This window comes from Anomalospiza imberbis, chromosome 1 (genome assembly GCF_031753505.1).
Source record: "Anomalospiza imberbis isolate Cuckoo-Finch-1a 21T00152 chromosome 1, ASM3175350v1, whole genome shotgun sequence".
Lineage (NCBI taxonomy): Eukaryota > Metazoa > Chordata > Aves > Passeriformes > Viduidae > Anomalospiza > Anomalospiza imberbis.
In genome coordinates this window covers 2,519,653-2,586,889 of record NC_089681.1, presented here as the reverse complement: position 1 = coordinate 2,586,889, position 67,237 = coordinate 2,519,653, and the positions used below count along the sequence as shown (strand labels likewise).

General features: G+C 66.6%; 4 protein-coding genes and 1 long non-coding RNA gene across 5 annotated transcripts in view; 3 read left to right on the top strand and 2 right to left on the bottom strand.

Annotated features, from left to right (window-relative positions):
* The window catches only part of OPLAH (5-oxoprolinase, ATP-hydrolysing), a 70,972-nt gene extending 69,255 nt beyond the window's left edge, over positions 1-1,717 (bottom strand). Inside the window, 1 exon segment of the mRNA XM_068177919.1 lies at positions 1,511-1,717. Within this exon segment, the coding sequence (XP_068034020.1) occupies positions 1,511-1,687 (177 nt within the window). The 5' untranslated portion in view covers positions 1,688-1,717.
* Positions 1,718-2,903: 1,186 nt separating this feature from the next.
* On the top strand, positions 2,904-8,891 carry LOC137465807 (exosome complex component RRP41-like). Its single transcript, XM_068177860.1, is given in 4 exon segments — positions 2,904-3,091; positions 4,921-4,998; positions 5,000-5,140; positions 8,383-8,891. Coding segments are annotated over 4 exon segments (762 nt in total). The 5' UTR covers positions 2,904-2,920; the 3' UTR covers positions 8,755-8,891.
* Positions 8,892-13,339: 4,448 nt separating this feature from the next.
* On the top strand, positions 13,340-49,163 carry LOC137467878 (glycosylphosphatidylinositol anchor attachment 1 protein-like). Its single transcript, XM_068179326.1, has 12 exons — positions 13,340-13,425; positions 15,242-15,415; positions 20,174-20,285; positions 25,769-25,916; positions 29,183-29,284; positions 32,850-33,046; positions 35,566-35,747; positions 39,570-39,723; positions 41,957-42,026; positions 43,829-44,003; positions 46,334-46,501; positions 48,844-49,163. The coding sequence occupies exons 1-12, from the start codon at positions 13,352-13,354 to the stop codon at positions 49,085-49,087; spliced, it is 1,800 nt and encodes a 599-aa protein (XP_068035427.1). The 5' UTR covers positions 13,340-13,351; the 3' UTR covers positions 49,088-49,163.
* On the bottom strand, positions 34,029-34,460 carry LOC137467968 (uncharacterized). Its single transcript, XR_010995692.1, has 3 exons — positions 34,394-34,460; positions 34,217-34,255; positions 34,029-34,089 (listed from the first exon to the last, which is right to left on the bottom strand). It is a non-coding gene; the product is annotated as an uncharacterized lncRNA (long non-coding RNA).
* Positions 49,164-50,997: 1,834 nt separating the features above from the next.
* On the top strand, positions 50,998-64,553 carry LOC137465282 (cytochrome c1, heme protein, mitochondrial-like). The gene is given in 9 exon segments (XM_068177250.1): positions 50,998-51,055; positions 51,592-51,805; positions 54,202-54,411; positions 58,626-58,752; positions 60,646-60,803; positions 62,804-62,840; positions 62,842-62,965; positions 63,447-63,547; positions 64,388-64,553. Coding segments are annotated over 9 exon segments (1,134 nt in total). The 3' UTR covers positions 64,493-64,553.
* Positions 64,554-67,237: the final 2,684 nt, after the last annotated feature.

The window sequence follows — 67,237 nt, the reverse complement described above, 5'->3', positions numbered from 1 at the left end:
GAGGACCCCAGACCCACAGCGGGACCCCAGCCCCATTTGGGGATCCCCAGACCCACAGCGGAACCCCAGCCCCATTTGGGGACCCACGGACCCACAGTGGGACCCCAGCCCCATTTGGGGACCCCCAGACCCACAGTGGGACCCCAGCCCCATTTGGGGACCCCCAGACCCACAGAGGGACCCCAGCCCCATTTGGGGACCCCCAGACCCACAGCGGGAGCCCAGCCCCCTTTCGGGATCCCCAGCCCCATTTGGGGACCCCCAGACCCACAGCGGAACCCCAGCCCCATTTGGGGATCCCCAGCCCCATTTGGGGACCCCCAGCCCCATTTGGGGATCCCCAGCCCCATTTGGGGACCCCCAGACCCACAGCGGGACCCCAGCCCCATTTGGGGACCCCCAGACCCACAGCCCCATTTGGGGACCCCCAGACCCACAGCGGAACCCCAGCCCCATTTGGGGACCCCCAGACCCACAGCGGGACCCCAGCCCCATTTGGGGACCCCCAGACCCACAGCGGAACCCCAGCCCCATTTGGGGACCCACGGACCCACAGCGGGACCCCAGCCCCATTTGGGGACCCCCAGACCCACAGCGGGACCCCAGCCCCCTTTCGGGATCCCCAGCCCCATTTGGGGACTCCCAGACCCATTTGGGGACCCCAGCCCCCTTTGGGGATCCCCAGCTTCATTTGGGGGACCCCCAGACCCACAGCGGGACCCCAGCCCCATTTGGGGACCCCCAGCACGGGCTGGGGCAGGGGGTTCTGGCAGGCCCGGGGCTGGGGCAGGGGGGTTTAGGGGGGCCCGGAGGGGTGGCGAGTGGGGGTCGCGGTAGTCCCGGGGGTCTCAGCAGGGTGCTCGGGGGGGTCACACTGTCCCCACGCTGTCCCCGCCGTGCCCCGGGGGTCCCGGGGGTCCCAGCAGGACACTCGGGGGGTCCTGGGGGTCTCGCCACGTCCCCGCTGTCCCTGCCGTACCCCGGGGGTCCCGGGGGTCCCGGGGGGTCCCGCCGTGCTCCCGGGGGTCTCGCCACGTCCCGACCGTGTCCCCGCTTTCCCCGCCGTGCCCCGGGGGTCCCGGGGGTCCCAGCAGGACACTCGGGGGGTCCTGGGGGTCTCGCCATGTCCCCGCTGTCCCTGCCGTACCCCGGGGGTCCCGGGGTCCCGGGGGGGTCCCGCCGTGCTCCCGGGGGTCTCGCCACGTCCCGACCATGTCCCCGCTTTCCCCGCCGTGCCCGGGGGTCCCGGGGGTCCCAGCAGGACACTCGGGGGGTCCCGGGGGGTCCCGCCGTGCTCCGGGGGTCTCGCCACGTCCCCTCGGTCCCCCCGCTGTCCCCGCCGTGCCCCGGGGGTCCCGGGGGTCCCCCCGCTGTCCCCGCCGTGCCCCGGGGGTCCCGGGGGTCTCGCCACGTCCCCTCTGTCCCCCCGCTGTCCCCGCCGTGCCCCGGGGGTCCCGGGGGTCCCCCCGCTGTCCCCGCCATGTCCCCCCGGCGGTGGCGGGGCTCGCACCTCCTGCAGGACGCGGCGGATGCCCTCGGTGGGCGCGTCCCGGTACGCGGGGTCCTCGGAGAGCAGCTTGAGGACGCGGACGCGGCCGCCGGGGCAGCGGGCGAACACGTCCGTGAAGGTCCCGCCGCGGTCGATGGCGAACTGGAACCCGGCGGGGGCGAGCGGCGGCGCCGCCATGGCGGGAGCGGCACCGGCTCCGGGACCGGCGCCGGGCGGCGAGCGGCGGCGCCCGGGGCTCCGCTCCGGCCTGGACAAGGTCGGGCTGGCCGGGCAGGGGTCAGCGGCGGCCGGCGGAGCGCCCGGCCGGCCGGGGACGGCTCGCTCCGTCCCGCTGAGGGTGGCACAAGGGCTCGGGGCCGCCCGCGAAGGGCCGGTGCCGGTTCTGCCCCGGTCGGGGGTCCAGCGCTCGGTGCCGGTGCCCACCGGGATCGGAGCCGCCGGGATCGGAGCCGCCCGGGATCGGAGCCGCCCGGGATCGGTGCCGCCGGTGCCGCCGGTGCTGCCGGTGCTGCCGCTCCGCCGGGGGCGCTGCGGGCGCTCCGGTCCCGCCCGGTCCCGTTCGGTGCCGCGAACCGGCCGAGGGGGCGGGGCCTCGGAGGGGGCGGGGCCGCCGGGGGCGTCACCGGGACACAGCCCCCCGTGGGGGGGCGTGGTCCGTGCCAGAGGAGGCGTGGTCTAACGGGGGCGTGGCCTGCGAACCCGGGCGAGCATGAGGGCGTGGCCTGGTGCGGGGATTGCGTCACAGGGGGAGTGGCCGTCGGAGGTATATCCGATGGGGGCGTGGCCTCAGCCGTGGGAACGTCACGAGGGCGGCGCCTCCGGTTGGCGGGCGGCCGCGCGCGGGGCACGCCGGGAGTTGTAGTCCAGCCCCACACGCGGCGCGTACGGGCACCGGGGGCGCGCGCGGGGCACGCCGGGAGTTGTAGTCCAGCCCCACAGGCGGCGCGTACGGGCACCCGCGGCCCCGCGCGGGGCACGCCGGGAGTTGTAGTCCAGCCCCACAGGAGACGCGCGCGGGGCACGCCGGGAGTTGTAGTCCAGCCCCACAGGAGACGCGCGCGAGGCACGCCGGGAGTTGTAGTCCAGCCCCACAGGAGGCGCGTACGGGCGGCCCCGCGCGGGGCACGCCGGGAGTTGTAGTCCAGCCCCACAGGAGGCGCGTACGGGCGGTCCCGCGCGGGGCACGCCGGGAGTTGTAGTCCAGCCCCACAGGCGGCGCGTACGGGCGGTCCCGCGCGGGGCACGCCGGGAGTTGTAGTCCAGCCCCACACGCGGCGCGTACGGGCGGTCCCGCGCGGGGCACGCCGGGAGTTGTAGTCCAGCCCCACACGCGGCGCGTACGGGCACCGCGGGGCACGCCGGGAGTTGTAGTCCCGCCCCACACGCGGCGGCGGCGGTGCCGGTGCCGGCATGGCGGGGCTGGAGCTGCTGTCGGACGCGGGGTTCCGGGCGGACGGGCGCCGGCCGCAGGAGCTGCGCAAGGTGCGGGCGCGGCTCGGGGTGCTGGCGCGGGCCGACGGCTCGGCCTACCTGGAGCAGGGCAACACCAAGGTGCTGGCGGCCGTGTACGGCCCGCACGAGGTGAGCGGGGCCGCGGGGCTTGTGAGCCTCCCCTCAGGGCTTGTGAACCGTCCTGGGGCTTGTGAACCCCTCCTGGGGCTTGTGAACCCCTCCTGGGGCTTGTGAACCCCTCCTGGGGCTTGTGAACCCCTCCTGGGGCTTGTGAGCCTCCCCTCAGGGCTTGTGAACCCTCCTGGGGCTTGTGAACCCCTCCTGGGGCTTGTGAACCCCTCCTGGGGCTTGTGAACCCCTCCTGGGGCTTGTGAACCCCTCCTGGGGCTTGTGAACCCCTCCTGGGGCTTGTGACCCCTCCTGGGGCTTGTGAACCCCTCCTGGGGCTTGTGAACCCCTCCTGGGGCTTGTGAACCCTCCTGGGGCTTGTGAACCTCTCCTGGGGCTTGTGAACCCCTCCTGGGGCTTGTGAGCCTCCCCTCAGGGCTTGTGAACTCTTCCTGGGGCTTGTGAACCTCCCCTCAGGGCTTGTGAACCCCTCCTGGGGCTTGTGAACCTCCCCTCAGGGCTTGTGAACCCCTCCTGGGGCTTGTGAGCCTCTCCTGGGGCTTGTGAGCCTCTCCTGGGGCTTGTGAACCCCTCCTGGGGCTTGTGACCCCTCCTGGGGCTTGTGAACCCCTCCTGGGGCTTGTGAACCCTCCTGGGGCTTGTGAACCCCTCCTGGGGCTTGTGAACCCCTCCTGGGGCTTGTGAACCCTCCTGGGGCTTGTGAACCCCTCCTGGGGCTTGTGAACCCTCCTGGGGCTTGTGAACCTCCCCTCAGGGCTTGTGAACCCCTCCTGGGGCTTGTGACCCCTCCTGGGCCTTGTGAACCTCCCCTCAGGGCTTGTGAACCTCCCCTCAGGGCTTGTGAACCTCTCCTGGGGCTTGTGAGCCTCCCCTCAGGGCTTGTGAACCTCTCCTGGGGCTTGTGAACCCCTCCTGGGGCTTGTGAACCTCTCCTGGGGCTTGTGAACCTTCCCTCAGGGCTTGTGAACCTCTCCTGGGGCTTGTGAACCTCTCCTGGGGCTTGTGAGCCTCCCCTCAGGGCTTGTGAACTCTTCCTGGGGCTTGTGAACCTCCCCTCAGGGCTTGTGAACCCCTCCTGGGGCTTGTGAACCCTCCTGGGGCTTGTGAACCCCTCCTGGGGCTTGTGAACCCTCCTGGGGCTTGTGAACCCCTCCTGGGGCTTGTGAACCTCCCCTCAGGGCTTGTGAACCCCTCCTGGGGCTTGTGAACCTCCCCTCAGGGCTTGTGAACCCCTCCTGGGGCTTGTGAACCCTCCTGGGGCTTGTGAACCCCTCCTGGGGCTTGTGAACCCTCCTGGGGCTTGTGAACCCCTCCTGGGGCTTGTGAACCCTCCTGGGGCTTGTGAACCTCCCCTCAGGGCTTGTGAACCCCTCCTGGGGCTTGTGAACCCCTCCTGGGGCTTGTGAGCCTCCCCTCAGGGCTTGTGAACCTCTCCTGGGGCTTGTGACCCCTCCTGGGGCTTGTGAACCTCCCCTCAGGGCTTGTGAACCCTCCTGGGGCTTGTGACCCCCCCCCAATGCCTGGGACCCCCCCCCAATGCCCGTGACCCCCCCTCAGTCCCTGTGACCCCCCCCCAATACCCATTAACCCCCCCCCCCCTTTGGTCTCTGCCCCCCTCCCCCTGGGGTTTTCAGGGACCCCCATTCTGAGCCCCCCCTCCCCATTCTGAGCCCCCCTCCCCATTCTGAGCCCCCCCTCCCCAATTTGTGCCCCCCCTCCCCAATTTGTGCCCCCCCCTCCCCAATTTGTGCCCCCCCTCCCCATTTCTCTCCCCACCCCCCCCCCCACCGTGGGTGCCCCCCCACTCCCAGCCCCCCTTTCCCCCGCAGGTTCGGGGGTCCCGGGCCAAGGCCCCCCCGGACCGGGCCCTGCTCAGCTGCCGCTGCAGCTCGGCCCCGTTCGCGGGGGGGGGGCGAGCGGCGCCGCCGGCCCCCCCAGGGCGGGGGCGACCGCCGCTCGGGGGAGCGAGCCCTGCTGCTGCGGGGCGTGCTGGAGGGCGCCGTGCTCAGCCAGCTCTACCCCCGCTCCCAGATCGACGTGCACGTCCAGGTGACTCCTGGGGGGATTTGGGGGTGTCCCTGGGGGGGTCCTGAAGGGGATTTGGGGGATTTGGGGGTGTCCTGGGGGGTCTGGGGGTTCCTGGAGGGCGCCGTGCTCAGCCAGCTCTACCCCCGCTCCCAGATCGACGTGCACGTCCAGGTGACTCCTGGGGGGATTTGGGGGTGTCCTGAAGGGGATTTGGGGGGTCTGGGGGGGATTTGGGGGGTCTGGGGGTGTCCTGGGGGGGATTTGGGGGTGTCCTGGGGGGTCTGGGGGTGTCCTGGGGGGTCTGGGGGTGCCCTGCTGCTGCGGGGCGTGCTGGAGGGCGCCGTGCTCAGCCAGCTCTACCCCCGCTCCCAGATCGACGTGCACGTCCAGGTGACTCTGGGGGGATTTGGGGGTGTCCTGGGGGGGATTTGGGGGTGTCCTGGGGGTGCCCTGGGGGGATTTGGAGGGTCTGGGGGTGTCCTGGGGGGTCTGGGGGTTCCTGGAGGGCGCCGTGCTCAGCCAGCTCTACCCCCGCTCCCAGATCGACGTGCACGTCCAGGTGACTCTGGGGGGATTTGGGGGTGTCCTGGGGGTGCCCTGGGGGGATTTGGAGGGTCTGGGGGTGTCCTGGGGGGTCTGGGGGTTCCTGGAGGGCGCCGTGCTCAGCCAGCTCTGGCCCCGCTCCCAGATCGACGTGCACGTCCAGGTGACTCCTGGGGGGATTTGGGGGTGTCCCGAGGGGATTTGGGGGTGTCCTGAAGGGGATTTGGGGGGTCTGGGGGTGTCCTGGGGGGGATTTGGGGGGTCTGGGGGTGTCCTGGGGGATTTGGGGGTGTCCTGGGGGGTCTGGGGGTGCCCTGCTGCTGCGGGGCGTGCTGGAGGGCGCCGTGCTCAGCCAGCTCTACCCCCACTCCCAGATCGACGTGCACGTCCAGGTGACTCCTGGGGGTGTCCTGGGGGGATTTGGGGGTGTCCTGGGGGGATTTGGGGGTGCCCTGGGGGGTCTGGGGGTGCCCTGCTGCTGCGGGGCGTGCTGGAGGGCGCCGTGCTCAGCCAGCTCTACCCCCGCTCCCAGATCGACGTGCACGTCCAGGTGACTCCTGGGGGGATTTGGGGGTGTCCTGGGGGGATTTGGGGGGTCTGGGGGTGTCCTGGGTGGTCTGGGGGTTCCTGGAGGGCGCCGTGCTCAGCCAGCTCTACCCCCGCTCCCAGATCGACGTGCACGTCCAGGTGACTCTGGGGGGATTTGGGGGTGTCCTGGGAGGATCTGGGGGTGTCCTGGGGGGGATTTGGGGGGTCTGGGGGTGTCCTGGGGGGGATTTGGGGGGTCTGGGGGTGTCCTGGGGGGTCTGGGGGTGTCCTGGGGGATTTGGGGGTGTCCCGAGGGGATTTGGGGGGTCTGGGGGTGTCCTGGGGGATTTGGGGGTGTCCTGGGGGGATTTGGGGGGTCTGGGGGTGTCCTGGTGGGTCTGGGGGTGTCCTGGGGGGGTCCTGAGGGAATCTGGGGGTTCCTGGAGGGGCCATGCTCAGCCAGCTCTGGCCCCACTCCCAGATCGACGTGCACGTCCAGGTGACTCTTGGGGGATTTGGGGGTGTCCCGAGGGGATTCGGGGGGTACTGGGGGGATTTGGGGGGTCTGGGGGTGTCCCGAGGGGATTCGGGGGGTACTGGGGGGATTTGGGGGGTCTGGGGGTGTCCCGAGGGGATTCGGGGGGTACTGGGGGGATTTGGGGGGTCTGGGGGTGTCCTGGAGGTGTCCTGGGGGTGTCCTGGGGGGGATTTTGGGGGTCTGGGGGTGTCCTGAAGGGGATTTGGGGGGTCTGGGGGTGTCCTGAGGGAATATGGGGGTTCCTGGAGGGGCCATGCTCAGCCAGGTCTGGCCCCGCTCCCCGATCGACGTGCATGTCCAGGTGACTCTTGGGGGATTTGGGGGTGTCCCGAGGGGATTCGGGGTGGTACTGGGGGGATTTGGGGGGTCTGGGGGTGTCCTGAAGGGGATTTGGGGGATTTGGGGGTGTCCTGGGGGGTCTGGGGGTGCCCTGCTGCTGCGGGGCGTGCTGGAGGGCGCCGTGCTCAGCCAGCTCTACCCCCGCTCCCAGATCGACGTGCACGTCCAGGTGACTCCTGGGGGGATTTGGGGGTGTCCTGGGGGGGATTTGGGGGGTCTGGGGGTGACCTGGGGGGATTTGGGGGGGTCCTGGGGGGATTTGGGGGTGTCCTGGGGGGTCTGGGGGTTCCTGGAGGGCGCCGTGCTCAGCCAGCTCTACCCCCGCTCCCAGATCGACGTGCACGTCCAGGTGACTCCTGGGGGGATTTGGGGGTGTCCTGGGGGGGTCCTGGGGGGAATTTGGGGGGTCTGGGGGTGTCCTGGGGGGTCTGGGGGTGCCCTGCTGCTGCGGGGCGTGCTGGAGGGCGCCATGCTCAGCCAGCTCTACCCCCACTCCCAGATCGACGTGCACGTCCAGGTGACTTTGGGGGTGTCCTGGGGGGATTTGGGGTGTCCTGGGGGGTCTGGGGGTGCCCTGCTGCTGCGGGGCGTGCTGGAGGGCGCCGTGCTCAGCCAGCTCTACCCCCGCTCCCAGATCGATGTGCACGTCCAGGTGACTTTGGGGGTGTCCTGGGGGGTCTGGGGGTGTCCTGAACGGGATTTGGGGGATTTAGGGGTCTCCTGGGGGGTCTGAGGGTGTCCTGGGGGTGTCCTGAGGGAATCTGGGGGTTCCTGGCGGGGCCATGCTCAGCCAGCTCTGGCCCTGCTCCCAGATCGACGTGCACGTCCAGGTGACTCCTGGGGGGATTTGGGGGTGTCCCGAGGGGATTCGGGGGGTACTGGGGGGATTTGGGGGTTCTGGGGGTGTCCTGGAGGTGTCCTGGGGGTGTCCTGGGGGGGATTTTGGGGGTCTGGGGGTGTCCTGAAGGGGATTTGGGGGGTCTGGGGGTGTCCTGAGGGAATCTGGGGGTTCCTGGAGGGGCCATGCTCGGCCAGCTCTGGCCCCGCTCCCAGATCCACGTGCACGTCCAGGTGACGCTGGGGGAGTTGATTTGGGGGGATTTGGGGGGATTTGGGGGGTCTGGGGGTTATTTTGGGTGGTTCGGGGGATTTTGGGTCGCTCCCCGCCCCCCCAGGTGCTGCAGGCGGGCAGGGGCGAGCTGGGGCGCAGCGTGAGTGTGGCCGGGCTGGGGCACAGGGGGTCTGTGGGGATTTTTGGGGTGATTTGGGTGTTTTTGGGGTGTCCCTGACCCCTGTCTCCCCCCCCCCCCACCAGGTGCTGCAGGCGGACGGGGGCGAGCTGGGGGCCAGCGTGAGCGCGGCCGGGCTGGCCCTGCTGGACGCGGGCGTGGCCCTGCGCGGGGCCGTGGTGGCCGGCTCCGCCGGGCTGGCCGAGCCCCCGGCCGGGCCCCCGGTGGCCCTGAGCGACCTGAGCGCGGCCGAGGAGGCGGCCGGGGGCCCGCGGCTCGTGGTGGCCACGGTGGCGGGCAGCGGGCAGCTGGCCCTGTGCCAGCTGAGCGCCCGGCTGCACCAGGAGCGGCTGCGGCCGGTGCTGGACGCGGCCCAGGCCGCCTGCCGGGGGCTGCACGCCGTGCTGGACGGCGTGGTGAGGGCCAGGCTGCGCCAGGACACGGCCATGGAGCAGTGACCACCAGTGTGGCCACCCCAGGACACGGCCATGGAGCCGTGAGTGACCGCAGTGGCCACCCCAGGACGCGGCCATGGAGCAGTGAGTGACCACAGTGACCACCCCAGGACACGGCCATGGAGCAGTGACCATCACTGTGGCCACCCCAGGACACGGCCATGGAGCAGTGACCATCACAGTGGCCACCCCAGGACACGGCCATGGAGCAGTGACCATCACTGTGGCCACCCCAGGACACGGCCATGGAGCAGTGAGTGACCACAGTGACCACCCCAGGACACGGCCATGGAGCAGTGAGTGACCACAGTGACCACCCCAGGACACGGCCATGGAGCAGTGAGTGACCACAGTGACCACCCCAGGACACGGCCATGGAGCAGTGACCATCACTGCGGCCACCCCAGGACACGGCCATGGAGCCGTGACCACAGTGGCCACCCCAGGACATGGCCATGGAGCAGTGACCATCACTGTGGCCACCCCAGGACACGGCCATGGAGCAGTGACCATCACTGTGGCCACCCCAGGACACGGCCATGGAGCAGTGGCCACCGTGACCACCGTGGGGACACCAGGACACCACCACGGATCAGTTCCTGACCACAGTGACCACCGTGGGACACCAGGACACCACCATGGATCAGTTCCTGACCACAGTGGCCACCGTGGGACACCAGGACACCACCATGGATCAGTTCCTGACCACAGTGGCCACCGTGGGACACCAGGACACCACCATGGATCAGTTCCTGACCACAGTGACCACCGTGGGGACACCAGGACACCACCACGGATCAATTCCTGACCACAGTGACCACCGTGGGGACACCAGGACACCACCACGGATCAGTTCCTGACCACAGTGACCACCGTGGGGACGTGGCCGTGGAACAGGGACTGCCATGGCACGGTGACCCCAGGGCCACCGTGGGGACACCGCCGTGGCCACGTGACCTGGGGGACGCTGCGGTGGCCAACTGACCTCCGGGAGCTGCAGCGTGACATCACTGCAGTGACCAGGCCTGGGGACACTGGAGTGGGACCCTGCAGTGACCAGTCCTGGGGACACTGGGGACACTGGAGTGGGACCCTGCAGTGACCAGCTGTCCTGGGGACCCTGCAGTGACCAGTCCTGGGGACACTGGGGACACTGGAGTGGGACCCTGCAGTGACCAGCTGTCCTGGGGACCCTGCAGTGACCAGTCCTGGGGACACTGGGGACACTGGAGTGGGACCCTGCAGTGACCAGTCCTGGGGACGCTGGTGTGACCAGTCCTGGGGACAATGGAGTGACCAGACCTGGGGATAATGGAGTGACCAGACCTGGGGACACTGGAGCTGTGACCCTGCAGTGACCAGTCCTGGGGACCCTGCAGTGACCAGTCCTGGGGACCCTGCAGTGACCAGTCCTGGGGACAATGGGGCTGTGACCCTGCAGTGACCAGTCCTGGGGACCCTGCAGTGACCAGTCCTGGGGACCCTGCAGTGACCAGTCCTGGGGACAATGGAGTGACCAGACCTGGGGACAATGGGGCTGTGACCCTGCAGTGACCAGTCCTGGGGACCCTGCAGTGACCAGTCCTGGGGACGCTGGTGTGACCAGTCCTGGGGACAATGGGGCTGTGACCCTGCAGTGACCAGTCCTGGGGACCCTGCAGTGACCAGTCCTGGGGACGCTGGAGTGACCAGTCCTGGGGACAATGGAGTGACCAGACCTGGGGATAATGGAGTGACCAGTCCTGGGGACACTGGAGCTGTGACCCTGCAGTGACCAGTCCTGGGGACCCTGCAGTGACCAGACCTGGGGACAATGGGGCTGTGACCCTGCAGTGACCAGTCCTGGGGACCCTGCAGTGACCAGTCTTGGGGACACTGGTGTGACCAGTCCTGGGGACAATGGGGCTGTGACCCTGCAGTGACCAGTCCTGGGGACCCTGCAGTGACCAGTCCTGGGGACACTGGAGCTGTGACCCTGCAGTGACCAGTCCTGGGGACAATGGAGTGACCAGTCCTGGGGACACTGGAGTGACCAGTCCTGGGGACCCTGCAGTGACCAGTCCTGGGGACAATGGGGCTGTGACCCTGCAGTGACCAGTCCTGGGGACACTGGGGACACTGGAGCTGTGACCCTGCAGTGACCAGTCCTGGGGACAATGGAGTGACCAGACCTGGGGACAATGGGGCTGTGACCCTGCAGTGACCAGTCCTGGGGACCCTGCAGTGACCAGTCCTGGGGACACTGGTGTGACCAGTCCTGGGGACAATGGGGCTGTGACCCTGCAGTGACCAGTCCTGGGGACCCTGCAGTGACCAGTCCTGGGGACACTGGAGCTGTGACCCTGCAGTGACCAGTCCTGGGGACAATGGAGTGACCAGTCCTGGGGACACTGGAGTGACCAGTCCTGGGGACGCTGGTGTGACCAGTCCTGGGGACAATGGGGCTGTGACCCTGCAGTGACCAGTCCTGGGGACACTGGGGACACTGGAGCTGTGACCCTGCAGTGACCAGTCCTGGGGACACTGGAGTGACCAGACCTGGGGACAATGGGGCTGTGACCCTGCAGTGACCAGTCCTGGGGACACTGGAGTGGGACCCTGCAGTGACCCTGCAGTGACCAGTCCTGGGGACCCTGGGGACCCTGCAGTGACCCTGCAGTGACCAGCCGCTCCTGGGGACCCTGCAGTGACCAGACCTGGGGACACTGGAGTGACCAGTCCTGGGGACAATGGAGCTGTGACCCTGCAGTGACCAGTCCTGGGGACACTGGAGTGACCACTCCTGGGGACCCTGCAGTGACCAGTCCTGGGGACCCTGCAGTGACCCTGCAGTGACCAGCCGCTCCTGGGGACCCTGCAGTGACCAGTCCTGGGGACACTGGAGTGGGACCCTGCAGTGACCAGCTCTCCTGGGGACCCTGCAGTGACCAGTCCTGGGGACCCTGGGGACACTGGAGTGGGACCCTGCAGTGACCAGCTGTCCTGGGGACACTGGTGTGACCAGTCCTGGGGACACTGGAGCTGTGACCCTGCAGTGACCAGCTGTCCTGGGGACCCTGCAGTGGGACACCTCTGGGTTTTGGGGTCCCCGTGGCGCCATGGCAATAAACTGGGGTGTGTCACCTGCGCGTCCCCTGGCTGTGTCACCCCCGTGCCCCCCGAGGTGTCCCTGTCACCTGCCTTTGCCCGTCGCCTGCCCCCTCCTTGGCCCCCAAGCCCCCTCGTCGCCCTGAGCCCCCCTTTGTGCCCCAAACCCCCCGGGTTCCCCCCTTTTTTCGCCCCAAAATCCCCCGTTGGTCCTTGGCCCCGCCCACAGGCGGTGGCCACGCCCACTGGGCCGCCCCTCAGCGTGGCGCCCCCTGGCGGCGCGGCGCGATCGCTGTCTCTGCGCTCCGCGCCCCGCCCTGGCCGCGCGCTCCGGCAGCGATTGAGCGGCCTGGCCCGGCCGTGCCCCGCAGGTTTTGGGAGGTTTGGGGCATTTTGGGGGGTTTTGGGGCATTTTGGGGCATTTTGGGGCGTTTTGGGAGTCCCGGCGGGTGCGGGGCAGGGGAAGGGCCGGGCCTGACCCGAGTGGGGGCTGTGGGGTGCGGGGGAGACGCGGCGTGGGGGAGGGCAGGGCCCGGGGCCTGAGGGGGGGAGGGGATTTGGGGTGTCCGTGAGGGGATGGGGGGGATTTTGGGGGGGATTTGGGGGATTTGGGGTGTCTGTGAGGGGATTTGGGGGGGATTTGGGGGATTTGGGGTGTCCGTGAGGGGATTTGGGGGGGATTTGGGGTGTCCGTGAGGGGATTTGGGGGGAATTTGGGGGGGATTTGGGGTGTCCGTGAGGGGATTTGGGGGATTTGGGGGGGATTTGGGGTGTCCGTGAGGGGATTTGGGGGGGATTTGGGGTGTCTTTGAGGGGATTTGGGGGATTTCGGGGGGGGATTTGGGGTATCCGTGGGGTGATTTGGGGTGTCTGTGAGGAGAGGAGGGGGTTTGGGGGCTCAGTGGGGTGTGTGGGGGTTTCTGCGGGGTTTTGGGGTCCCTGCGGGGTTTTGGGGTTGCCCGTGGGGTCCCTGTGGGGTTTTGGGGTGCCTGCGGGGTTTTGGGGTGCCTGTGGGGTTCCCGTGGGGTTTTGGGGTCCCTGCGGGGTTTTGGGGTGCCTGCGGGGTTTTGGGGTGCCCGTGGGGTCCCTGCGGGGTTTTGGGGTGCCTGTGGGGTCCCTGCGGGGTTTTGGGGTCCCTGTGGGGTTTTGGGGTGCCTGCGGGGTTCCCGTGGGGTTTTGGGGTCCCTGCGGGGTTTTGGGGTGCCTGCGGGGTTTTGGGGTTGCCCGTGGGGTCCCTGTGGGGTTTTGGGGTCGCTGCGGGGTTTTGGGGTGCCTGTGGGGTTCCCGTGGGGTTTTGGGGTCCCTGCGGGGTTTTGGGGTGCCTGCGGGGTTTTGGGGTGCCTGTGGGGTCCCTGCGGGGTTTTGGGGTGCCCGTGGGGTCCCTGCGGGGTTTTGGGGTGCCTGCAGGGTTTTGGGGTGCCTGTGGGGTCCCTGCGGGGTTTTGGGGTGCCTGCGGGGTTTTGGGGTGCCTGCTGCCGCTGCCCCTGACCGGGCTCCCCGCAGTTCCCCGGCCATGGGGCTGCTGTCGGACCCGCAGTGCCGGCGGGCGCTGGCCCGGCTGCTGCTGCGCCTCAACACCCCGCTCTGGTGAGTGCTGGGGGACCCCGAAACCTGGGGGACCCCAAAACCTGGGGGGGGACCCCAACACCCCGCTCTGGTGAGTGCTGGGGGACCCCGAAACCCTGGGGGACCCCAAAACCCCGGGGGGACCCCAACACCCCGCTCTGGTGAGTGCTGGGGGACCCCGAAACCCTGGGGGACCCCAAAACCCTGGGGGGACCCCAACACCCCGCTCTGGTGAGTGCTGGGGGACCCCGAAACCCTGGGGGACCCCAAAACCCCGGGGGGACCCCAACACCCCGCTCTGGTGAGTGCTGGGGGACCCCGAAACCCTGGGGGACCCCGAAACCCCTGGGGGACCCCAACACCCCGCTCTGGTGAGTGCTGGGGGACCCCAAAACCCCGGGGGGACCCCAAAACCCGGGGGGGACCCCAACACCCCTGGGGGATCCCAACACCCCGCTCTGGTGAGTGCTGGGGGACCCCGAAACCCTGGGGGACCCCAAAACCCCTGGGGGGGACCCCAACACCCCTGGGGGACCCCAACACCCCGCTCTGGTGAGTGCTGGGGGACCCCGAAACCCTGGGGGACCCCAAAACCCCTGGGGGGGACCCCAACACCCCTGGGGGACCCCAACACCCCGCTCTGGTGAGTGCTGGGGGACCCCGAAACCCTGGGGGACCCCGAAACCCGGGGGGGACCCCAACACCCCGCTCTGGTGAGTGCTGGGGGACCCCGAAACTTTGGGGGACCCCGAAACCTGGGGGGGACCCCAACACCCCTGGGGGGTCCCAACACCCCGCTCTGGTGAGTGCTGGGGGACCCCAAAACCCGGGGGGGACCCCAAAACCCCTGGGGAACCCCAACACCCCGCTCTGGTGAGTGCTGGGGGACCCCAAAACCCTGGGGGACCCCGAAACCCGGGGCGGACCCCAAAACCCCGGGGGGACCCCAACACCCCGCTCTGGTGAGTGCCAGGGGATCCTGAAACCCTGGGGGGACCCCAAAACCCCTCTGGCGAGTCCTGGGGGACTTTGGGGTGTCAGGGCTGGCTGTGGGGTGATTTTGGGGTGCCAGTGCTGATTTTGGGGTCCCCTTTGCAGTGTCCTGAGTTACCTGTCGGGGCTCACCTGGTTCCTGCTGCTGCCCCCGCACGTACCTGTGCTGGCTGCGGGGTGTCACTGATGGTTATGGGGTTATTTTTGGGGTGCCAGTGCTGATTTTGGGGTGTCAGTGCTGATTTTGGGGTGCCAGTGCTGATTTTGGGGTGTCAGTGCTGATTTTGGGGTGCCCCCCACAGTGTCCTGAGTTACCTGTCGGGGCTCACCTGGTTCCTGCTGCTGCCCCCCGCACGTACCTGTGCTGGCTGTGGGGTGTCACTGGTGGTTATGGGGTTATTTTTGGGGTGCCAGTGCTGATTTTGGGGTGCCAGTGCTGATTTTGGGGAGTCACAGATGATTTTGGGGTGCCAGTGCTGATTTTGGGGTGTCAGTGCTGATTTTGGGGTGCCAGTGCTGATTTTGGGGTCCCCTTTGCAGTGTCCTGTGTTACCTGTCGGGGCTCACCTGGTTCCTGCTGCTGCCCCCCGCACGTACCTGTGCTGGCTGTGGGGTGTCACTGATGGTTATGGGGTTATTTTTGGGGTGCCAGTGCTGATTTTGGGGTGCCAGTGCTGATTTTGGGGTGCCCCCTTGCAGTGTCCTGAGTTACCTGTCGGGGCTCACCTGGTTCCTGCTGCTGCCCCCCACATGTACCTGTGGGGCTCTGCTGGCTGTGGGGTGTCAGTGCTGGCTGTGGGGTGGGTTTGGGGTGCCATTGCTGATTTTGGGGTGCCCCCCGCAGTGTCCTGAGTTACCTGTCGGGGCTCACCTGGTTCCTGCTGCTGCCGGCGCTGGCTCCCCGCACGTACCTGTCCGAGAACGCCATGGGCTCCACCATGGTGGGGGAGGGCTCCGACCTCGGCCCCCGCGCCCTGGCACTGGCCCGGGATTTCGGGGGGCACAAGAGGAGAGCGGGGTGAGACCCCCGGATTGGGATTGGGGGGTTTGGGGAGGGGGACACACCCGGGAAATTTGGGAGCACCAAGAAGAGAGCGGGGTGAGACCCCCGGATTGGGACTGGGGGGATTGGGGACACAGCTGGGACTTTGGGGGACACAAGAGGAGAGCGGGGTGAGACCCCCGGCTTGGGATTGGGGGGTTTGGGGAGGGGGACACAGCTGGGATTTCGGGGGGCACAGGAGGAGAGCGGGGTGAGACCCCCGGATTGGGATTGGGGAGGGGGACACAGCTGGGACTTTGGGGGGCACAAGAGGAGAGCGGGGTGAGACCCCCGGATTGGGATTTGGGGTTTGGGGAGGGGGACACAGCTGGGATTTCGGGGGGCACAGGAGGAGAGCGGGGTGAGACCCCCGGATTGGGATTTGGGGGGTTTGGGTTTGGGGACACAGCTGGGATTTCGGGGGGCACAAGAGGAGAGCGGGGTGAGACCCCCGGATTGGGATTGGGGGGTTTGGGTTTGGGGACACAGCTAGGATTTCGGGGGGCACAAGAGGAGAGCGGGGTGAGACCCCCGGATTGGGATTGGGGGTTTGGGTTTGGGGACACAGCTGGGATTTTGGGGGGCACAAGAGGAGAGCGGGGTGAGACCCCCGGATTGGGATTGGGGGGTTTGGGTTTGGGGACACACCCGGGAATTTTGGGAGCACAAGAAGAGAGCGGGGCGAGAACGGGGGATTTGGGGAGGGGGATTTGAGGTTGAGCTCGGGGCTGGATTGGGGGTTTGGGGAGCGGGGGCACACCCGGGCGATTTTGGGGGACAGGTGGAGAGCAGAGTGACCCTTTTGGGGTTTGGAGGAGTTTTGGGGGAGTTCCCATTGCCTCTCCTGGTTGGAGTGGCTGGAGGAGGGATTTGGGGGATGCTTTGGGGTGCCCCAACCCCAATCCCAATCCCAGTCCCAATCCCAACCCCAATCCCAACCCCAATCCCAACCTCAACCCTAACCCCAACCCCAATCCCAGTCCCAATCCCAACCCCAATCCCAATCCCAATCCCAACCTCAACCCTAACCCCAACCCCAATCCCAATCCCAACCCCAATCCCAACCCCAATCCCAACCCCAATCCCAACCCCAATCCCAACCCTAATCCCAGTCCCAACCCCAGTCCCAATCCCAACCCCAATCCCAATCCCAATCCCAATCCCATATTTGTTTCTAGGGGCATGCCCGTGGAGTGGCTGGAGCAGAGCCTGTGGGGCTCCGGGCTGCTTTGGGGTGCCGCAATCCCAATCCCAATCCCAACCTCAACCCCAATCCCCATCCCAGTCCCAACCCTAATCCCAATCCCAATCCCAGTCCCAATCCCATATTTGTTTCTAGGGGCATGCCCGTGGAGTGGCTGGAGCAGAGCCTGTGGGGCTCCGGGCTGCTTTGGGGTGCCCCAATCCCAACCCCAATCCCAATCCCAACCCCAATCCCAATCCCAGTCCCAACCCCAATCCCAGTCCCAATCCCAACCCCAATCCCAATCCCAGTCCCAACCCCAATCCCAGTCCCAATCCCAATCCCAATCCCAACCCCAATCCCAATCCCATATTTGTTTCTAGGGACATGCCCGTGGAGTGGCTGGAGCAGAGCCTGTGGGGCTCCGGGCTGCTTTGGGGTGCCCCAATCCCAATCCCAATCCCGACCCCGATCCCGATCCCAATCCCAGTCCCAATCCCATATTTGTTTTTAGGGGCATGCCCGTGGAGTGGCTGGAGCAGAGCCTGTGGGGCTCTGGGCTGCTTTGGGGTGCCCCAATCCCAATCCCCATCCCAACCCCAACCCCAATCCCAACCCCAATCCCAATCCCAATCCCAACCCCAATCCCAATCCCAACCCCAATCCCATATTTGTTTCTAGGGGCATGCCCATGGAGTGGCTGGAGCAGAGCCTGTGGGATTCCAGGCTGCTTTGGGGTGCCCCAATCCCAGTCCCAATCCCAATCCCAATCCCATATTTGTTTTTAGGGGCATGCCCGTGGAGTGGCTGGAGCAGAGCCTGTGGGGCTCAGGGCCGCTTTGGGGTGCCCCAATCCCAACCCCAATCCCAGTCCAAATTCCAATCCCAACCCCAATCCCAACCCCAATCCCAGTCCCAACCCTAATCCCAATCCCAATCCCAGTCCCAATCCCATATTTGTTTCTAGGGGCATGCCCGTGGAGTGGCTGGAGCAGAGCCTGTGGGGCTCCGGGCTGCTTTGGGGTGCCCCAATCCCAGCCCCAATCCCAACCTCAATCCCAATCCCAACCCCAACCCCAATCCCAGTCCCAAACCCAACCCCAATCCCAATCCCAATCCCAACCCCAATCCCAATCCCATATTTGTTTCTAGGGGTATGCCCGTGGAGTGGCTGGAGCAGAGCCTGTGGGGCTCCGGGCTGCTTTGGGGTGCCCCAATCCCAACCCCAATCCCAGTCCCAATTCCAACCCCAACCCCAATCCCAACCCCAATCCCAATCCCCATCCCAACCCCAATCCCAGTCCCAATCCCAATCCCCATCCCAACCCCAATCCCAACCCCAATCCCAGTCCCAATCCCATCCCCAATCCCAATCCCAATCCCATATTTGTTTCTAGGGACATGCCCGTGGAGTGGCTGGAGCAGAGCCTGTGGGGCTCCGGGCTGCTTTGGGGTGCCCCAATCCCAATCCCAATCCCAACCTCAATCCCAATCCCAATCCCAATCCCAACCCCAATCCCAATCCCAATCCCATATTTGTTTCTAGGGGCATGCCCGTGGAGTGGCTGGAGCAGAGCCTGTGGGGCTCCGGGCTGCTTTGGGGTGCCCCAATCCCAACCCCAATCCCAATCCCAATCCCAATCCCAATCCCAATCCCATATTTGTTTCTAGGGGCATGCCCGTGGAGTGGCTGGAGCAGAGCCTGTGGGGCTCCGGGCTGCTTTGGGGTGCCCCAACCCCAATCCCAACCCCAATCCCAACCCCAACCCCAATCCCAATCCCCAATCCCAACCCCAATCCCAATCCCCAATCCCAATCCCAGTCCCAATCCCAATCCCAATCCCAATCCCATTTGTTTCAAGGGGCATGCCCGTGGAGTGGCTGGAGCAGAGCCTGTGGGGCTCAGGGCTGCTTTGGGGTGCCCCAATCCCAACCCCAGTCCCAACCCCAATCCCAATCCCAATCCCAACCCCAATCCCATATTTGTTTCTAGGGGCATGCCCGTGGAGTGGCTGGAGCAGAGCCTGTGGGGCTCCGGGCTGCTTTGGGGTGCCCCAACCCCAACCCCAATCCCAGTCCCAATCCCAATCCCAATCCCATATTTGTTTTTAGGGGCATGCCCGTGGAGTGGCTGGAGCAGAGCCTGTGGGGCTCAGGGCTGCTTTGGGGTGCCCCAATCCCAATCCCAACCCCAATCCCAACCCCAGTCCCAATCCCAGTCCCAACCCCAATCCCAGTCCCAATCCCAGTCCCAATCCCAACCCCAATCCCAATCCCATATTTGTTTCTAGGGGCATGCCCGTGGAGTGGCTGGAGCAGAGCCTGTGGGGCTCCGGGCTGCTTTGGGGTGCCCCAACCCCAATCCCAATCCCAACCCCAATCCCATATTTGTTTCTAGGGGTATGCCCGTGGAGTGGCTGGAGCAGAGCCTGTGGGGCTCCGGGCTGCTTTGGGGTGCCCCAATCCCAACCCCAATCCCAGTCCCAATTCCAACCCCAACCCCAACCCCAATCCCAATCCCCAATCCCAACCCCAATCCCAGTCCCAATTCCAACCCCAACCCCAATCCCAACCCCAATCCCAATCCCCATCCCAACCCCAACCCCAATCCCAATCCCAGTCCCAACCCCAATTCCAATCCCGATCCCAATCCCAGTCCCAATCCCATATTTGTTTCTAGGGGCATGCCCGTGGAGTGGCTGGAGCAGAGCCTGTGGGGCTCCGGGCTGCTTTGGGGTGCCCCAATCCCCAATCCCAATCCCAATCCCAGTCCCAATTCCAACCCCAATCCCAACCCCAATCCCAACCCCAATCCCAATCCCAACCCCAATCCCAATCCCAATCCCAATCCCATATTTGTTTCTAGGGGCATGCCCGTGGAGTGGCTGGAGCAGAGCCTGTGGGGCTCAGGGCTGCTTTGGGGTGCCCCGATCCCAATCCCCATCCCAACCCCAATCCCAATCCCATATTTGTTTTTAGGGGCATGCCCGTGGAGTGGCTGGAGCAGAGCCTGTGGGGCTCAGGGCTGCTTTGGGGTGCCCCGATCCCAATCCCAACCCCAATCCCAGTCTCAATCCCAATCCCAACCCCAATCCCAATCCCAATCCCAATCCCAATCCCATATTTGTTTCTAGGGGCATGCCCGTGGAGTGGCTGGAGCAGAGCCTGTGGGGCTCAGGGCTGCTTTGGGGTGCCCCGATCCCAATCCCCATCCCAACCCCAATCCCAATCCCATATTTGTTTCTAGGGGCATGCCCGTGGAGTGGCTGGAGCAGAGCCTGTGGGGCTCCGGGCTGCTTTGGGGTGCCCCAATCCCAATCCCAACCCCAATCCCAATCCCAGTCCCAATCCCAACCCCAATCCCAATCCCAACCCCAATCCCAGTCCCAACCCCAATCCCGATCCCAATCCCAATCCCAATCCCATATTTGTTTCTAGGGGCATGCCCGTGGAGTGGCTGGAGCAGAGCCTGTGGGGCTCAGGGCTGCTTTGGGGTGCCCCGATCCCAATCCCAATCCCAATCCCAATCCCAATCCCATATTTGTTTCTAGGGGCATGCCCGTGGAGTGGCTGGAGCAGACCATGTTCCAGCTGGGGCTCGAGGTCCACCGCCAGCCCTTCAGCCGCACCCTGCCCTTCCCCGACGAGGCCCACGAGCGCTACGTACTGGGGGAACTGGGAGCACTGGGAACGGGGGAACGGGGGAACTGGGAGCACTGGGAATGGGGGGATGGGGGGACTGGGAAGGGGGAATGGGGGGACTGGGAACGGGGGGACTGGGAGCACTGGGAACGGGGGAACTGGGGGACTGGGAGCACTGGGAATGGGGGGACTGGGAGCACTGGGAATGGGGGAACTGGGGGACTGGGAGCACTGGGAACAGGGGAACGGGGGGACTGGGAACGGGGGAACGGGGGGACTGGGAGCACTGGGAATGGGGGAACTGGGAGACTGGGAATGGGGGAACGGGGGGACTGGGAGCACTGGGAATGGGGGGATGGGGGGACTGGGAGCACTGGGAACGGGGGGACTGGGAGCACTGGGAATGGGGGGACTGGGAGCACTGGGAATGGGGGGACTGGGAGCACTGGGAACGGGGGAACTGGGGGACTGGGAGCACTGGGAACAGGGGAACGGGGGGACTGGGAGCACTGGGAATGGGGGAACTGGGAGACTGGGAATGGGGGAACGGGGGGACTGGGAGCACTGGGAATGGGGGAATGGGGGGACTGGGAGCTCTGGGAACGGGGGGACTGGGAGCACTGGGAATGGGAGGATGGGGGGACTGGGAACGGGGGGACGGGGGTACTGGGAATGGGGGGACTGGGAGCTCTGGGAATGGGAATGGGGGGACTGGGAGCACTGGGAATGGGGGACTGGGAGCTCTGGGAATGGGGGGGGGATGGGGCAACTGGGAGTGCTGGGAATGGGGGGAACTGGGAGAACTGGGAATGGGGGGCCTGGAGTGAGGGGGGCTCCCGGTGCCTCTGGGATCCTTGGGCTCTGCTGGGGTGTCCCGGGGGGGTCCTTGGGCGGGTTTTGGGGTGCTGACCCCGCTATCCCTGTCCCTGTCCCAGCTGGTTTGGGGTTTTTGGGGCGCTGCAGGGATCTTTGGGGTCTCTGGGTGGGTTTGGGGTCCCTGGACAGGTTTTGGGGTCTCTGGGTGGGTTTGGGGTCCCTGGGCGGGTTTGGGGTCCCTGGGCGGGTTTTGGGGTGCTGACCCCGCTGTCCCTGTCATTGTCCCAGCTGGTTTGGGGTTTTTGGGGCGCTGCAGGGATCTTTGGGGTCTCTGGGCGGGTTTTGGGGTCCCTGGGTGGGTTTTGGGGTCTTTGGGGGGTTTGGGGTCCCTGGACAGGTTTTGGGGTCCCTGGACAGGTTTTGGGGTCTCTGGGTGGGTTTGGGGTCCCTGGGCAGGTTTTGGGGGCCCAGGGTGGGTTTGGGGTCCCAGGGCAGGTTTTGGGGTCCCTGGGCGGGTTTGGGGTCTCTGGGCAGGTTTTGGGGTCCCTGGGCAGGTTTTGGGGTCTCTGGGCAGGGTTTGGGGTCCCTGGGCGGGTTTGGGGTCCCTGGGTGGGTTTGGGGTCCCTGGGCAGGGTTTGGGGTCCCTGGACAGGTTTTGGGGTCTCTGGGTGGGATTGGGGTCTGTGGGCAGGTTTGGGGTCCCTGGACAAGTTTTGGGGTCCCTGGACAGTTTTGGGGTCCCAGAGCAGGTTTTGGGGTCCCTGGACAGGTTTGGGGTCCCAGAGCAGGTTTTGGGGTCCCTGGGTGGGTTTGGGGTCCCAGGGTGGGTTTGGGGTCTCCGGAAAGGTTTGGGGTCCCTGGACAGGTTTTGGGGTCCCTGGACAGTTTTGGGGTCCCAGAGCAGGTTTTGGGGTCCCTGGGTGGGTATGGGGTCCCAGGGTGGGTTTGGGGTCTCCGGACAGGTTTGGGGTCCCTGGACAGGTTTTGGGGACCCTGGCCGGGTTTGGGGTCCCTGGGCAGGTTTTGGGGTTCCTGGGCAGGTTTTGGGGTCTGTGGGCAGGTTTGGGATCCCTGGGTGGGTTTGGGGTCTGTGGGCAGGTTTTGGGGTCTCTGGGCGGGTTTGGGGTCTCTGGGTGGGTTTGGGGTCCCTGGGCAGGTTTTGGGGTCTCTGGGCGGTTTTGGGGTCCCTGGGTGGGTTTGGGGTCTCTGGGCGGTTTTGGGGACCCTGGGTGGGTTTGGGGTCTCTGGGCGGTTTTGGGGACCCTGGGCAGGTTTTGGGGTCCCTGGGCAGGTTTTGGGGTCCCCGGACAGGTTTTGGGGTCCCTGGGTGGATTTGGGGTCCCTGGGCAGGTTTTGGGGTCCCTGGACAGTTTTGGGGTCCCAGAGCATGTTTTGGGGTCCCTGGGCAGGTTTTGGGGTCTCTGGGCGGGTTTGGGGTCCCTGGACAGGTTTTGGGGTCCCTGGGCAGGTTTTGGGGTCTCTGGGTGGGTTTGGGGTCCCAGGGCAGGTTTTGGGGTCCCAGGGTGGATTTGGGGTCCCAGGGCAGGTTTTGGGGTCCCTGGGCGGGTTTGGGGTCCCAGGGCAGGTTTTGGGGTCCCTGGGCAGGTTTTGGGGTCCCTGGGCGGGTTTGGGGTCCCCGGACAGGTTTTGGGGTCTTTGGGCAGTTTTGGGGTCTCTGGGCAGGTTTTGGGGTCCCTGGGTGGGTTTTGGGGTCCCTGGGCAGGTTTTGGGGTCCCTGGGTGGGTTTGGGGTCCCTGGACAGGTTTTGGGGTCTCTGGGCGGGTTTGGGGTCCCTGGGCAGGTTTTGGGGTCTCTGGGCGGGTTTTGGGGTCCCTGGGTGGGTTTTGGGGTCCCTGGACAGGTTTTGGGGTCCCTGGGTGGGTTTGGGGTCCCAGGGCAGGTTTTGGGGTCCCTGGGCGGGTTTGGGGTCCCAGGGCGGGTTTTGGGGTCCCTGGGTGGGTTTTGGGGTCCCTGGGTGGGTTTGGGGTCCCAGGGCAGGTTTTGGGGTCCCCGGACAGGTTTTGGGGTCCCAGAGCAGGTTTTGGGGTCCCTGGGCGGGTTTTGGGGTCCCTGGGCGGGTTTGGGGTCCCTGGGCAGGTTTTGGGGTCCCTGGGTGGGTTTGGGGTCCCTGGACAGGTTTTGGGGTCCCTGGGTGGGTTTGGGGTCCCAGGGCAGGTTTTGGGGTCCCTGGGTGGGTTTGGGGTCCCTGGACAGGTTTTGGGGTCTCTGGGCGGGTTTGGGGTCCCTGGGTGGGTTTGGGGTCCCTGGACAGGTTTTGGGGTCCCTGGGTGGGTTTGGGGTCCCAGGGCAGGTTTTGGGGTCTCTGGGCAGGTTTTGGGGTCTTTGGGCAGTTTTGGGGTCCCTGGGCAGGTTTTGGGGTCTTTGGGCAGTTTTGGGGTCCCTGGACAGGTTTTGGGGTCCCTGGGTGGGTTTTGGGGTCTCTGGGTGGGTTTGGGGTCCCTGGACAGGTTTTGGGGTCTCTGGGCGGGTTTGGGGTCTCTGGGCAGGTTTTGGGGTCTCTGGGCGGGTTTGGGGTCCCTGGGCAGGTTTTGGGGTCTCTGGGTGGGTTTGGGGTCCCCAGACAGATTTTGGGGTCTTTGGGCAGTTTTGGGGTCTCTGGGCAGGTTTTGGGGTCCCTGGACAGGTTTTGGGGTCCCTGGGCGGGTTTTGGGGTCCCTGGGCGGTTTTGGGGTCCCTGGGCAGGTTTTGGGGTCCCAGGGCAGGGTTTGGCGTCTCTGGGTGGGTTTGGGGTCCCAGGGCGGTTTTGGGGTCCCTGGGCAGGTTTTGGGGTCCCAGGGCAGGTTTTGGGGTCCCTGGGCAGGTTTTGGGGTCCCTGGGCGGTTTTGGGGTCCCAGAGCAGGTTTTGGGGTCCCTGGACAGGTTTGGGGTCCCTGGACAGGTTTTGGGGTCTCTGGGCAGTTTTGGGGTCCCTGGACAGGTTTTGGGGTCTCTGGGCGGGTTTTGGGGTCCCTGGGCAGGTTTTGGGGTCTGTGGGCAGGTTTGGGGTCCCAGGGCGGGTTTTGGGGTCTCTGGACAGTTTTGGGGTCCCAGAGCAGGTTTTGGGGTCCCTGGGCGGTTTTGGGGTCCCTGGGTGGGTTTTGGGGTCCCTGGGCAGGTTTTGGGGTCCCTGGACAGTTTTGGGGTCCCAGAGCAGGTTTTGGGGTCCCAGGGCGGGTTTTGGGGTCTCTGGACAGTTTTGGGGTCCCAGAGCAGGTTTTGGGGTCCCTGGGCGGGTTTTGGGGTGCTGACCCCGCTATCCCTGTCCCTGTCCCAGCTGGTTTGGGGTTTTTGGGGCGCTGCAGGGATCTTTGGGGTCTCTGGGTGGGTTTGGGGTCCCTGGGCAGGTTTTGGGGTCCCTGGGTGGGTTTGGGGTCCCTGGACAGGTTTTGGGGTCTCTGGGCAGGTTTTGGGGTCTCTGGGTGGGTTTGGGGTCCCTGGGCAGGTTTTGGGGTCCCTGGGTGGGTTTGGGGTCCCTGGGCAGGTTTTGGGGTCCCTGGGTGGGTTTGGGGTCCCTGGACAGGTTTTGGGGTCCCTGGACGGGTTTTGGGGTCTCTGGGCGGGTTTTGGGGTCCCTGGACAGGTTTTGGGGTCTCTGGGCGGGTTTTGGGGTCCCTGGACAGGTTTTGGGGTCTCTGGGTGGGTTTGGGGTCCCTGGACAGGTTTTGGGGTCCCAGGGTGGGTTTGGGGTCCCAGGGCAGGTTTTGGGGTCCCTGGGCGGGTTTGGGGTCCCTGGGCAGGTTTTGGGGTCCCAGGGCGGGTTTGGGGTCCCTGGGTGGGTTTGGGGTCCCCGGACAGGTTTTGGGGTCTTCGGGCAGTTTTGGGCTCGCTGGGCGGTTTTGGGGTCCCAGGGCGGGTTTTGGGGTCTCTGGGCAGGTTTTGGGGTCCCTGGGTGGGTTTGGGGTCCCTGGGCAGGTTTGGGGTCCCTGGGCAGGTTTTGGGGTCCCAGGGCGGGTTTTGGGGTCCCAGGGTGGGTTTTGGGTCTCTGGGTGGGTTTGGGGTCCCTGGACAGGTTTTGGGGTCCCTGGGCGGTTTTGGGGTCCCTGGACAGGTTTTGGGGTCCCAGGGTGGGTTTTGGGGTCCCTGGGCGGGTTTGGGGTCCCAGGGCAGGTTTTGGGGTCCCTGGACAGGTTTGGGGTCCCTGGGCGGGTTTGGGGTCCCTGGGCGGGTTTGGGGTCCCAGGGCAGGTTTTGGGGTCCCCGGACAGGTTTGGGGTCTCTGGGCGGGTTTTGGGGTCCCTGGGCAGGTTATGGGGTCGCAGGGCAGGTTTTGGGGTCCCTGGGTGGGTTTGGGGTCCCTGGGTGGGTTTGGGGTCCCTGGGTGGGTTTGGGGTCTCTGGACAGGTTTTGGGGTCTCTGGGCAGGGTTTGGGGTCCCTGGGTGGGTTTGGGGTTTCTGGGCGGGTTTGGGGTCCCTGGGTGGGTTTTGGGGTCTCTGGGCAGTTTTGGGGTCCCTGGACAGGTTTTGGGGTCCCGGGGCAGGTTTTGGGGTCCCAGGGCGGTTTTGGGGTCCCTGGGCAGGTTTTGGGGTCCCAGGGTGGGTTTTGGGGTCCCTGGGCAGGTTTTGGGGTCCCAGGGTGGGTTTTGGGGTCCCTGGGCAGGTTTTGGGGTCCCAGAGCAGGTTTTGGGGTCCCTGGGCGGTTTTGGGGTCCCTGGGCAGGTTTTGGGGTGCTGACCCCATCCCTCTCCCCAGCTGGTGCGGGGCACCAACGTTTTCGGGGTGCTGCGCGCCCCCCGCGCTGCCAGCACCGAGGCGCTGCTGCTGCTCGTGCCCTGCTCCGAGGGCAGCAAGAACAACCAGGCCGTGGGGCTACTGCTGGCCCTGGCGGGCTACTGCCGAGGTGGGGGGCTACTGCCGACGTGGGGGGCTACTGCCGACGTGGGGGGCTGCCGGGCCACCTGGGGGGCTACTGCCGAGGTGGGGGGCTACCGAGCCACCTGGGGGGCTACTGCCGAGGTGCCACCTGGGGGGCTACCGGGCCACCTGGGGGGCTACTGCCGACGTGGGGGGCTACCGGGCCACCTGGGGGGCTACTGCCGAGGTGGGGGGCTGCTGCCGAGGTGGGGGGCTGCCGGGCCACCTGGGGGGCTGCCGGGATACCTGGAGGGCTACTGCCGAGGTGGGGGGCTACTGGGCCACCTGGGGGGCTACCGGGCCACCTGGGGGCTACTGGGCCACCTGGGTGACCCTGGGGGGCTACTGGGGGCACCTGGGCGATGCTGGGGGCCTACCAGGGGCAACTGGGGGGCTACCGGGGGAGTGCTGGGCTGTACTGGGCTGTACTGGGCCATACTGGGCCCTACTGGGCCATACTGGGTATACTGGGCCGTACTGGGCCATACTGGGCCGTACTGGGCCGTACTGGGCCGTACTGGGTGTACTGAGCTGTACTGGGCTGTACTGGGCTGTACTGGGCCGTACTGGGTGTACTGGGCTGTACTGGGCCGTACTGGGCTGTACTGGGTGTACTGGGCCGTACTGGGCCGTACTGGGCCGTACTGGGCTGTACTGGGCCGTACTGGGCCGTACTGGGCTGTACTGGGTGTACTGAGCCGTACTGGGCTGTACTGGGCCATACTGGGCTGTACTGGGCTGTACTGGGCTGTACTGGGTGTACTGGGCCATACTGGGTGTACTGGGCTGTACTGGGTCATACTGGCTGTACTGGGCTGTACTGGGCTGTACTGGGCCGTACTGGGCTGTACTGGGCTGTACTGGGCTGTACTAGGCTGTACTGGCTGTACTGGGTGTACTGGGTGTACTGGGCCATACTGGGCTGTACTGGGCCGTACTGGGTATACTGGGCCGTACTGGGCTGTACTGGGCTGTACTGGGTGTACTGGGCCATACTGGGTGTACTGGGCCATACTGGGTGTACTGGGCCGTACTGGGCTGTACTGGGCTGTACTGGGTGTACTGGGCCGTACTGGGCTGTACTGGGCTGTACTGGGCCGTACTGGGCCGTACTGGGCTGTACTGGGTGTACTGGGCCGTACTGGGTGAACTGGGCTGTACTGGGCTGTACTGGGCCGTACTGGGTGTACTGGGCCATACTGGGTGTACTGGGCTGTACTGGGCTGTACTGGGTGTACTGGGCCGTACTGGGCCGTACTGGGTGTACTGGGCCGTACTGGGCTGTACTGGGACGTACTGGGCTGTACTGGGCTGTACTGGGCCGTACTGGGTGTACTGGACTGTACTGGGCTGTACTGGGTGTACTGGGCCGTACTGGGCCGTACTGGGTGTACTGGGCTGTACTGGGCTGTACTGGGCTGTACTGGGCTGTACTGGTTGGGTCCCACAGCTCCCAGTTTCCCCAGGCCAGGTGTACTGGGCCAAGGATCTCATCTTCCTGGTGCTGTACTGGGCTGTACTGAGTATACTGGGCTGTACTGGGCCATACTGGGTGTACTGGCTGTACTGGGCTGTACTGGGTGTACTGGGCTGTACTGGGCCGTACTGGGTGTACTGGGCCGTACTGGGCCGTACTGGGCCGTACTGGGTGTACTGGGCTGTACTGGGCTGTACTGGGCCGTACTGGGTGTACTGGGCCATACTGGGTGTACTGGGCTGTACTGGGCTGTACTGGGCTGTACTGGGCTGTACTGGGTCATACTGGCTGTACTGGGCTGTACTGGGCCGTACTGGGTGTACTGGGCCATACTGGGTGTACTGGGCCGTACTGGGCTGTACTGGGCTGTACTGGGCTGTACTGGGCCGTACTGGGCCGTACTGGGCTGTACTGGGTGTACTGGGCTGTACTGGGCCGTACTGGGCTGTACTGGGCCATACTGGGTATACTGGGCCATACTGGGTGTACTGGGCCATATTGGGTGTACTGGGCCATACTGGGTGTACTGGGCTGTACTGGGCTGTACTGGGCCGTACTGGGTGTACTGGGCTGTACTGGGCTGTACTGGGCCGTACTGGGTGTACTGGGCCGTACTGGGTGTATTGGGCTGTACTGGGCTGTACTGGGCCGTACTGGGTGTACTGGGCCGTACTGGGCTGTACTGGGCCGTACTGGGCCGTACTGGGCCGTACTGGGCCGTACTGGGCTGTACTGGGCCGTACTGGGTGTACTGGGCTGTACTGGGCTGTACTGGGCCGTACTGGGTGTACTGGGCCGTACTGGGCTGTACTGGGCTGTACTGGGCTGTACTGGGTCATACTGGCTGTACTGGGCTGTACTGGGCCGTACTGGGCCGTACTGGGCTGTACTGGCTGTACTGGGCTGTACTGGGCTGTACTGGGCCGTACTGGGCCGTACTGGGCTGTACTGGGCTGTACTGGGGTGTACTGGGCCATACTGGGCTGTACTGGGCTGTACTGGGTGTACTGGGCTGTACTGGGCTGTACTGGGCTGTACTGGTCGGGTCCCAGAGCTCCCAGTTTCCCCAGGCCAGGTGTACTGGGCCAAGGATCTCATCTTCTTGGTGCTGTACTGGGCTGTACTGGGTATACTGGGTGTACTGGGCCGTACTGGGCTATACTGGGCCGTACTGGGCTGTACTGGGCCGTACTGGGCCGTACTGGGCCGTGCTGGGCTGTACTGGGCCGTACTGGGCCGTACTGGGCCGTACTGGGCCGTACTGGGCTGTACTGGGCTGTACTGGTCAGGTCCCACAGCTCCCAGTTTCCCCAGGCCAGGTGTACTGGGCCAAGGATCTCATCTTCCTGGTGCTGTACTGGGCTGTACTGGGTGTACTGGGGCATACTGGGCTGTACTGGGCTGCACTGGTCGGGTCCCACAGCTCCCAGTTTCCCCAGGCCAGGTGTACTGGGCCAAGGATCTCATCTTCTTGGTGCTGTACTGGGCTGTACTGGGTATACTGGGTGTACTGGGCCGTACTGGGCCGTACTGGGCTGTACTGGGTATACTGGGTGTACTGGGCTGTACTGGGCTGTACTGGTCAGGTCCCACAGCTCCCAGTTTCCCCAGGCCAGGTGTACTGGGCCAAGGATCTCATCTTCCTGGTGCTGTACTGGGCTGTACTGGCTGTACTGGGTGTACTGGGCTGTACTGGGCTGTACTGGGCTGTACTGGGCTGTACTGGGCTGTACTGGGCTGCACTGGTCGGGTCCCAGAGCTCCCAGTTTCCCCAGGCCAGGTGTACTGGGCCAAGGATCTCATCTTCCTGGTGACCGAGCACGACCTGCTGGGGACACAGGCCTGGCTGGAGGCCTACCATGACGTCAACCTTACTGGTGAGACTGGGAGCACTGGGAGGGGCTGGGTACCACAGTGTCAGCCTTACTGGGAGCACTGGGAGGGGCTGGGCTACCACAGTGTCAGCCTTACTGGTGAGACTGGGAGGGACTGGGCTACCACAGTGTCAGCCTTACTGGGAGCACTGGGAGGGACTGGGAGGGACTGGGAGCACTGGGAGGGACTGGTACCACAGTGTCAGCCTTACTGGGAGCACTGGGAGGGGCTGGGCTACCACAGTGTCAGCCTTACTGGGAGGGACTGGGAGCACTGGGATGGACTGGGAGGGGCTGGGCTACCACAGTGTCAGCCTTACTGGGAGCACTGGGAGGGGCTGGGCTACCACAGTGTCAGCCTTACTGGTGAGACTGGGAGCACTGGGAGCAGTGGGAGGGGCTGGGGTACCACAGTGTCAGCCTTACTGGTGAGACTGGGAGGGACTAGGCTCGCACAGTGTCAGCCTTACTGGTCCAACTGGGAGCACTGGGAGGGACTGGGCTACCACAGTGTCAGCCTTACTGGGAGCACTGGGAGCAGTGGGAGGGACTGGGTACCACAGTGTCAGCCTTACTGGGAGCACTGGGAGCAGTGGGAGGGACTGGGTACCACAGTGTCAGCCTTACTGGGAGCACTGGGAGCACTGGGAGGGACTGGGAGGGACTGGGAGGGGCTGGGCTACCACCGTGTCAGCCTTACTGGTGACACTGGGAGCACTGGGAGCACTGGGAGGGGCTGGGCTACCACAGTGTCAACCTTACTGGTGAGACTGGGAGCACTGGGAGGGACTGGGCTACCAGAGTGTCAGCCTTATTGGTGAGACTGGGAGCACTGGGAGGGACTGGGCTACCACAGCGTAAGCCTTACTGGTGAGACTGGGAGCGCTGGGAGGGACTGGGAGGGGCTGGGCTACCACAGCGTCAGCCTTACTGGTGAGACTGGGAGGGGCTGGGCTACCACAGCGTCAGCCTTACTGGTGAGACTGGGAGCACTGGGAGGGACTGGGCTACCACAGCGTCAGCCTTACTGGTGAGACTGGGAGCACTGGGAGGGACTGGGCTACCACAGTGTCAGCCTTACTGGGAGCACTGGGAGCACTGGGAGGGACTGGGCTACCACAGTGTCAGCCTTACTGGAGCACTGGGAGCACTGGGAGGGACTGGGCTACCACAGTGTCAGCCTTACTGGGAGCACTGGGAGCACTGGGAGGGACTGGGAGGGGCTGGGCTACCACAGTGTCAGCCTTACTGGGAGCACTGGGAGCACTGGGAGGGACTGGGAGGGGCTGGGCTACCACAGTGCCAGCCTTACTGGGAGCACTGGGAGGGGCTGGGCTACCACAGTGTCAGCCTTACTGGGAGCACTGGGAGGGACTGGGCTACCACAGTGTCAGCCTTACTGGTGAGACTGGGAGGGACTGGGCTACCACAGTGTCAGCCTTACTGGGAGCACTGGGAGGGACTGGGAGGGACTGGGAGCACTGGGAGGGACTGGTACCACAGTGTCAGCCTTACTGGGAGCACTGGGAGGGGCTGGGCTACCACAGTGTCAGCCTTACTGGGAGGGACTGGGAGCACTGGGATGGACTGGGAGGGGCTGGGCTACCACAGTGTCAGCCTTACTGGGAGCACTGGGAGGGGCTGGGCTACCACAGTGTCAGCCTTACTGGTGAGACTGGGAGCACTGGGAGCAGTGGGAGGGGCTGGGGTACCACAGTGTCAGCCTTACTGGTGAGACTGGGAGGGACTAGGCTCGCACAGTGTCAGCCTTACTGGTCCAACTGGGAGCACTGGGAGGGACTGGGCTACCACAGTGTCAGCCTTACTGGGAGCACTGGGAGCAGTGGGAGGGACTGGGTACCACAGTGTCAGCCTTACTGGGAGCACTGGGAGCAGTGGGAGGGACTGGGTACCACAGTGTCAGCCTTACTGGGAGCACTGGGAGCACTGGGAGGGACTGGGAGGGACTGGGAGGGGCTGGGCTACCACCGTGTCAGCCTTACTGGTGACACTGGGAGCACTGGGAGCACTGGGAGGGGCTGGGCTACCACAGTGTCAACCTTACTGGTGAGACTGGGAGCACTGGGAGGGACTGGGCTACCAGAGTGTCAGCCTTATTGGTGAGACTGGGAGCACTGGGAGGGACTGGGCTACCACAGCGTAAGCCTTACTGGTGAGACTGGGAGCGCTGGGAGGGACTGGGAGGGGCTGGGCTACCACAGCGTCAGCCTTACTGGTGAGACTGGGAGGGGCTGGGCTACCACAGCGTCAGCCTTACTGGTGAGACTGGGAGCACTGGGAGGGACTGGGCTACCACAGCGTCAGCCTTACTGGTGAGACTGGGAGCACTGGGAGGGACTGGGCTACCACAGTGTCAGCCTTACTGGGAGCACTGGGAGCACTGGGAGGGACTGGGCTACCACAGTGTCAGCCTTACTGGGAGCACTGGGAGCACTGGGAGGGACTGGGCTACCACAGTGTCAGCCTTACTGGGAGCACTGGGAGCACTGGGAGGGACTGGGAGGGGCTGGGCTACCACAGTGTCAGCCTTACTGGGAGCACTGGGAGCACTGGGAGGGACTGGGAGGGGCTGGGCTACCACAGTGCCAGCCTTACTGGGAGCACTGGGAGGGGCTGGGCTACCACAGTGTCAGCCTTACTGGGAGCACTGGGAGGGACTGGGCTACCACAGTGTCAGCCTTACTGGTGAGACTGGGAGCACTGGGAGCACTGGGAGGGACTGGGTACCACAGTGTCAGCCTTACTGGGAGCACTGGGAGGGGCTGGGCTACCACAGTGTCAGCCTTACTGGTCCAACTGGGAGCACTGGGAGGGGTCAGGAGCCATGCAGGTGACCCTGGCTGCAGCTGGGCACGGACACACTGACCGGAGTGGACACGGGGGAGCCATGGGGGTCCCGTGGCCATCCTGGGGGTCCCGTGGCCACCCTGGGGGTCCCGTGGCCGTTCTGGGGGTCCCGTGGCCGTTCTCGGGGTGCCCCGGGTGGGTCCCTGGGGGTCTCAGGGGTGTGTCCCCCCCCAGGCATCCACTCGGGGTGGTCCCGGGCCGGGCGGGGGCCATCCAGAGCTGGGCACGGACACACTGACCGGAGTGGACACGGGGGTCCCGTGGCCACCCTGGGGGTCCCGTGGCCACCCTGGGGGTCCCATGGCCGTTCTGGGGGTGCCCCGGGTGGGTCCCTGGGGGTCTCAGGGGTGTGTCCCCCCCAGGCATCCACTCGGGGTGGTCCCGGGCCGGGCGGGGGCCATCCAGAGCTGGGCACGGACACACTGACCGGAGTGGACACGGGGGTCCCGTGGCCACCCTGGGGGTCCCGTGGCCACCCTGGGGGTGCCCTGGGTGGGTCCCTGGGGGTCTCAGGGGTGTGTCCCCCCCCAGGCATCCACTCGGGGGGGGTCCCGGGCCGGGGGGGGCCATCCAGAGCTGGGCACGGACACACTGACCGGAGTGGACACGGGGGTCCCGTGGCCACCCTGGGGGTCCCGTGGCCGTTCTGGGGGTGCCCTGGGTGGGTCCCTGGGGGTCTCAGGGGTGTGTCCCCCCCCAGGCATCCACTCGGGGGGGGTCCCGGGCCGGGCGGGGGCCATCCAGGCGGCGCTGGCGCTGGAGCTCAGCTCGGACGTGGTGACCAGCGTGGACGTGGCCGTGGAGGGGCTGAACGGGCAAGTGCCCAACCTGGACCTGCTGAGCCTCTTCCACTCCTTCTGCCTCAAGAGCGGGCTGCTCTGCACCTTCCAGGGCAAGGTGGGTCTGGGGGCGTCCTGGGGGGGCTTTGGGGGTCCTGGGGGTCTTTGGGGGGGTCTGGGGGCTGCTGTCCCCATCCTGGTCCTGCTGAGCCTCTTCCACTCCTTCTGCCTCAAGAGCGGGCTGCTCTGCACCTTCCAGGGCAAGGTGGGTCTGGGGGCGTCCTGGGGGCGTCCTGGGGGCGTCCTGGGGGGGCTTTGGGGGTCCTCGGGGTCTTTGGGGGGGTCTGGGGGCTGCTGTCCCCATCCTGGACCTGCTGAGCCTCTTCCACTCCTTCTGCCTCAAGAGCGGGCTGCTCTGCACCTTCCAGGGCAAGGTGGGTCTGGGGGCGTCCTGGGGGGGCTTTGGGGAGTCCTTGGGGGGCTTTGAGGGGTCTGGGGGCTGCTCTGCAGCTTCCAGGGCAAGGTGGGTCTGGGGGGGTCCTGGGGGGGGCTTTGGGGGGTCCTGGGGGGCTCTGGGGGGTTATGGGGGGATTTGGGGGGTCCTGGGGGGCTTTGGGGGGTCTGGGGGGGTCTGCACCTTCCAGGGCAAGGTTGGGGGGGTCCTGGGGGTCACTCCGTGGTCACGGGACTGACCCCTGCCCCCCCAGAGCCTGTGGACACTCGGGGGGGTCAGGGGCCTTTGGGGGTCACTCCCCGGGCTGGGGGGGGCTTTGGGGGTCACTCCCCAGGCCGGGGGGGCTTTGGGGGTCGCTCAGGGGTCACTCGGGGGTCACTCGGGGGTCCCTGACTGACCCTGGACCCCCGGAGGGCCCCTCGGGGCCGGGCTATGCCCAGAGCCTGCGGACCCTGGGGCTGGGGGGTACCGAGGGGTCACTGAGGGGTCACGGAGGGGCTCAGTGGTCACTCAGTGGTCACTCGGGGGTCACTCAGTGGTCACTCAGTGGTCACTCGGGGGTCCCTGACTGACCCTGGACCCCCAGCTGCCCCCCCCGGAGGGCCCCTCGGGGCCGGGCTATGCCCAGAGCCTGCGGACCCTGGGGCTGGGGGGTACCGAGGGGTCACTGAGGGGTCACTGAGGGGTCAGTGGTCACTCAGTGGTCACTCGGGGGTCACTCGGGGGTCCCTGACTGACCCTGGACCCCCAGCTGCCCCCCCCCGGAGGGCCCCTCGGGGCCGGGCTATGCCCAGAGCCTGCGGACCCTGGGGCTGGGGGATACCGAGGGGTCACTGAGGGGTCACTGAGGGGTCAGTGGTCACTCAGTGGTCACTCGGGGGTCACTCAGTGGTCACTCAGGGGTCACTCGGGGGTCCCTGACTGACCCCTGGACCCCCAGCTGCCCCCCCCGGAGGGCCCCTCGGGGCCGGGCTATGCCCAGAGCCTGCGGACCCTGGGGCTGGGGGGTACCGAGGGGTCACGGAGGGCTCAGGGGTCACTCAGTGGTCACTCAGTGGTCACTCAGTGGTCACTCGGGGGTCACTCGGGGGTCACTCGGGGGTCCCTGACTGACCCTGGACCCCCAGAGGGCCCCTCGGGGCCGGGCTATGCCCAGAGCCTGCGGACAATGGGGCTGGGGGGGTACCGAGGGGTCACGGAGGGCTCAGTGGTCACTCAGTGGTCACTCGGTGGTCACTCGGGGGGTCACTCGGGGGTCACTCGGGGGTCCCTGACTGACCCTGGACCCCCAGCTGCCCCCCCCGGAGGGCCCCTCGGGGCCGGGCTATGCCCAGAGCCTGCGGATCCTGGGGCTGGGGGGTACCGAGGGGTCACGGAGGGCTCAGTGGTCACTCAGTGGTCACTCAGTGGTCACTCGGGGGTCACTCGGGGGTCACTCGGGGGGTCCCTGACTGACCCTGGACCCCCAGCTGCCCCTCCCGGAGGGCCCCTCGGGGCCGGGCTATGCCCAGAGCCTGCGGACCCTGGGGCTGGGGGGTACCGAGGGGTCACTGAGGGCTCAGTGGTCACTCGGGGGTCACTCGGGGGTCACTCAGTGGTCACTCGGGGGTCCCTGACTGACCCTGGACCCCCAGCTGCCCCCCCCGGAGGGCCCCTCGGGGCCGGGCTATGCCCAGAGCCTGCGGACCCTGGGGGCATCGGGGGGTACCGAGGGGGTCACTGAGGGGTCAGTGGTCACTCAGTGGTCACTCGGGGGTCACTCAGTGGTCACTCGGGGGTCCCTGACTGACCCCTGCCCCCCAGCTGCCCCCCCCGGAGGGCCCCTCGGGGCCGGGCTATGCCCAGAGCCTGCGGACCCTGGGGCTGGGGGGTACCGAGGGGTCACTGAGGGGTCACTGAGGGCTCAGTGGTCACTCAGTGGTCACTCGGGGGTCACTCAGTGGTCACTCAGTGGTCACTCGGGGGTCCCTGACTGACCCCTGGACCCCCAGCTGCCCCCCCCGGAGGGCCCCTCGGGGCCGGGCTATGCCCAGAGCCTGCGGACCCTGGGGCTGGGGGGTACCGAGGGGTCACGGAGGGGTCAGTGGTCACTCAGTGGTCACTCAGTGGTCACTCGGTGGTCACTCGGGGGTCACTCGGGGGTCCCTGACTGACCCCTGCCCCCCAGCTGCCCCCCCCCGGAGGGCCCCTCGGGGCCGGGCTATGCCCAGAGCCTGCGGACCCTGGGGCTGATGGTGCTGGGCCAGGCCGGGGGGGGTCCCGGGGGGGCGCACGGGCTCTTCCTGCGCTTCCGCATCGAGGCCCTGACCCTGCGAGGGATCAACAGCTTCCGCCAGCACAAGTTCGACCTGGGGGCGCTGGGCAGGTCAGGGGGGGTCCCGGGGGGTCCTGGGGGGGGATTTGGGGGGTCCTGGGGGGTTTGGGGGTCCCTGACCCTGCGGGGCATCAGCAGCTTCCGGCAGCACATGTTCGACCTGGGGGCGCTGGGCAGGTCAAGGGGGTCCCAGAGGGTCCTGGAGGGGATTTGGGAGGTCCTGGGGGGGCTTTTGGGGGTCCTGGAGGGGATTTGGGGGGTCCTGGGGGTGTTTTGGGGGTGCTGGGGGGGTTTCGGGAATCCTGGGGGGGTCCTGGGGAGGTTTTGGGGGTCCCTGACCCTGCGAGGGATCAACAGCTTCCGGCAGCACAAGCTCGTTCTGGGGGGCGCTGGGCAGGTCAGGGGGGTCCCTGGGGGGTCCTGGGGGAGATTTGGGGGGTGCTGGGGGGGTTTTGGGGGGTCCTGGGGGGGTTTGGGGGTGCTGGGGGGGGTCCTGGGGAGGTTTTGGGGGTCCCTGACCCTGCGAGGGATCAACAGCTTCCGGCAGCACAAGCTCGTTCTGGGGGGCGCTGGGCAGGTCAGGGGGGGTCCCGGGTGGAATTGGGGGGGTCCTGGGGGGGTTCTGTGAGTTTGGGGGAGTTTTGGGGGTCCCGGGGGGGGGTCCCGGGGTGCTTTGGGGTGGATTTGGGGTACGGGTAGGGTCCGGGTGGGGTTTGGGGGGTATTTGCAGAGTCTTGGAGGGGGGGTTGGGGTATCGGGGGGGGTCCAGGGGTTTAGGGGGTGCTGGGGGCTCTCCTGGGGGGGAACTCGGGCGTCTCTGTGTGGATTTGGGGGATCCCGGGGGTCTGCCCTGGATTTGGGGGATCCCGGGGGTCTCTGTGTGGATTTGGGGGGGTCCCAGGGGTCTGCCCTGAATTTGGGGGGTCCTGGGGGGGGGTCTCTGAGTGGATTTGGGGGGGTCCCGGGGGTCTCTGTGTGGATTTGGGGGATCCCGGGGGTCTCTGTCTCGATTTGGGGGATCCCGGGGGTCTCTGTGTGGATTTGGGGGTTCCCAGGGGTCTGCCCTGAATTTGGGGGGTCCTGGGGGGGGTCTCTGAGTGGATTTGGGGGGTCCCAGGGGTCTCTGTGTGGATTTGGGGGGTCCCAGGGGTCTCTGTGTGGATTTGGGGGGTCCTGGGGGGGTCTCTGTGTGGATTTAGGGGGTCCCGGGGGTCTCCCCTGGATTTGGGGGGTCCCGGGGGTCTCTGTCTGGATTTGGGGGGTCCCGGGGGTCTCCCCTGGATTTGGGGGGTCCCGGGGGTCTCTCCTGGATTTGGGGGATCCCGGGGGTCTCCCCTGGATTTAGGGGGTCTCTCCTGGATTTGGGGGGTCCCGGGGGTCTCCCCTGGATTTGGGGGGTCCCGGGGGTCTCTCCTGGATTTCGGGGGGTCCCAGGGGTCTCTCCCTGGATTTGGGGGGTCCCAGGGGTCTCTCCTGGATTTGGGGGGGTCCCGGGGGTCTCTCCCTGGATTCGCGGGGTCCCGGGGGTCTCTGTGTGAATTTGGGGGTTCCCAGGGGTCTGCCCTGGATTTGGGGGGTCCCTGGGGTCTCTGTGTGGATTTGGGGGGGTCCCGGGGGTCTCTGTGTGGATTTGGGGGTTCCCAGGGGTCTGCCCTGGATTTGGGGGGTCCCGGGGGTCTCTGTGTGGATTTGGGGGGGTCCCAGGGGTCTCTCCTGGATTTCGGGGGGTCCCAGGGGTCTCTCCCTGGATTTGGGGGGTCCCAGGGGTCTCTCCCTGGATTTGGGGGGTCCCAGGGGTCTCTCCCTGGATTTGGGGGATCCCGGGGGTCTCTGTGTGGATTTGGGGGGTCCCGGGGGTCTCTGTCTGGATTTGGGGGTCCCGGGGGTCTCTGTGTGGATTTGGGGGGGTCCCGGGGGTCTCTGTCTGGATTTGGGGGGTCCCGGGGGTCTCTGTCTGGATTTGGGGGGGTCCCAGGGATCTCTGTCTGGATTTGGGGGGGTCCCAGGGGTCTGCCCTGAATTTGGGGGGTCCTGGGGGGGGTCTCTGAGTGGATTTGGGGGGTCCCAGGGGTCTCTGTGTGGATTTGGGGGGTCCCAGGGGTCTCTGTGTGGATTTGGGGGGGTCCCAAGGGTCTGCCCTGAATTTGGGGGGTCCTGGGGGGGTCTCTGAGTAGATTTGGGGGGGTCCCAGGGGTCTCTGTCTCGATTTGGGGGATCCCGGGGGTCTCTGAGTGGATTTGGGGGGGTCCCAGGGGTCTCTCCCTCGATTTGGGGGGTCCCAGGGGTCTCACCTGGATTTGGGGGGTGTCTCCTGGATTTGGGGGATCCCGGGGGTCTCTCCCTGGATTTGGGGGGTCCCAGGGATCTCTGTCTGGATTTGGGGGGGTCCCAGGGGTCTGCCCTGAATTTGGGGGGTCCTGGGGGGGGTCTCTGAGTGGATTTGGGGGGTCCCAGGGGTCTCTGTGTGGATTTGGGGGGGTCCCAGGGGTCTCTGTGTGGATTTGGGGGGTCCCAAGGGTCTGCCCTGAATTTGGGGGGTCCTGGGGGGGTCTCTGAGTAGATTTGGGGGGGGTCCCAGGGGTCTCTGTCTCGATTTGGGGGATCCCGGGGGTCTCTGAGTGGATTTGGGGGGGTCCCAGGGGTCTCTCCCTCGATTTGGGGGGTCCCAGGGGTCTCACCTGGATTTGGGGGGTGTCTCCTGGATTTGGGGGATCCCGGGGGTCTCTCCCTGGATTTGGGGTTCCCCAGGGTCTGCCCTGGATTTGGGGGTCCCAGGGGTCTCTGTCTGGATTTGGGGGGTCCCGGGGGTCTCTGTCTGGATTTGGGGGGGTCCCAAAGGTCTCTGTGTGGATTTGGGGGGTCCCGGGGGTCTCTGCCTGGATTTGGGGGGTCTCTCCCCTGGATTTAGGGGGTCTCTCCTGGATTTGGGGGGTCCGGGGGGTCTCTCCTGGATTTGGGGGGTCTCCCCTGGATTTGGGGGGTCCCAAGGGTCTCTGTGTGGATTTGGGGGGTCCCAGGGGTCTCTGTGTGGATTTGGGGGGTCTCTCCTGGATTTGGGGGGTCCCGGGGGTCTCTGTCTGGATTTGGGGGGTCCCGGGGGGTCTCTGTGTGGATTTGGGGGGGTCCCAGGGATCTCTGTCTGGATTTGGGGGGGTCCCAGGGGTCTGCCCTGAATTTGGGGGGTCCTGGGGGGGGTCTCTGAGTGGATTTGGGGGGTCCCGGGGGTCTCTCCTGGATTTGGGGGGTCCCAGGGATCTCTCCTGGATTTGGGGGGTCCCGGGAGTCTCTGTCTGGATTTAGGGGGTCTCTCCTGGATTTGGGGGGTCCCGGGGTTCTCCCCTGGATTTGGGGGGTCTCTCCTGGATTTGGGGGGTCCCGGGGGTCTCCCCTGGATTTAGGGGGTCTCCCCTGGATTTGCGGGGTCCCGGGGGTCTCTCCTGCATTTGGGGGGTCTCTCCCTGGATTTGGGGGGTCCCGGGGGGGTCTCCCCTGACCCCCCAGGACCCTGGAGGGAATGTTCCGGAAGCTGAACAACCTGCTGGGGCTGTGGGGCTGGGGCATTGCAGGGGGGTCTCTCCCTGGATTTGGGGGGTCTCCCCTGGATTTGGGGGGTCTCCCCTGGATTTGGGGGGTCCCGGGGGGTCTCCCCTGACCCCCATTCCCCTCCCACCCCCCAGGACCCTGGAGGGAATGTTCCGGAAGCTGAACAACCTGCTGGGGCTGTGGGGCTGGGGCATTGCAGGGGGGTCTCTCCCTGGATTTGGGGGGTCTCCCCTGGATTTGGGGGGTCTCTCCTGGATTTGGGGGGTCTCCCCTGGATTTGGGGGGTCCCAGGGGGTCTCCCCTGACCCCCATTCCCCTCCCACCCCCCAGGACCCTGGAGGGAATGTTCCGGAAGCTGAACAACCTGCTGGAGCGGCTGCACCAATCCTATTTCCTGTACCTGCTGCCCTCGCTGTCCCGCTTCGTCTCCATCGGCTCCTACATGCCCGCCCTGGGGCTGCTGCTGCTCGTGCTGGCCCTGCGCATATCCGGGTGAAAACGGGGAAAAAACGGGGAAAAATGGGGAAAAAACGGGAAAAAATGGGAAAAAATGGGATAAAAATGGGAAAAAACGGGAAAAAACGGGGTAAAAATGGGGTTAAAACAGGGCAAAAATCGGAAAAAATGGGGGGAAAATGGGCTCCTGCATCCCAGCCCTGGGGCTGCTGCTGCTCGTGCTGGCCCTGCGCATATCCGGGGTGAAAACGGGGGAAAATGGGGAAAAACGGGGAGAAAACGGGGAAAAAATGGGAAAAAACGGGAAAAAACGGGGTAAAAATGGGAAAAAACGGGGTAAAACGGGGTAAAAATGGGAAAAAATTAGGGGAAAATGGGCTCCTGCATCCCAGCCCTGGGGCTGCTGCTGCTCGTGCTGGCCCTGCGCATATCCGGGGTGAAAACGGGGAAAAACGGGAAAAAACGGGAAAAAATGGGAAAAATGGGAAAAAACGGGGGAAAATGGGGGGGAAAACGGGGAAAACTGGGGGAAATGGGCAAAGATGGGAAAAAGGGGTGGAAATGGTGAAAAATGGTGAAAAAAGGAGGAAATGGGGGGAAACGGGAAAATGGGGAGAGATGGGAAAATTGGGATTTGGGGAGAAAAATCGGTAAAAAATGCAGATTTCAGGAGGGAATGGGGGTTTGGGGGAAAAAGAGGGGAATTGGGGTCAGTGAATGGGGTCTGGGGTCCCTGAGGCAGAGTTTGGGGTCTCAGGGGGGTCTGGGGTCCCTGAATTGGGGTCTGGGGTCCCTCAGGCAGGGTTTGGGGTCCCAGAATTGGGGTCTGGGGTCCCTGAATTGGGGTCTGGGGTCTCAGGGGGGTTTGGGGTTGCTGAATTGGGGTCTGGGGTCTCAGGGGGGTCTGGGGTCCCAGAATTGGGGTCTGGGGTCCCTGAGGCGGGGTTTGGGGTATCAGGGGGGTCTGGGGTCCCTGAATTGGGGTCTGGGGTCCCTGAATTGGGGTCTGGGGTCTCAGGGGGGTCTGGGGTCCCTGAATTGGGGTCTGGGGTCCCTGAGGCGGGGTTTGGGGTATCAGGGGGGTCTGGGGTCCCAGAATTGGGGTCTGGGGTCCCTGAATTGGGTTTGGGGTCTCAGGGGGGTCTGGGGTCCCTGAATTGGGGTCTGGGGTCCCTGAGGCGGGGTTTGGGGTCTCAGGGGGGTCTGGGGTCCCTGAATTGGGGTCTGGGGTCCCTGAGGCGGGGTTTGGGGTCTCAGGGGGGTCTGGGGTCCCTGAATTGGGGTCTGGGGTCCCAGAATTGGGGTCTGGGGTCCCTGAATTGCGGTTTGGGGTCTCAGGGGGGTTTGGGGTACCAGAATTGGGGTCTGGGGTCCCTGAATTGGGGTTTGGGGTCCCTGAGGCGGGGTTTGGGGTCCCTGAGGTGGGGTTTGGGGTCCCTGAATTGGGGTTTGGGGTCCCTGAGGTGGGGTTTGGGGTCCCTGAATTGGGGTCTGGGGTCCCTGAATTGGGGTCTGGGGTCCCTGAGGCGGGGTCTGGGGTCCCTGAATTGGGATTTGGGGTCCCTGAATTGGGGTCTAGGGTATCAGGGGGGTTTGGGGTCCCTGAATTGGGGTCTGGGGTCCCTGAATTGGGGTCTGGGGTCCCTGAGGCGGGGTCTGGGGTCCCTGAATTGGGATTTGGGGTCCCTGAATTGGGGTCTAGGGTATCAGGGGGGTTTGGGGTCCCTGAATTGGGGTCTGGGGTCCCTGAATTGGGGTCTGGGGTCCCTGAGGCGGGGTCTGGGGTCCCTGAATTGGGATTTGGGGTCCCTGAATTGGGGTCTAGGGTATCAGGGGGGTTTGGGGTCCCTGAATTGGGGTCTGGGGTCCCTGAATTGGGGTCTAGGGTATCAGGGGGGTGTGGGGTTACTGAATTGGGGTTTGGGGTCCCTGAATTGGGGTCTGGGGTCCCTGAATTGGGGTCTGGGGTCTCAGGGGGGTCTGGTGTCCCTGAATTGGGGTCTGGGGTCTCAGGGGGGTGTGGGGTTACTGAATTGGGGTCTGGGGTCCCTGTGGCGGGGTTTGGGGTCTCAGGGGGGTGTGGGGTCCCTGAATTGGGGTCTGGGGTATCAGGGGGTCTGGGGTCCCTGAGGCAGGGTTTGGGGTCCCTGAATTGGGGTCTGGGGTCCCAGAATTGGGGTCTGGGGTCCCTGAATTGGGGTCTGGGGTCTCGGTGGGTCTGGGGTCCGAGGGTCCGGCCCTTTCCTTGACCCCTCCCCCACGCCCTGGACCTGTGGATGCGGCTGAGCCGGAGCGACGAGGGGGAGGGAGACCCCCCGCCCGGGGAGGTGAGGGGACCCCCGACCCCCGGGACCCCCGGGACTGACCCCGGGGACCCCCAGACTGACCCCTGGGACCCCCGGACTGACCCGGGACCCCCACACTGACCCGGGACCCCCACACTGACCCGGGACCCCCCAGACTGACCCCTGGGACCCCCGGACTGACCCGGGGACCCCCGGACTGACCCCTGGGACCTCTGGGACCCCCACACTGACCCCAGGGACCCCCACACTGACCCCGGGACCTCTGGGACCCCCCAGACTGACCCGGGACCCCCACACTGACCCCCGGGACCCCCAGACTGACCCCTGGGACCCCCAACTGACCCGGGACCCCCACACTGACCCCTGGGACCCCTGGGACCCCCACACTGACCCCCGGGACCCCCACACTGACCCCTGGGACCCCCGGACCCCCGGACTGACCCAGGACCCCCACACTGACCCCTGGGACCCCCAGACTGACCCCTGGGACCCCCACACTGACCCCATTGCGACCCCCATGCCCCCCCCTGTGCCCCCCTGTGCCCCCCACCCTGACCCCAAACTCCCACCCTGACCCCATTGTGACCCCCCATGCCCCCCCCTGTGCCCCCTGTGCCCCCCACCCTGACCCCAAACTCCCACCCTGACCCCATTGTGACCCCCATGCCCCCCCTGTGCCCCCCATCCTGACCCCATTGTGACCCCCATGCCCCCCATGCCCCCCTGTGCCCCACACCCTGACCCCATTGCGACCCCCCCATGCCCCCCTGTACCCCCTGAACCCCCCTGTGCCCCACACCCTGACCCCATTGCGACCCCCCATGCCCCCTGTGCCCCCCTGTGCCCCCCACCCTGACCCCAAACTCCCACCCTGACCCCATTGCGACCCCCCATGCCCCCCTGTGCCCCCCACCCTGACCCTATTGTGACCCCCCATGCCCCCCCATGCCCCCCCTGTGCCTCCCACCCTGACCCCATTGTGACCCCCCATGCCCCCCATGCCCCCCTGTGCCCCCCACCCTGACCCTATTGTGACCCCCCATGCCCCCCATGCCCCCCCTGTGCCTCCCACCCTGACCCCATTGTGACCCCCCATGCCCCCCTGTACCCCCTCTGCCCCCCTGTACCCCACTGTGCCCCCTGTGCCCCACACCCTGACCCCAAACTCCCAACCCTGACCCCATTGCGACCCCCCATGCCCCCCTGTGCCCCCCTGTGCCCCCCACCCTGACCCCAAACTCCCACCCCGACCCCATTGCGACCCCCCATGCCCCCCTGTACCCCCTGAACCCCCCTGTGCCCCATACCCTGACCCCATTGTGACCCCCATGCCCCCCCTGTGCCCCCTGTGCCCCCCACCCTGACCCCAAACTCCCAACCCTGACCCCATTGTGACCCCCATGCCCCCCTGTGCCCCCCTGTGCCCCACACCCTGACCCCATTGCGACCTCCCATGCCCCCCTGTGCCCCCTGTGCCCCACACCCTGACCCCAAACTCCCACCCTGACCCCATTGTGACCCCCTGTGCCCCCCATGCCCCCCCTGTGCCCCCCACCCTGACCCCATTGCGACCCCCCATGCCCCCATGCCCCCCCTGTGCCCCACACCCTGACCCCAAACTCCCACCCTGACCCCATTGCGACCCCCCATGCCCCCCTGTACCCCACTGTACCCCCTGTGCCCCACACCCTGACCCCATTGTGACCCCCTGTGCCCCCCATGCCCCCCTGTGCCCCACACCCTGACCCCATTGCGACCCCCATGCCCCCCTGTGCCCCCCACCCTGACCCCCTTGTGTCCCCCCCAGGCCCGCGGGGGTCTCCTCTGGCTGGTGCCCCCCCGTGCTGGTGTCGGGGGGCGCGGGCGCCGCCCTGTACCTGCTGCCCGTGCGGGGCCAGGCCGTGGCCACCCAGCACTTCCCGGTGGGCGAGGCCGAGGCCGTGGTGCTGGCCCTGATCGGCATCTACGTGGCTGGGATGGCGCTGCCCCACAGCACCCACAGGTACGGGCACGGGTGTGGGGCTGGCACTGCCCCACAGCACCCACAGGTATGGGCACAGGTACGGCTGTGGGGCTGGCGCTGCCCCACAGCGCCCACAGGTACAGGTGTGGGGCTGGCACTGCCCCACAGCACCCACGGGTACGGGTGTGGGGCTGGCACTGCCCCACAGCACCCACGGGTACAGGTGTGGGGCTGGCACTGCCCCACAGCACCCACGGGTACAGGTGTGGGGCTGGCACTGCCCCACAGCACCCACGGGTACGGCTATGGGGCTGGCACTGCCCCACAGCACCCACAGGTACGGGTGTGGGGCTGGCGCTGCCCCACAGCACCCACGGGTACAGGTACGGGTGTGGGGCTGGCACTGCCCCACAGGACCCACAGGTACAGGTGTGGGGCTGGCACTGCCCCACAGCACCCACGGGTACGGGTGTGGGGCTGGCACTGCCCCACAGCACCCACGGGTACGGCTATGGGGCTGGCACTGCCCCACAGCACCCACAGGTACGGGTGTGGGGCTGGCACTGCCCCACAGCACCCACGGGTACGGCTATGGGGCTGGGATGGCGCTGCCCCACAGCACCCACAGGTATGGGCACAGGTACAGGTGTGGGGCTGGCGCTGCCCCACAGCACCCACAGGTATGGGCACAGGTACAGGTGTGGGGCTGGCACTGCCCCACAGCACCCACGGGTACGGCTATGGGGCTGGCACTGCCCCACAGCACCCACAGGTACGGGCACAGGTACGGGTGTGGGGCTGGCACTGCCCCACAGCACCCACAGGTATGGGTACAGGTACAGGTGTGGGGCTGGCGCTGCCCCACAGCACCCACAGGTATGGGCACAGGTACAGGTGTGGGGCTGGCGCTGCCCCACAGCACCCACAGGTATGGGTACGGCTATGGGGCTGGCACTGCCCCACAGCACCCACAGGTACGGCTGTGGGGCTGGCACTGCCCCACAGCACCCACGGGTACAGGTGTGGGGCTGGCACTGCCCCACAGCACCCACGGGTACAGGTGTGGGGCTGGGATGGCGCTGCCCCACAGCACCCACGGGTACAGGTGTGGGGCTGGCACTGCCCCACAGCACCCACAGGTACGGGTACAGGTGTGGGGCTGGCACTGCCCCACAGCACCCACGGGTACGGGTGTGGGGCTGGCACTGCCCCACAGCACCCACAGGTATGGGCACAGGTACGGCTGTGGGGCTGGCGCTGCCCCACAGCACCCACGGGTACGGCTATGGGGGTGGGATGGCACTGCCCCACAGCACCCACAGGTATGGGTACCGGTACAGGTGTGGGGCTGGCACTGCCCCACAGCACCCACGGGTACGGCTATGGGGCTGGCACTGCCCCACAGCACCCACAGGTACGGCTGTGGGGCTGGCACTGCCCCACAGCACCCACAGGTATGGGTACCGGTACAGGTGTGGGGCTGGCACTGTCCCACAGCACCCACGGGTACAGGTGTGGGGCTGGGATGGCACTGCCCCACAGCACCCACAGGTATGGGCACAGGTACAGGTGTGGGGCTGGCACTGTCCCACAGCACCCACGGGTACGGCTATGGGGGTGGGATGGCACTGCCCCACAGCACCCACAGGTATGGGCACAGGTACAGGTGTGGGGCTGGCGCTGCCCCACAGCACCCACAGGTATGGGCACAGGTACGGGTGTGGGGCTGGCGCTGCCCCACAGCACCCACGGGTACGGGCTGGGGGCTGTGGGGGTTTGGGGTCCCTGGTGGGGTTTGGGGTGACACGGTGTGACCCCATGGGACACCGGGTGGCACTGGGGGTGACACCGGGGGTGACCCTGTGTGTGACCCTGTGTGTGACCCCGTGTGTGACCCCGCGTGTCCCCGTGTCCCCCCAGGGCGCTGTCGGGCGGTGGCCAGCGGGGCTGGGTGACCCTGAGGGGGGATGGTGACACTGGGGGTGACCCCATGTGTGACCCCGTGTGACCCCGTGTGTGACCCCGCGTGTCCCCGTGTCCCCCCAGGGCGCTGTCGGGCGGTGGCCAGCGGGGCTGGGTGACCCTGAGGGGGGATGGTGACACTGGGGGTGACCCCAGGGGTGACCCCGTGTGATGTGACCCCGTGTGACCCTTTGTGTCCCCGTGTCCCCAGGGCGCTGTCAGGCGGTGGCCAGCGGGGCTGGGTGACCCTGAGGGGGGATGGTGACCCCGTGTGTGACCCCGTGTGACCCCGGGGGTGTCCCCGTGTCCCCCCAGGGCACTGTCGGGCGGTGGCCAGCGGGGCTGGATGACCCTGAGGGGGGATGGTGACACTGGGGGTAACCCCGGGGGTGTCCCCGTGTCCCCAGGGCGCTGTCGGGCGGTGGCCAGCGGGGCTGGATGACCCTCAAGCTGCTGGCCCTGCTGGCCCTGGCGCTGCTCCTCTCCTGCCTGGCCCTGCTCAACTTCTCCCTGGGCTTCCTGCTGGGGGCCACCCTCGTGCCCCCCGCGGCCGCCGTGAGGCCCGGGGGCAACAGGTGAGCCACGGGGACACCCGGGGCACCCTGGGGACAGCTGGGGACAGCCTGGGGACACCTTGGGGACGCCTGGGGCACCCTGGGGACACCTGGGGCACCCTGGGGACACCTGGGGACACCTGGGGACACCTGGGACACCTTGGGGACACCTTGGGGACACCTGGGGACACCTGGGGACACATGGGGACACCTGGGGACAGCCTGGGGACACCTTGGGGACACCTGGGGACAGCTTGGGGACACCTTGGGGACACCCGGGGCACCCTGGGGACATCTGGGGCACCCAGGGGACACCTGGGGACACCTTGGGGACACCTTGGGGACACCTGGGGCACCCTGGGGACACCTGGGACACCTGGGGACAGCCTGGGGACACCTTGGGGACACCTGGGGCACCCTGGGGACACCTGGGGCACCCTGGGGACACCTGGGGACAGCTGGGGACAGCCTGGGGACACCTGGGGCACCCTGGGGACAGTTGGGGACACCTGGGGACACCTTGGGGACACCTGGGGCACCCTGGGGACAGCTGGGGACAGGTGAGCCCGGGGGGGGACAGGTGAGCGCCCTTGCACACAGGTGAGCAGGGGTCCCTGAGGGTCCCTGGGGGGCTCTGGGTGTCCCCGGATGGTCCCTGGCCACCCCGGGCTGCCGCTGGCCATCGTGGCCACCCCGGGCTGCCGCTGGCCGTGCTGCTGGTGCCGACCACGCCGGGGCTGTCGCTGTTCCTGGGGGGCTCTGGGTGGTTCCTGGGGGGCTCTGGGTGGTCCCAGGGGTCTCTGGGTGGTCCCAGGGTGGTCCCGGGGGGCTCTGGGTGGTCCCAGGGTGGTCCCAGGGTGGTCCCGGGGGTCCCAGGGTGGTCCCAGGGTGGTCCCGGGGGTCCCTAACCCCCTCCCCGCTGCAGGCTGCCGCTGGCCGTGCTGCTGGTGCTGAGCACGCCGGGGCTGTCGCTGTTCGTGGGGTGCTCTGGGTGGTCCCAGGGGGCTCTGGGTGGTCCCAGGGGGCTCTGGGTGGTTCTTGGGGGTCTCTGGGTGGTCCCTGGGGGTCTCTCACCCCCCTCCCCGCTGCAGGCTGCCGCTGGCCGTGCTGCTGGTGCTGAGCACGCCGGGGCTGTCGCTGTTCCTGGGGGCTCTGGGTGGTCTCTGGGTGGTCCCAGGGTGGTCCCGGGGGTCTCTGGGTGGTCCCTGGGGGTCTCTCACCCCCCTCCCCGCTGCAGGCTGCTGCTGGCCGTGCTGCTGGTGCTGAGCACGCCGGGGCTGTCGCTGTTCCTGGGGCTCTGGGTGGTCCCAGGGTGGTCCCAGGGGGCGCTGGGTGGTTCCTGGGGGGCTCTGGGTGGTTCCTGGGGGTCTCTGGGTGGTCCCTGGGGGTCTCTCACCCCCCTCCCCGCTGCAGGCTGCCGCTGGCCGTGCTGCTGGTGCTGAGCACGCCGGGGCTGTCGCTGTTCCTGGGGGGCTCTGGGTGGTCTCTGGGTGGTCCCAGGGTGGTCCCAGGGGGCTCTGGGTGGTCCTGGGGGTCTCTGGGTGGTCCCGGGGTGGTTCCGGTGGTCCCTAACCCCCTCCCCGCTGCAGGCTGCCGCTGGCCGTGCTGCTGGTGCTGAGCACGCCGGGGCTGTCGCTGTTCCTGGGGGGCTCTGGGTGGTCTCTGGGTGGTCCCAGGGTGGTCCCAGGGGGCTCTGGGTGGTCCTGGGGGTCTCTGGGTGGTCCCGGGGTGGTTCCGGTGGTCCCTAACCCCCTCCCCGCTGCAGGCTGCCGCTGGCCGTGCTGCTGGTGCTGAGCACGCCGGGGCTGTCGCTGTTCCTGGGGGCTCTGGGTGGTCCCAGGGTGGTCCCAGGGGTCTCTGGGTGGTTCCAGGGTGGTCCTGGGGGCTCTGGGTGGTTCTTGGGGGCTCTGGGTGGTCCTGGGGGTCTCTGGGTGGTCCCAGGGTGGTCCCGGGGTGGTCCCGGTGGTCCCTAACCCCCTCCCCGCTGCAGGCTGCCGCTGGCCGTGCTGCTGGTGCTGAGCACGCCGGGGCTGTCGCTGTTCCTGGGGGCTCTGGGTGGTTCCTGGGGGTCTCTGGGTGGTCCCAGGGGGCTCTGGGTGGTCCCAGGGGGCTCTGGGTGGTTCCTGGGGGTCTCTGGGTGGTCCCTGGTGGTCTCTCACCCCCCTCCCCGCTGCAGGCTGCCGCTGGCCGTGCTGCTGGTGCTGAGCACGCCGGGGCTGTCGCTGTTCCTGGGGGGCTCTGGGTGGTTCCTGGGGGTCTCTGGGTGGTCCCAGGGGGCTCTGGGTGGTCCCAGGGGGCTCTGGGTGGTTCCTGGGGGTCTCTGGGTGGTCCCTGGTGGTCTCTCACCCCCCTCCCCGCTGCAGGCTGCCGCTGGCCGTGCTGCTGGTGCTGAGCACGCCGGGGCTGTCGCTGTTCCTGGCCGTGCTGCTGGAGCGGGAGCTGCTGGAGGCGCCGGCGGGGCTGGGCGAGGCCTGGCAGCGCTTCCTGGGGGCGCTGGGCCAGGGGCTGCTGCAGGAGCACCTGCACGGGGCACACCTGAGCCCCCTGCTCTGCCTGGGCGCCTACCCCTGCTGGCTGCTGCTCTGGAACGTGCTCTTCTGGAAGTGACCGGACGGACACGCGGACACACGGACACGGGACGGACACACGGACACGGGGACGGACACACCCCCAGACCCCCCATCCTCCCTCACCTGGGCACACCTGAGCCCCCTGCTCTGCCTGGGCGCCCACCCCTGCTGGCTGCTGCTCTGGAACGTGCTCTTCTGGAAGTGACCGGACGGACACACGGACACGGGACGGACACACGGACACGGGGACAGACACACGGACACGGGGACGGACACACCCCCAGAGCCCCCATCCTCCCTCACCTGGGCACACCTGAGCCCCCTGCTCTGCCTGGGCGCCCACCCCTGCTGGCTGCTGCTCTGGAACGTGCTCTTCTGGAAGTGACCAGACGGACACACGGACACACGGACACAGGGACGGACACGGGACGGACACACGGACACGGGACAGACACACGGACACGGGACGGACACACGGACACGGGGACAGACACACGGACACGGGGACGGACACACCCCCAGAGCCCCCATCCTCCCTCACCTGGGCACACCTGAGGCCCCAGCTCCACCTGGGCGCCTACCCCTGCTGGCTGCTGCTCTGGAACGTGCTCTTCTGGAAGTGACCGGACGGACGCGCGGACACATGGACACACGGACAGACACACGGACACGGGGATGGACACACGGACACGGGACGGACACGCGGACACGGGATGGACACGGGGACAGACACACGGACACAGGGACGGACACACGGACACGGGGACGGACACACGGACACAGGGACGGACACGCGGACACGGGACGGACACGGGGACGGACACACGGACACGGGGACAGACACACGGACACAGGGACAGACACACGGACACGGGGACAGACACACGGACACGGGACGGACACGGGGACGGACACGCGGGCAGAGCCCCTGATGACACATGGACACGCGGACGGACTCCTGGACACACGGACAGAGCTGCGGATGGACGCACGGACAGAGCCCTGGTGGACACACGGACACACGGACAGAGCTGCGGATGGACACACAGACAGAGCCCTGGTGGACACACGGACGCACGGACAGAGCTGCAGATGGACACACGGACAGAGCCCCTGATGGACGCACGGACAGAGTCGCAGATGGACACACGGACACACGGACAGAGCCCCTGGTGGACGCACGGACAGAGCCCTGATGGACACACGGACACACGGACAGAGCTGCAGATGGACACACGGACAGACCCCCCCCAACCCAAGCCCCGCCCCCCAGCCCCGGGGGCCGCCCAGGCCCCGCCCCCAGTTTCCCCCCCCCCAGAGCAAGGCCCCAGGAGGGGGCGGGGCTCAGCTGGGACCCCCCCCAGGGGGGCGGAGCCATCGCTGTGGCCCCGCCCAGCCCCGGGACCCCCAACTGGGGGGTTGGGGGGGAACCATGTGGGGGGCGTGGCTTCTGTTCAGGGGCGTGGTTCGTTTGGGGCGTGGCTTGTTACAGAGGCGTGGTTAATTTGGGGCGGAGCATTTAATGATGGGCGTGGTTTGACGGTGGGCGTGGCTTTTGTACAGGGGCGTGGTCAATGTGTACGGTGTATTCAACAATGGGCGTGGTTTGACTGTGGGCGTGGCTTTTCTACAGGGGCGTGGTCAATGTGTGCGGGGTATTCAACAAGAGGCTTGGTTTAACTGTGGGCGTGGCTTTTGTACAGGGGCGTGGTTAATTTGGGGCGGAGCATTTAATGATGGGCGTGATTAAACGGTGGGCGTGGCTTCTCTACAGGGGCGTGGTCAATGTGTACGGTGTATTCAACAATGGGCGTGGTTTGACTGTGGGCGTGGCTTTTGTACAGGGGCGTGGTCAATGTGTACGGTGTATTCAACAAGGGGCGTGGTTTGACTATGGGCGTGGCTTTTGTACAGGGGCGTGGTTAATTTGGGGCGGAGCATTTAATGATGGGCGTGGTTAAACGGTGGGCGTGGCTTCTCTACAGGGGCGTGGTCAATGTGTGCGGTGGGGTATTCAACAAGGGGCGTGGTTTGACGGTGGGCGTGGCTTTTCTACAGGGGCGTGGTCAATGTATGCGGGGGTATTCAACAAGGGGCGTGGTTTGACGGTGGGCGTGGCTTTTGTACAGGGGCGTGGTCAATGTGTACGGTGTATTCAAGAAGGGGCGTGGTTTTGCGGTGGGCGTGGCTTTTGTACAGGGGCGTGGTCAATGTGTACGGTGTATTCAAGAAGGGGCGTGATTGGACGGTGGGCGTGGCTTTTGTACTGGGGCGTGGTCAATGTGGGCGGGGCGTTCAGCAAGGCGTGGCTTGACGGTGGGCGTGGCTTCTGTACACGGGCATGGTTAATTTGGGGCGGGGCACTTAACGAGGGGCGTGGTTTTGAGCTGGGCGTGGCTTCTGTACCGCTGCGCGTCCGCTTTGGGGCGGGGCTTTTGCCGGTGGGCGTGGTTTTGCCGGTGGGCGTGGCTTTGCCGGTGGGCGTGGCCTGTGCGCTTCTCCCGCCGTTCCGCCGGGGGGCGCCGCAATAAAACCCGTCAGCGGCGGGTCACGTGCGTGTCGGTGACGTCACTCCCGCCGTCCCTGCGTCACTTCCGGGGCGTCGCGGCGCGTCCCCTCGACCTCGGCGATGGCGGCGCTGCGGGGCCTGCGGGGCCTCCCGGGGCTGCGGCTGCTCCCGGGCCCGCCGCGGCCCGGCCTCGCCGCCCGCGCGCTGCTGCGGCCCCGGGGCTGCCCCGCCGGCGGCCCCGGCACGGTGAGTGCGGGCCCCGGCCGCGGGAAGGTCACGGCGGGCGGCGGGCCCGGGGCCGCCCCCTCACGGGCACGGCGCGGCCTCGGCGCCCGGCACGGTGTCCGCCCCGCGCCGAGCTCCCCGGCGCTGCCCGGCGGCTCTCGGTGCCTGCCCCGCTGCGCCCGGTGCCCCCCAGCCCCGCTTCCCGGTGCCCCCGGTGCCTTTGCCCGCCCTGCTCGGTGTCCCCGGTTCCCGGTGCCCCCGGTTCCCGGTGCCCTCGGTCCCTTTGCCCGCCCTGCTCGGTGCCTCCGGTTCCCGGTGCCCCCGCTTCCCGGTGCCCCCGGGCCCTTTGCCCACCCGGTTCCCGGTGCTCCCGGTGCCCCCGGGCCCTTTGCCCGCCCTGCTCGGTGCCCCCGGTTCCTCTCCCAGCCCCTCCCGGTTCCCGGTGCTCTCGGTCCCTTTGCCCGCCCTGCTTGGTGTCCCCGGTTCCCGGTGCCCCCGCATCCCGGTGCTCCCGGTTCCCGGTGCCCCCGGGCCCTTTGCCCACCCGGTTCCCGGTGTCCCCGGTTCCCCTCCCAGCCCCTCCCGGTTCCCGGTGCCCCCGGTCCCTTTGCCCGCCCTGCTCGGTGTCCCCGGTTCCCGGTGCCCCCGCATCCCGGTGCTCCCGGTTCCCGGTGCCCCCGGGCCCTTTGCCCATCCGGTTCCCGGTGTCCCCGGTTCCTCTCCCAGCCCCTCCCGGTTCCCGGTGTCCCCGGTTCCCGGTGTCCCCGGTTCCCCTCCCAGCCCCTCCCGGTTCCCGGTGCCCCCGGTTCTCCCCTCCCGTTCGGCGCGGGCTCCCCGGGAGTTGTCCCCCCGCGGTGCCCTCTGCCCGCCCTTCCCGCTGTTCCTCCCATTCTCCCCGTTCCCGGTATTCCCGGTCATTCGGGTATTCCCCCTGTTTCCGGTATTCCTGCTCTTCCTCCCGTTCCCGTTATTCCCGGTGATTCCGGTATTCCCGCTGTTCCCGTTCCTCCCGTTCCCGGTATTCCCAGCAATTCCATTATTCCCATTTTCGCTGTTCCCGCTGTTCCTGTTCCCGTTGTTCCCGCTGTTCCCGTTGTTCCCGCTGTTCCCGCTGTTCCCGCTGTTCCCGCTGTTCCCGCTGTTCCCGCTGTTCCCGTTCCCGGTATTCCCGGCAATTCCATTATTCCCATTTTCGCTGTTCCGCTGTTCCCGCTGTTCCCGTTCCCGGTATTCCCGGCAATTCCATTATTCCCATTTTCGCTGTTCCCGCTGTTCCCGTTCCCGGTATTCCCGCTGTTCCTGCTGTTCCCGGGATCCCCGCCCACCCCACTGCTTTTGTCCCCCCTCCCCCGACATGTGGGGTCCCCGGTGTCCCCCTCAGGTGTCCCTGTCCCCCCCAGGTGTCCCTGTCCCCCCGTGTCCCCCCAGGTGTCCCCCCGGGTGTCCCCCCAGGTGTCCCTGTCCCCCAGGTGTCCCTGACCCGGGTGTCCTGACCCCCCGTGTCCCCCCAGGTGTCCCTGACCCCCCCAGGTGTCCCTGAGCCCCCCGGGTGTCCCCCCAGGTGTCCCTGTCCCCCCAGGTGTCCCTGTCCCCCCCAGGTGTCCCCCCAGGTGCCCCCCCAGGTGTCCCTGACCCCCTGTGTCCCCCCAGGTGTCCCTGACCCCCCTTGTCCCCCCAGGTGTCCCTGACCCCCCCCAGGTGTCCTGACCCCCCGTGTCCCCCCAGGTGTCCCTGACCCCCCCCAGGTGTCCTGACCCCCCGTGTCCCCCCAGGTGTCCCTGACCCCCCCAGGTGTCCCTGATCCCCAGGTGTCCCCCCCGGTGTCCCCGTCCCCCCAGGTGTCCCTGACCCCCAGGTGTCCCTGACCCCCCGTGTCCCCGTCCCCCCAGGTGTCCCTGACCCCCCCCAGGTGTCGCTGACCCCCCGTGTCCCCCCAGGTGTCCCCCCAGGTGTCCCTGTCCCCCCCGGGTGTCCCTGACCCAGGTGTCCCCCCAGGTGTCCCCCCAGGTGTCCCCCCAGGTGTCCCCGTCCCCCCCAGGTGTCCTGACCCCCCGTGTCCCCCCAGGTGTCCCTGTCCCCCCCCAGGTGTCCCTCCAGGTGTCCCTGTCCCTCCAGGTGTCCCTGTCCCCCCCAGGTGTCCCCCCAGGTGTCCCTGTCCCCCCCAGGTGTCCCCCCAGGTGTCCCTCCAGGTGTCCCCGTCCCCCCAGGTGTCCCTGTCCCCCCGTGTCCCCCCAGGTGTCCCTGACCCCCCCCAGGTGTCCTGACCCCCCGTGTCCCCCCAGGTGTCCCTGTCCCCCCCAGGTGTCCCCGTCCCCCCAGGTGTCCCTTTCCCCCCCGTGTCCCCCCAGGTGTCCCCCCAGGTGTCCCCCCAGGTGTCCCCGTCCCCCCAGGTGTCCTGACCCCCCGTGTCCCCCCAGGTGTCCCTGTCGTCCCTCCCGGGCCGCTCCCGCTCCCGCTGCCGGCGGGCTCTGGCCGTGCTGGGGGCGGTGGCCGGGGGGGGGGTCCCTGGCGGTGGCGCTGTCCCTGTCCCTCGGGGGGGGCCCCGTGAGCGCGGGGGAGCTGGAGCTGCACCCCCCGAGCCTGCCCTGGAGCCACGGCGGCTACCTGGAGGCGCTGGACCACGCCAGGTGAGGGGGGACAAGGGGGTCCTGGGGGGTCCTGGGGGGTCCTGGGGGGGTTTGGGGGGTCCTGGGGGGGTCCTGGGGGCGCTGGACCACGCCAGGTGAGGGGGCACGGGGGTTTGGGGGGTCCTGGGGGGCACTGGACCACGCCAGGTGAGGGGGGACAAGGGGGTCTGGGGGGTTTGGGGGGTCCTGGGGGGGTCCTGGAGGTGCTGGACCACGCCAGGTGAGGGGGCACGGGGGGTCCTGGGGGGTTTGGGGGGTCCTGGGGGGGTCCTGGGGGGGTTTGGGGGGTCCTGGGGGCACTGGACCACGCCAGGTGAGGGGGCACGGGGGGTCCTGGGGGGGTTTGGGGGGTCCTGGGGGGGTCCTGGGGGCGCTGGACCACGCCAGGTGAGGGGGGACAAGGGGGTTTGGGGGGTCCTAGGGGGGTTTGGGGGGTCCTGGGGGGTTTGGGGGGTCCTGGGGGGGTCCTGGAGGTGCTGGACCACGCCAGGTGAGGGGGCACGGGGGGTCCTGGGGGGTTTGGGGGGTCCTGGGGGGGTCCTGGGGGGGTTTGGGGGGTCCTGGAGGCGCTGGACCACGCCAGGTGAGGGGGCATGGGGGGTCCTGGGGGGTTTGGGGGATCCTGGGGGTTTGGGGGGTCCTGGGGGGGTTTGGGGGGTCCTGAGGGGGTCCTGGGGGCGCTGGACCACGCCAGGTGAGGGGGGACAAGGGGGTTTGGGGGGTCCTGGGGGGGTCCTGGGGGCGCTGGACCACGCCAGGTGAGGGGGGACGCGGGGGGTTTGGGGGGTCCTGGGGGGTTTGGGGGGGGTCCTGGGGGGGTCCTGGAGGCGCTGGACCACGCCAGGTGAGGGGGTCCTGAGGGGTCCTGGGGGGTTTGGGGTCTCTGGGGCACAGCAGGTAACGGGGGTGCAGGGGTTTGGGGTCCCTGGGGTCTGTGGGGATTTGGGGTCCCGGGGGTCCTGGGGGATTTGGGGTCTCGGGGGGTCTGTGGGGATTTGGGGTCCCAGGGGTCTGTGGGGATTTGGGGTCTCTGGGGTCTGTGGGGATTTGGGGTCTCGGGGGTCTGTGGGGGTTTGGGGTCTCAGGGGGTCCCTGGGGGGATTTGGGGTCTCGGGGGTCTGTGGGGGTTTGGGGTCCCTGGGGTCCCTGGGGGATTTGGGGTCTCGGGGGGTCTGTGGGGATTTGGGGTCTCTGGGGTCTGTGGGGATTTGGGGTCCCTGGGGTCCCTGGGGATTTGGGGTCCCTGGGGTCCCTGGGGATTTGGGGTCTCGGGGGTCTGTGGGGGTTTGGGGTCCCAGGGGTCTGTGGGGATTTGGGGTCTCGGGGGGTCTGTGGGGGTTTGGGGTCTCTGGGGTCCCTGGGGATTTGGGGTCTGTGGGGATTTGGGGTCTCTGGGGTCTGTGGGGATTTGGGGTCTCGGGGGTCTGTGGGGATTTGGGGTCCCTGGCGTCCCTGGGGATTTGGGGTCCCTGGGGTCCTGGGGGATTTGGGGTCCCTGGGGTCCCTGGGGATTTGGGGTCCCTGGGGTCCTGGGGGATTTGGGGTCCCTGGGGTCCCTGGGGATTTGGGGTCCCTGGGGTCCTGGGGGATTTGGGGTCCCTGGGGTCCCTGGGGATTTGGGGTCCCTGGGGTCCTGGGGGATTTGGGGTCCCTGGGGTCCCTGGGGATTTGGGGTCTCGGGGGTCTGTGGGGGTTTGGGGTCTCAGGGGGTCCCTGGGGGGATTTGGGGTCTCGGGGGGTCTGTGGGGGTTTGGGGTCTCTGGGGATTTGGGGTCCCTGGGGCCCAGCAGCTGTGGGGGTCCCGGGGGTCTGAGCCCTGTCCCTGCAGCGTGCACAGCCGGATTTTGGGGTGGTTTTGGGGTGATTTGGGGTGATTTTGGGGTCTCTGTCCCCACAGTGTCCGCAGGGGGTTCCAGGTGATTTTGGGGTGATTTTGGGCTGGTTTTGGGGTGATTTTTGGGTTGTTTTGGGGTATTTTGGGTGATTTTGGGGTCTCTGTGCCCCGCAGTGTCCGCAGGGGGTTCCAGGTGATTTTTGGGTGGTTTTGGGGTGCTTTGGGGTGATTTTGGGGTGATTTTGGGTGATTTTGGGGTCCGTGTCCCCCGCAGTGTCCGCAGGGGGTTCCAGGTGGTTTTGGGGTTATTTTGGGGTGGTTTTGGGTGATTTTTGGGGTGGTTTTGGGGTGGTTTTGGGGTGATTTTGGGGTTATTTTGGTGTGATTTGGGTGATTTTGGGGTCCGTGTCCCCCGCAGTGTCCGCAGGGGGTTCCAGGTGGTTTTGGGGTGATTTTTGGGTTGTTTTGGGGTGATTTTGGGTGATTTTGGTGTCTGTGTGTCCCCACAGTGTCCGCAGGGGGTTCCAGGTGATTTTTGGGTTGTTTTGGGTGATTTGGGGTGATTTTGGTGTCTCTGTCCCCGCAGTGTCCGCAGGGGGTTCCAGGTGGTTTTTGGGGTTATTTTGGGGTTATTTTTGGGTTGTTTTGGGTGATTTTGGGGTCTCTCTGTCCCCGCAGTGTCCGCAGGGGGTTCCAGGTGGTTTTGGGGTGATTTTTGGGTTGTTTTGGGTGATTTTTGGGTGATTTTGGGGTCTCTGTGTCCCCGCAGTGTCCGCAGGGGGTTCCAGGTGGTTTTGGGGTTATTTTTGGGTTGTTTTGGGGTGATTTTGGGTGATTTTGGTGTCTGTGTGTCCCCACAGTGTCCGCAGGGGGTTCCAGGTGATTTTTGGGTTGTTTTGGGTGATTTGGGGTGATTTTGGTGTCTCTGTCCCCGCAGTGTCCGCAGGGGGTTCCAGGTGGTTTTTGGGTTATTTTGGGGTTATTTTTGGGTTGTTTTGGGTGATTTTGGGGTCTCTCTGTCCCCGCAGTGTCCGCAGGGGGTTCCAGGTGATTTTGGGGTTGATTTTGGGGTGGTTTTGGGTGATTTGGGGTGATTTTGGTGTCTGTGTCCCCGCAGTGTCCGCAGGGGGTTCCAGGTGGTTTTGGGGTTGTTTTTGGGTGATTTTTGGGTTGTTTTGGGGTATTTTGGGGTGATTTTGGGGTCTCTGTCCCTGCAGTGTCCGCAGGGGGTTCCAGGTGTGTTTGGGGTTATTTTTGGGTGGTTTTTGGGGTGATTTTGGGTGATTTTGGTGTCTCTGTGTCCTCGCAGTGTCCGCAGGGGGTTCCAGGTTATTTTGGGGTGGTTTTGGGGTGATTTTGGGGCGATTTTTGGGTGATTTTGGTGTCTCTGTCCCCGCAGTGTCCGCAGGGGGTTCCAGGTGATTTTGGGGTGGTTTTGGGGTGATTTTGGGGTGATTTTGGGGTCTCTGTCCCCGCAGTGTCCGCAGGGGGTTCCAGGTGGTTTTGGGGTTGTTTTTGGGTGATTTTTGGGTTGTTTTGGGTGATTTTTGGGTGATTTTGGGGTCTCTCTGTCCCCGCAGTGTCCGCAGGGGGTTCCAGGTGGTTTTGGGGTTGTTTTTGGGTGATTTTTGGGTTGTTTTGGGTGATTTTTGGGTGATTTTGGTGTCTGTGTGTCCCCGCAGTGTCCGCAGGGGGTTCCAGGTGGTTTTGGTGTTATTTTTGGGGTGATTTTGGGGTATTTTTGGGTGATTTTGGGGTCTCTCTGTCCCCGCAGCGTCCGCAGGGGGTTCCAGGTGATTTTGGGGTTGATTTTGGGGTGATTTTGGGGTATTTTGGTGTGATTTTGGGGTTTCTCTGTCCCCGCAGTGTCCGCAGGGGGTTCCAGGTGGTTTTGGGGTGGTTTTGGGGTGATTTTGGGGTCTCTGTGTCCCCGCAGTGTCCGCAGGGGGTTCCAGGTGATTTTGGGGTTGATTTTGGGGTGGTTTTGGGTGATTTTGGGTGGTTTTGGGGTCTCTGTGTCCCCGCAGTGTCCGCAGGGGGTTCCAGGTGATTTTGGGGTGGTTTTGGGGTGGTTTTGGGTGATTTTGGTGTCTCTGTGTCCCCGCAGTGTCCGCAGGGGGTTCCAGGTGATTTTGGGGTTATTTTGGGGTGATTTTGGGGTATTTTGGTGTGATTTTGGTGTCTGTGTCCCCGCAGTGTCCGCAGGGGGTTCCAGGTGGTTTTGGTGTTATTTTTGGGGTGATTTTGGGGTTATTTTTGGGTGATTTTGGTGTCTCTGTGTCCCCGCAGTGTCCGCAGGGGGTTCCAGGTGATTTTGGGGTTATTTTGGGGTGATTTTGGGGTATTTTGGTGTGATTTTGGGGTCTCTCTGTCCCCTCAGTGTGCGCAGGGGGTTCCAGGTGTACCGCCAGGTGTGCTCCGCCTGTCACTCCATGGAGTTCGTGGCCTTCCGGAACCTCATCGGCGTCACCCACAGCGAGGCCGAGGCCAAGGCGCTGGCAGAGGAGGTGACCCCGGGACCCCTGCCCCCCCTGCCACGCCCGCTGTCCCTGCTGCCACCCGCAGTGTCCCTGTCCCTGGTGTCCCCGGTGTCCCCGGTGTCCCTGTCCTGCTGTCCCTGCTGCCACCCGCAGTGTCCCTGTCCTGCTGTCCCCAGTGTCCCCGGTGTCCCTGTCCTGCTGTCCCTGCTGCCACCCGCAGTGTCCCTGTCCTGCTGTCCCCGGTGTCCCCTGTCCTGCTGTCCCCAGTGTCCCTGTCCTGCTGTCCCTGTCCTGCTGTCCCCAGTGTCCCTGTCCTGCTGTCCCTGTCCTGCTGTCCCCGGTGTCCCCAGTGTCCCCGGTGTCCCTGTCCTGCTGTCCCTGCTGCCACCCGCAGTGTCCCTGTCCTGCTGTCCCCGGTGTCCCACCATTCCCAGTGTCCCACTGTCCCTGTCCTGCTGTCCCCAATGTCCCCAGTGTCCCAGTGTCCCCAGTGTCCACAGTGTCCCTGTCCTGCTGTCCCCGCTGTCCCACCATTCCCAGTGTCCCACTGTCCCTGTCCCTGCTGTCCCCAGTGTCCCCAGTGTCCCAGTGTCCCACCATTCCCAGTGTCCCGGTGTCCCTGTCCTGCTGTCCCCAGTGTCCCTGTCCTGGTGTCCCCAATGTCCCCAGTGTCCCAGTGTCCCTGTCCCACCATTCCCAGTGTCCCCGGTGTCCCTGTCCTGTTGTCCCCGGTGTCCCGGTGTCCCCAGTGTCCCAGTGTCCCTGTCCCACCATTCCCAGTGTCCCAGTGTCCCTGTCCTGCTGTCCCCAGTGTCCCCAGTGTCCCACTGTCCCTGTCCTGCTGTCCCCAGTGTCCCTGCTGTCCCCACTGTCCCTGTCCTGCTGTCCCCAGTGTCCCTGCTGTCCCCAGTGTCCCCTGTCCTGCTGTCCCCAGTGTCCCCTGTCCTGCTGTCCCCGGTGTCCCCAGTGTCCCCTGTCCTGCTGTCCCCGGTGTCCCCAGTGTCCTGCTGTCCCCGGTGTCCCCAGTGTCCCTGTCCTGCTGTCCCCGGTGTCCCCAGTGTCCTGCTGTCCCCGGTGTCCCCAGTGTCCCTGTCCTGCTGTCCCCGCTGTCCCTGGTGTCCCCAGTGTCCCTGTCCTGCTGTCCCCAGTGTCCCCCATGTCCCCAGTGTCCCACCATTCCCAGTGTCCCACTGTCCCTGTCCTGCTGTCCCCAGTGTCCCCCATGTCCCCAGTGTCCCACCATTCCCAGTGTCCCACTGTCCCTGTCCTGCTGTCCCCAGTGTCCCTGCTGTCCCCAGTGTCCCAGTGTCCCTGTCCCACCATTCCTGGTGTCCCAGTGTCCCTGTCCTGCTGTCCCCGGTGTCCTGCTGGCTCCATCCCAGTGTCCCCACCCTGCTGTCCTGGTCCCTGTGTCACCTGTCCATGTCTCACCTGTCCATGCCTCACCGTTGTCTCACCTGTCTCACCTGTCCATGTCTCACCTGTCCATGTCTCACCTGTGTCACTTGTCCCTGTCCGTGCAGGTGGAGGTGCAGGACGGCCCTGATGAGAACGGGGAGATGTTCCTGTGTGTCCCCTGTGTCTCACCTGTGTCTCACCTGTGTCTCACCTGTCCATGTCTCACCTGTCCATGCCTCACCGTTGTCTCACCTGTCTCACCTGTCCATGTCTCACCTGTCCCTGTCCCACAGGTGGAGGTGCAGGACGGCCCCGATGAGAACGGGGAGATGTTCCTGTGTGTCCCCTGTGTCTCACCTGTCTCACCTGTCTCACCTGTCTCACCTGTCCGTGTCTCACCTGTGTCACCTGTCCCACAGGTGGAGGTGCAGGACGGCCCCGATGAGAACGGGGAGATGTTCCTGTGTCTCACCTGTCCATGTCTCACCTGTCCATGTCTCACCTGTGTCACCTGTCCCACAGGTGGAGGTGCAGGACGGCCCCGATGAGAACGGGGAGATGTTCCTGCGGCCCGGGAAGATCTCCGATTATTTCCCCAAGCCCTACCCCAACCCCGAGGCCGCGCGGGCGGCCAACAACGGCGCGCTGCCCCCCGACCTCAGCTACATCGTCAACGCCCGGTGAGGGGGGCTCTGGGGGGCTTGGGGGATCCTGGGGGGCTTTGGGGGTCCTGGGGGGCTTTGGGGGGCTCTGGGGGTCCTGGGGGGCTTTGGGGGGCTTCAGGGGTCACCCCACAACGGCGCGCTGCCCCCCGACCTCAGCTACATCGTCAACGCCCGGTGAGGGCTGAGGGGGTCCTGGGGGTCCTGGGGGGTCCTGGGGGGCTTTGGGGGGTCCTGGGGGGCTTTGGGGGGCTTTGGGGGGCTCTGGGGTCACCCCACAGCGGGGCGCTGCCCCCTGACCTCAGCTACATCGTCAACGCCCGGTGAGGGGGGCTCTGGGGGTCCTGGGGGGCTCTGGGGGTCCTGGGGGTCCTGGGGGGCTCAGGGGGCTTTGGGGGGCTTGGGGGGCTTTGGGGGGCTCTGGGGTCACCCCACAGCGGCGCGCTGCCCCCCGACCTCAGCTACATCGTCAACGCCCGGTGAGGGGGGCTCTGGGGGTCCTGGGGGGCTCTGGGGGTCCTGGGGGGTCCTGGGGGGCTTGGGGGGCTTCTGGGGTCACCCCACAACGGCGCGCTGCCCCCCGACCTCAGCTACATCGTCAACGCCCGGTGAGGGCTGAGGGGGTCCTGGGGGACTCAGGGGTCCTGGGGGGCTTTGGGGGGCTTGGGGGTCCTGGGGGTCCTGGGGGTCCTGGGGGGCTCGGGGTGCTTTGGGGGTCCTGGGGTCTCGGGGGTCCTGGGGGGCTCTGGGGGATCCTGGGGGGCTCTGGGGTCACCCCACAGCGGGGCGCTGCCCCCCGACCTCAGCTACATCGTCAACGCCCGGTGAGGGGCACGGGGGGCTTTGACCCCGTTATTGACCCCGTTATTGACCCCATTGATCCCGTTATTGATCCCGTTGACCCCGTTATTGACCCTGTTATTGACGCCATTGATTCTGTTATTGACCCTGTTATTGATCCCATTGGTCCTGTTATTGACCCCGTTATTGACCCCGTTATTGACCCCGTTATTGACGCCATTGATTCTGTTATTGACCCTGTTATTGATCCCATTGGTCCTGTTATTGACCCCGTTATTGACCCCGTTATTGACCCTGTTATTGACCCCGTTATTGACCCTGTTATTGACCCTGTTATTGACCCTGTTATTGACGCCATTGGTCCTGTTATTGACCCCGTTATTGACCCCGTTATTGACCCTGTTATTGACCCTGTTATTGACGCCATTGGTCCTGTTATTGACCCTGTTATTGACCCCGTTATTGACCCTGTTATTGACCCCGTTATTGACCCTGTTATTGACCCTGTTATTGACCCTGTTATTGACGCCATTGACCCCGTTATTGACCCCGTTATTGACCCCGTTATTGACCCTGTTATTGACCCTGTTATTGACGCCATTGACCCCGTTATTGACCCTGTTATTGATCCCATTGGTCCTGTTATTGACCCCGTTATTGACCCCGTTATTGACCCTGTTATTGACGCCATTGACCCCATTATTGACCCCGTTATTGACCCCATTATTGACCCTGTTATTGACCCTGTTATTGATCCCATTGGTCCTGTTATTGACCCCGTTATTGACCCCGTTATTGATGCCATTGATTCTGTTATTGACCCTGTTATTGACCCCGTTATTGATCCCGTTATTGATCCCGTTATTGATCCCGTTATTGATCCCATTGACACTGTTATTGATCCCGTTGACCCCGTTATTGATCCCATTATTGATGCCATTGATCTGGTTATTGATCCCGTCATTGACCATGTCATTGACCCCATTATTGACCCTGTTATTGATCCCATTGACCCCGTTATCGATCCCATCACTGACCCCAGTATTAACCCTTTAGGCACGGGGGCGAGGACTACGTGTTCGCCCTGCTCACGGGGTGCTGTGACCCCGTTATTGATCCCATTGATCCCGTTATTGACCATGTCATTGACCCCGTTATTGACCCCGTTATTGATCCCGTTATCGATCCCGTCACTGACGCCAGTATTAACCCTTTAGGCACGGGGGCGAGGACTACGTGTTCGCCCTGCTCACGGGGGTACTGCGACGCCCCCCCGGGGGTCTCGCTGAGGGAGGGGCTCCACTACAACCCCTACTTCCCTGGCCAGGCCATCGGCATGGCCCCCCCCATCTACGACGAGGTGCTGGAGTACGACGACGGTACGGGCCTGGGGGGCTCGGGGGGCTTGAAGGGGCCCTTGGGACTGGGGGGCAGCTGGGAGGGGTCTGGGGGGGCGGCTAGGGGGTCCTGGGAGGGGTCTGGGGGTGCCCCGGGAGGCCCCTGGCTCATGCTGGGTCCTGGGGGTGTCAGGGGGTTCAGGAAGGGTCTGGGCAGCTCTGAGGGGGCCTGGGGTGACATTGGGGTACAGGGGGGTCCTGAGGGGGTGGGGGGGGGGTCTGTGGGGGTCAGAGGAGGTCCCTGGGGGGCTTTGACCACACCAGGTATTGGGGGGGGCGGTCCTGGGATCTGGGGGTCCCGGTGGGGTCCAGGGGGTCCTGGTGGGATCCACGGGGTCCCGGTGGGCTCTGTTGGCTCTCGGGGGGGTCCCGGTGGGGTCCACGGGGTCCCGGTGGGCTCTGTTGGCTCTCGGGGGGTCCCGGTGGGCTCTGTGGGGGTCTCACTGCCCCGTGTCCCCCCAAGGGACCCCGGCCACCATGTCCCAGATCGCCAAGGACGTTTGCACCTTCCTGCGCTGGGCGGCCGAGCCCGAGCACGACCACCGCAAGAAGATGGGCCTCAAGGTGGGGCTGGGGGCTGAGGGGGGCTCAAGGTGGGGCTGGGGGCTGGGGGGGCCTCAAGGTGGGGCTGGGGGCTCAGAAGGGGCTGGGGGGGCCTCAAGGTGGGGCTGGGGGGGCCTCAAGGTGGGGCTGGGGGCTCAGAAGGGGCTGAAGGTGGGGCTGGGGGGGCCTCAAGGTGGGGCTGGGGGCTGGGGGGGGGCTCAAGGTGGGGCTGGGGGGGCCTAAAGGTGGGGCTGGGGGCTGGGGGGGGATTCAGGGTGGGGCTGGGGGGGCCTCAAGGTGGGGCTGGGGGCTGGGGGGGGCCTCAAGGTGGGGCTGGGGGCCGGGGGGGCCTCAAGGTGGGGCTGGGGGCTGGGGGGGCCTCAAGATGGGGCTGGGGGGGCCTCAAGGTGGGGCTGGGGGCTCAGAGGGGTCTGAAGGTGGGGCTGGGGGGGCCTAAAGGTGGGGCTGGGGGCTGGGGGGGCTCAAGGTGGGGCTGGGGGGGCTTCAAGGTGGGGCTGGGGGCTGGGGGGGGATTCAGGGTGGGGCTGGGGGCTCAGAGGGGATTTGGGGGGGGTTGAGGGGGCCTTAAGGTGGGGCTGGGGGCTGGGGGGGCCTCAAGGTGGGGCTGGGGGCTCAGAGGGGTCTGAAGGTGGGGCTGGGGGGCCTCAGGGTGGGGTGGGGGCGCTTGGGAGGGTCTCAGTGCGGGGTTTGGGGGCTGGAGGGACTCGGGGTGGGGCCGGGGGCTCGGTGGTGGTGGGGGGGGGTCTCTCAAGGTGGGGCTAGGGGGGCCTCAGGGTGGCTTGGGGCTCTCAGGGGGGCTCGGGACCCCTTTGCTCTGCCCCCCTGACCGCCGTGCCCCAGGTGCTGCTGATCTCGGGGCTCCTCGTGCCCCTGCTGTACTACATGAAGCGGCACAAGTGGGCGCTGCTCAAGAGCAGGAAGATGTTCTATCGGCCCCCCAAGTAGGGCCCGCGCCCCAGAACCGGGCTCCGGGGGGACCCCCGAGCTCCCGGCCCCCCACGCAGCGGGGGGGGGGGGGGGGAGGGGAGGGGCATTTGGGGGGGGTCCTCGCCCCCCACCTCGTGTTCGACCCCAGCCTCGGCCCCCGCGGGGCTGCGGGGTGGGAATAAAGTCTGGGGTTCCACCGGAGAGACCCGTGTGGGGCTGGGCGTGTGTGGGGCTGGGTCTGTCCTTGGTGTGGGGCTGGGTGTGTGTGGGGCTGGGTCTGTCCTTGGTGTGGGGCTGGGCGTGTGTGGGGCTGGGTCTGTCCTTGCTGTGGGGCTGGGTGTGTGTGGGGCTGGGCGTGTGTGGGGCTGGGCGTCTGTGGGGCTGGGTGTGTGTGGGGCTGGGCGTGTGTGGGGCTGGGTGTGTGTGGGGCTGGGCGTGTGTGGGGCTGGGTCTGACCTTGCTGTGGGGCTGGGTGTGTGTGGGGCTGGGCGTGTGTGGGGCTGGGTGTGTGGGGGGCTGGGTCTGTCCTTGGTGTGGGGCTGGGTCTGTGTGGGGCTGGGTCTGTCCTTGGTGTGGGGCTGGGCGTGTGTGGGGCTGGGTCTGTGCGGGGCTGGGCGTGTGTGGGGCTGGGTCTGACCTTGCTGTGGGGCTGGGTGTGTGTGGGGCTGGGCGTGTGTGGGGCTGGGTGTGTGGGGGGCTGGGTCTGTCCTTGGTGTGGGGCTGGGTGTGTGTGGGGCTGGGTGTGTGTGGGGCTGGGCGTGTGTGGGGCTGGGTGTGTGTGGGGCTGGGTCTGTCCTTGGTGTGGGGCTGGGCGTGTGTGGGGCTGGGTGTGTGTGGGGCTGGGTGTGTGTGGGGCTGGGCGTGTGTGGGGCTGGGTCTGACCTTGCTGTGGGGCTGGGTCTGTGCGGGGCTGGGCGTGTGTGGGGCTGGGTCTGTCTTTGGTGTGGGGCTGGGTGTGTGTGGGACTGGGTGTGTGTGGGACTGGGTGTGTGTGGGGCTGGGTGTGTCCTTGCTGTGGGGCTGGGCGTGTGTGGGGCTGGGTCTGTGTGGGGCTGGGTGTGTGTGGGGCTGGGTCTGTCCTTGGTGTGGGGCTGGGTCTGTGTGGGGCTGGGTCTGTGTGGGGCTGGGTCTGTCCTTGCTGTGGGGCTGGGTCTGTGTGGGGCTGGGTCTGTGTGGGGCTGGGTCTGTCCTTGCTGTGGGGCTGGCAGTGGGGCTGGGTGTGTGTGGGGCTGGGTGTGTGTGGGGCTGGGCGTGTGTGGGGCTGGGTCTGTCCTTGCTGTGGGGCTGGGCGTGTGTGGGGCTGGGTCTGTGTGGTGCTGGGTGTGTGTGGGGCCGGGTCTGTCCTTGCTGTGGGGCTGGGCGTGTGTGGGGCTGGGTCTGTGTGGGGCTGGGTCTGTGTGGGGCTGGGTCTGTGTGGGGCTGGGTGTGTGTGGGGCCGGGTCTGTCCTTGCTGTGGGGCTGGGTGTGTGTGGGGCCGGGTCTGTCCTTGGTGTGGGGCTGGCAGTGGGGCTGGGCGTGTGTGGGGCTGGGCGTGTGTGGGGCTGGGTCTGTCCTTGGTGTGGGGCTGGGCGTGTGTGGGGCTGGGTGTGTGTGGGGCTGTGTCTGTCCTTGGTGTGGGGCTGGGCGTGTGTGGGGCTGGGTCTGTGTGGGGCTGGGTGTGTGTGGGGCTGTGGCTGTGCGGTGCTGGGTGTGTGTGGGGCTGGGTCCGTCCTTGGTGTGGGGCTGGGTGTGTGTGGGGCTGGGTCTGTCCTTGCTGTGGGGCTGGGTGTGTGTGGGGCTGGGTGTGTGTGGGGCTGTGTCTGTCCTTGGTGTGGGGCTGGGCGTGTGTGGGGCTGGGCGTGTGTGGGGCTGGGTCTGTCCTTGCTGTGGGGCTGGGTGTGTGTGGGGCTGGGTGTGTGTGGGGCTGGGTCTGTCCTTGCTGTGGGGCTGGGTGTGTGTGGGGCTGGGTGTGTGTGGGGCTGTGTCTGTCCTTGGTGTGGGGCTGGGTGTGTGTGGGGCTGTGTCTGTGTGGGGCTGGGTCTGTCCTTGCTGTGGGGCTGGGCGTGTGTGGGGCTGTGTCTGTGTGGGGCTGGGTCTGTCCTTGCTGTGGGGCTGGGTGTGTGTGGGGCTGGGTCTGTCCTTGCTGTGGGGCTGGCAGTGGGGCTGGGTCTGTCTGCTGCGTCCCCACCGCAGCCCCCGCTGGCTTTGGGCTCATTCAGCACCAGCTCCCCTTGACCCATCCCGAGAGTGACCTGTGTCCCCTCCATGTCCCCATCCCTGTCCCTGTCCCCTCCACGTCCCTGTCCCTGTCACTGTCCCCATCCCGAGAGTGACCTCTGTCCCCTCCATGTCCCCTCCCTGTCCCTGTCCCTGTCCCTGTCCCCATCCCCGTCATTGTCCCCATGTCCCTGTCCCCACAATGGTGGCCATGCTAGGGTGATTCCCGTGTCCCCGTCCCCACGCTGGGGATGTCTCCATGTCCCCGTCCCCACGCGGGTGGCAGTGCCAGGGTGTCCCCGTGTCCCCATCCCAGGGTGTCCCCGTGTCCCCATCCCCACGTGGGTGGCAGTGCCAGGGTGTCCCCATGTCCCCGTCCCCACACTGGGGGTGTCCCCGTGTCCCCGTCCCCACGCGGGTGGCAGTGCCAGGGTGTCCCTGTGTCCCCGTCCCCATCCCAGGGTGTCCCCGTGTCCCCGTCCCCACGATGGGGGTGTCCCCATGTCCCTGTCCCCACGCGGGTGGCAGTGCCAGGGTGTCCCCGTCCCCACGCTGGGGGTGTCCCCA

Coding starts and splice junctions, on each gene's coding strand:
- LOC137467878 (XM_068179326.1), top strand. CDS start 13,352: ATGGGGCTGCTGTCGGACCCGCAGTGCCGGCGGGCGCTGGCCCGGCTG. Junction 13,426..15,241: donor CGCCTCAACACCCCGCTCTG/GTGAGTGCTGGG, acceptor TGCCCCCCGCAG/TGTCCTGAGTTACCTGTCGG. Junction 42,027..43,828: donor CCCCCCGCCCGGGGAGGTGA/GGGGACCCCCGA, acceptor GGGTCTCCTCTG/GCTGGTGCCCCCCCGTGCTG.